The sequence below is a fragment of the Nipponia nippon genome, unplaced genomic scaffold (genome assembly GCF_047370975.1).
Source record: "Nipponia nippon isolate SJK-2023a ecotype South Korea unplaced genomic scaffold, ASM4737097v1 scaffold_1, whole genome shotgun sequence".
NCBI lineage: Eukaryota > Metazoa > Chordata > Aves > Pelecaniformes > Threskiornithidae > Nipponia > Nipponia nippon.
Window position 1 is genome coordinate 161,442,194 of NW_028262290.1, and position 70,960 is coordinate 161,513,153.

At 43.9% G+C, this 70,960-nt stretch overlaps 3 protein-coding genes across 5 annotated transcripts in view; 1 reads left to right on the forward strand and 2 right to left on the reverse strand.

Moving 5' to 3' along the window:
- Window positions 1-5,635: 5,635 nt before the first annotated feature.
- Window positions 5,636-14,139, reverse strand: GORASP1 (golgi reassembly stacking protein 1). 2 transcript variants are annotated; one of them, XM_087764169.1, is made up of 9 exons: window positions 13,979-14,139; window positions 11,468-11,548; window positions 10,214-10,417; window positions 9,456-9,542; window positions 8,965-9,095; window positions 8,306-8,447; window positions 7,532-7,676; window positions 7,023-7,181; window positions 5,636-6,311 (listed from the first exon to the last, which is right to left on the reverse strand). In XM_087764169.1, the coding sequence occupies exons 1-9, from the start codon at window positions 14,039-14,041 to the stop codon at window positions 6,028-6,030; spliced, it is 1,296 nt and encodes a 431-aa protein (XP_087620295.1). In that variant the 5' UTR covers window positions 14,042-14,139; the 3' UTR covers window positions 5,636-6,027. The 2 variants fall into 2 exon arrangements, with proteins under 2 accessions (XP_087620295.1, XP_087620382.1); XM_087764256.1 differs by lacking the exon at window positions 13,979-14,139 and having other exon boundaries at window positions 11,339-11,472.
- A 29,135-nt stretch (window positions 14,140-43,274) lies between these two features.
- LOC104021776 (chymotrypsin-like elastase family member 1) lies at window positions 43,275-48,069 on the forward strand. Its single transcript, XM_009475377.2, has 7 exons — window positions 43,275-43,382; window positions 43,530-43,639; window positions 44,418-44,549; window positions 45,226-45,362; window positions 45,509-45,654; window positions 47,122-47,271; window positions 47,992-48,069. Exons 2-7 carry the CDS (start codon window positions 43,614-43,616, stop codon window positions 48,016-48,018), a joined length of 618 nt encoding a protein of 205 aa, XP_009473652.2. The 5' UTR covers window positions 43,275-43,382; window positions 43,530-43,613; the 3' UTR covers window positions 48,019-48,069.
- Window positions 48,070-59,447: 11,378 nt separating this feature from the next.
- Window positions 59,448-70,960, reverse strand: part of CSRNP1 (cysteine and serine rich nuclear protein 1) — a 12,776-nt gene continuing 1,263 nt past the window's right edge. Inside the window, exons 1-5 of one of the 2 annotated variants that reach the window (XM_087730923.1) lie at window positions 70,812-70,935; window positions 65,037-65,232; window positions 62,454-62,713; window positions 61,796-62,092; window positions 59,448-60,656 (exon numbers count right to left, since the gene is read on the reverse strand). In XM_087730923.1, coding sequence (XP_087587049.1) covers window positions 59,673-60,656; window positions 61,796-62,092; window positions 62,454-62,713; window positions 65,037-65,208 — 1,713 coding nt within the window. In that variant the 5' untranslated portion in view covers window positions 65,209-65,232; window positions 70,812-70,935 and the 3' untranslated portion in view covers window positions 59,448-59,672. Of the gene's footprint in view, window positions 60,657-61,795; window positions 62,093-62,453; window positions 62,714-65,036; window positions 65,233-70,811; window positions 70,936-70,960 lie in introns of those variants that run through there. The other variant, XM_087730914.1, reaches the window with a different exon arrangement.

The window sequence follows — 70,960 nt, forward strand, 5'->3', positions numbered from 1 at the left end:
TCCTCTCCAGGCTGAACACCCCCAGCTCTCTCAGCCTTTCCTCACAGCAGAGGTGCTCCATCCCTCGGATCATTTCTGTGGCCTCCCCTGGCCCCGCTCCAACAGCTCCATGTCCTTCCCGTGCTGAGGACCCCTGAGCTGGTCGCAGGGCTCCAGGGGGGTCTCCCCAGAGCGGAGCAGAGGGGCAGAATCCCCCCCCTCGCCCTGCTGCCCACGCTGCGGGGGATGCAGCCCAGGGGATGGTTGGCTTTCTGGGCTGAAATATGTCATCTTATAATATGGTTGGATAGAAGAATTTAGCAGGCATGCAAGCCTTCAAATACAAGCTCTGAGATACTGTTGAGGTGGAGAATGTGCTTGAGTAATGCCGTTCGCATGGGCAGCGCGTGCTTGTGTACGATGTTCTGTGCTAACAGCAATGTAGTCCGTCAGAAAAGACAGCCCTGCTACATGTGACCCGTGCCAGCTGACACTGAGCCTTCTGGATGTGGAAAGGTGGTAGCCCTGTAGGAGAGACGTGGGAAGCCAGGGCCGGGCTTCCTGATGCTGAAAATGCCGGTACAGGATGCTGAAAGCCTTTGCTGTGGGGGCTGTCAGCGGGGCGGCTCTCGGAGAGGGCACAGTAATTCAGTGACCGAATGTGTTCCCAGACTCCCAGCATCCATCTCGGAGGCCGTGTCAGGGGAGAGGAGGATTTTTGCTACTCCCTTTTGATTCCTGTCACCTTTTCTGGAGTTGCGCTGTCTGCAAGAGTCCTGACGGCAAGAAGAGGAGAGGCCCCTGTGCAGCATTCAGGAGTTAACGCGAGTCGCAGCTCATTGGGGCGTTATGAACAGAGGAAAGAGTCCCAGTTTCCCAGAACTGTAGGAAAGGCCACTGATTTGCAGAAGTTTCTTTAATTTCCAAGTTTGTATTGGAAAGGAGTTGTACATCTGTTATTGAGTAGGGTAACCTGTCTCCTGGAAAAACATTTAAGTTATCTATGACAAGTAATTTTTTTTTTTTTTTCTCTTCAGGTGGGGTAGTGCTGAGAACAGGAGAGCGAGGCTCAGTGGTTGCAGCTGAAGTGCAAGTGTCATTTTAGGAAGAGAAGAACTACTTGAAGGATTTAGCATAAACTTTTAGAAACACTATAAAAAAAAAAAATGCTCAAAATAAGTCCCAGGTAGAAGATAATAACGTAGTTCTACCTCATTGCCAGAAGTGGTGGGGGGAAAAAAAATGACGTGGGATCTATGAGTTCGATTGTCCGTGTGCCGTGGGAGAGGGGCGCCCAGGGGCCTGCGCGCGCTCCTCGCTCAGCCCCGAGCGGAGCGGTGCGGAGAGCAGCTGCCCGCGGCTCAGGGCACGCAGGCTGCAGCGCGGGCGCCTGTTCAGCGTGGTGATCTCGGGGGAGAGAGGGGAGCTGCAGAGGTCCGGTGGCTGAGGTGAGTTAGTGCGGAGGTGCCAGGGAAGGGGAGAGAATGCGTTTGCCAAAGATGAAGGCACAGAGTGACGGTTAATGGCACAAATCCAGTTACACCGCTCCAAATTTTGGCCAGTACATTACACCAAGGTATTACTTTTTCTTTCACAGAGGTCCCATTTGATTCAGAATTTATCCCTAGAAATTTCTTGATGTTTAGCACAAATCTTTAAACAGGTGATCTTACCCTTGCAGATGTGCTGATGGCTCCCAAATGGAGCCAGGCAGAATCACCACCCGGCTAGATAAAAACTGTTAAAAGCACGTGCACACTTGAATGTCAAGACAGTGACTGACTAAAATAGTTTCCTGTACTATGTGGTGGAGGCTTTTCCGTAAGCAGTTGAATCTTTTCAGACACGCTTTGTACAAACATCATGCAGACCAGCGCTACTGATCGGAGACCAGGCAGGGGCACGCCCCGTCTGTTTCTGAGGATACTGTGACAGCGCTCTAGCCATCTCTTCATGGGACTGTGAATGCTTAATTATTTTTTGTATCTTAGAAATGTAACTTAAACCAAACAATTGCTTTAGAATCATAGAATCGCTAAGGTTGGAAAAGACCCTTAAGATCATCGAGTCCAACCGTTAACCTGTCACTGCCAAGCCCACCACTAAACCATGTCCCTAAGCACCACGTCTGCCCGGCTTTTAAATACCTCCAGGGATGGGGACTCAACCACTGCCCTGGGCAGCCTGTGCCAGTGCCTGACTGCCCTTTCCGTGAAGGATTTTTTCCTAATTGCCGTTACAGCTGAACCAATGCAAATTCCTGTTCGCTGCCCCAGTTAGCGCTGTAATGCTCAGTGCCAGGTGAGATTCACTTCTGAACCCCCAAGCAGCTGGAAATGCGTAATTCAAGCCCACCAGTACACACGTGAGCGGTGTGATCTCTGCTCAGTGTTGCAGCCCGTCTTCCTGCAGCATTTCTCAGTTACAGCAAAGAGGGATTCGGATGAGCAGCTTCTACACGTAGTAAGTAGTACAGCAGCAGATTTGTGCAGACTCAGCACATCGGCAAGCCTGCTGTGAAAGTTCAAGAAGGAAAACAAAATCATGTCTGCCTGAATTTGGTATTTCAACAGTTCTTGCCAGTAGTTGTTCACCTGGAAGACACTAAATACATTCATTCACAAATTCAAGTTCAGCTGCCATTAGTTTAGCATCCATATTGTTGTTAACAATGAGATTTGCACGTTTATCTCTAGGATGGTTATTTCCTTGTGAGTTCTGGGGGTTAGGATCGTTCCTAGTACAGGGTTGTGCTGTCTGACGTTCCCCTGAATCAAGTCATTTACTTCAGAAGGGAGGGCTTGGTCCAACCTGCGGAAGTTGGCCTTGCTCGGGGCAAGGCTTGCACAAGTCGCCCCGGCCTTTGCTGAGCGGAGTCGCGAGTACCTGGGCGGGCGGAGGTCCCACAGCCTCTCCGAGCGCCCACCCTGCTTCAACCTCTGCCTCCTGAGGCTTGGCAGAGGCATGGCTCCGTGGAGGTGAGCTTTGCCTAATCCTTGCTGTAATACTTGAGCTCCTGGTAGCCTCTTTGGATTTAATGTCTGCCAGACTCACGTCCTCAGGCTTGACGATTAAATATTGGAGAGCATCTTGGGTCTGGAAGCTTGTCCTGCTGTGTCTGGCCCTACCCGACCACTGTGCTGTGCCAAGCCACACATCCACTGCATCCAGGCTCCAAAATTAGCACAAAGCACTCTTAAGGCGAGGTCCTCCTCCTTTTGCTTTGCCCTCCTTGTGATACTGCCGAGATAATCCCTCCTCTGTCTGCAAAAGAAATACCACTGTCGCGTTTATGGACGCCCTCAAAGTTTACAGAAGTAAAGAAGGTAAATACACAGCTCTCCTGGGAAACAGCAGCTGTTTGGGACAGCACCTGACTGATTGTTGGGGGTTTTCTTAAACCGCTGTTTCAAATCCCAAATACAAAGAGTGATTGAAGCCATTTCACTCAGAGAGCTCCATCTTCCACAGGTTTCAGACCAACAGAAAATATTACTTTTTTTTTTTTTTTTATTTCAGAACTGGCCTATCCTCGCAGGCCCTGAGGTACGTTTCTTTCAGCAGTAGTACCTGGTCATTCCCTTCCGGAATTTTCCTGAAATTCAGGTGGCAGCAGCAGTCAGTAACTGCAAATGCTCCAGCTCGGTCTACAGCACAGTCTGTATCGGAGGGGATGACTCTCCCGCTGTCTACGCTTGCAGCAAAAGCAGGAAGGCAAGGCAGGAGGCCTGTGTCTCCTGACCTGGATCCAGCCACTCTCGGGAGCTTCGACCACTTTTTAGGTTTTGTTTTAAAACTAAGAAATTCTAATCGGTTTTCTCACTTCTGCACCCACAAGTAAAAGAGTACTTTCTACTTCTCTTTATTTCAGCAGGGAGGTAGCTTCAGGCATCTCAAAAGGTAGTCTCCAAAATGTCAAGAGAAAAGGAATTTGATGAGGAGGTTAAACTCTTCACCTCATTTAGCATTTAAATGATAAAGTTATAGATTAGGAGAATATAACCTGCTACTGCTGGAGGTTTAACTCTCTGTTTGGTTTTCTAAACAGATATGTTAGACCATTGTTCATTTGGATGTTACGGAAAAAGAATCAAGTCTTCACAAATATAAAGCAACTCCCCACCTCCAAGAGCCAATTAAAGTGGGCTGGACACAGACTGCCCTAAGTGCTAAGCCATTTATTACGGTGACATTTGAAATTTAGTAGGAGTTTCGACATTCCCTGCTCTTTAAATTTCTGAAGGGCACTTATGGTACAGCATCACTTAAATGAGCTACTACCAGCTTAAAAAGTTTTGACAATGGTGTAAGACTAGAAGCAACTAAGTAAACAACAATCACCTTCTCCTCAGGCTCTGACACCAAACAAACTTACCATTAGCTTAAATTATCTTTATTTTTAGTGTTTGGCTGTTCACCTTGTAGCATTTGGGGGAAGAAGAGAGGAAACTTACTTATTTTAGCAATATAGGAAAAAACTCTGTTCACTATTAACCATTTAGCAGACTGGATTTCCAATCTCTTAATTCTACTACCGGTAATTAGGGCTTAATACATTCTTCTTTAAAGCAGAAGGTATTTTGACCATCCTGTTCAGAGCTACTGTATTTTATGTGAAAACAGTATTTTAGAATAACAGAGATGAAGGACTATAAAGGACAGATTTTATTAAGGGTATACTCATCTGAAGACCTCTCTTGTGTTGCAACTTCGCCTGCGCCCTTTTGCTAAAGCTGAGCTGTCACGGGCAAATCGGTGTGGCCGCGACTCCCCGTCCTGCATCGTTACTCGATTTCAGCCCAGTCAGCCATTTCGCTGACTGACCTCCACAGGGCACCATGTAGAAACAGATCAGGAAACAGGGCAGAGAAAAGGACATTAGACAATACCGTGCTAAATAAGTACACTCTAGTTTATAGCTTAAACACGCACCTAACCTTGTACCCATCCTCTTAATGTATGAAGGATTTTCACCACACTAACTGTACCAGCTATAGTGAAGGTATTCCCCATCAGCAGCTTTAAAATTCCTTGATAAATTGCTGCCCTGAGGGGTATAAACACACCCACATTTCTTTGTGATTACTATTACATTCAGAAGCTATTTGAAGGCAAGTGCAAACAAAACAAAAAAGCTACAAAAAGCAATAGATGTTGCTGCACTAACTAATGTCTTAAACTTAATGATTTGTATAAAAATAGAAATGGGTAAATAGAAAAGCACAACTAAAGAAAAGCTATTTCTCTGTCGCTACAGAAACCAAGACATATTCGACTCCACTGAAAAGGTTAAGCACCCGGAGAACACATGGGCCTGACTTAAAATCATATTTGACTTCAGTTTGTTTCAAATAACCATCATCATGTCTTCCCCCTCCCCCCTTTTTTTTTTTAAACTGAGAGACAACCACATGATCCATTGAAGAGCTAAAGTGAATGACAGGACCCACCCATACGATTTTGTCCTATCTATATGCTGCAACTTCAAAGCGCACGGTACTTCCTTTCCTGCAAAAGCAGCTGTAGAGAAGGTACGTGAATAGCTGTTACAGAGAAGGGAAACTCTAAGACAAGTAGGAAATGCCTTGAAAGTGACAAGAACTGTCAAATTGAGGTGTACGGTTAGAAAAGCTTTCTAGCAAGTCAAAACCATAAATAGCTTTTTTTTTTTTTTAATGCCATCAATCATACTGAGAAAATCATCATCAAGTGTCACTGTTCAGGCAGAGTGCCTTCATAAATACATTCAGGAGCATTTGTAGGCAAATGTGAATTCAGGAACTTGACGTTTTGCCAGTCTCCAACTTGTTTCTGCATTAATCTCTCCATTAATTTCGTGATTTTGGACAGCATTCAAAGTTTGAACACAGATCAATCCATTAAACAATGACCGGAAAAGACAATAGGCTATGTACTTCATATGATTTCTTTTATAATATTGCCTACACTAACAAAATAGAGTAACTTCAATTCTTTCAAGATCAGAAAAATATTCCAGGCTGTAGTATTACAGCATATGGCAGTCTGTAAACAAAAGCAGCATCCATTTCACTCATGGTCTTCTGCAGCTGCTGCTTCTTTCTGTTCACATGCTGCTTCATCATCTGGTTTCACCGGAGTAGTGGTTAACGAGCTCTCGATACTGTTGAAGAGCAGCTTTGTTTCTTGGCTGTCGGGATCAGTTCCTAGTGTTGTTTTTGAAGAAAATTCATTGGGAAGAGCAAAAGAAGGTAAAGATGGAACTGAAGGCGGTAGGTTGTCCAACTCAGGCTGCTTGACTGAGCCTTCAGAATACATGGTTGCATCTTCAGGGTCCAAAGCTGTGGCATTTTCTAGGAAATGGAAATAGTTTGTAAAAAAACAAACGCTGTCAGGCTAACGGCCAGTGCCTCTGGTTACCATACATCTAGAAAAACAGCTCGAAGGAGATACCTCGTACAGGCACATAACCAGATTCACAACCGGCAAATACATGGGCTGCATTTACTCAGTTCTCCCCAAATCCAGAAAATCTGATGGTGCAAGGAGGCTTTTAAGAGACCACGAACCATTTGGGCTGCTGTATTCTTATACTAGAGATGTTTTATTTTGTGTTACAACTCTCAATCACCCCACCGCTTAAAAGGGAAAGGCATCCATAATGTGAAGATATATTTTTTTTTTAAATAGGAAAGTCACTATTAAAATTACTGCAATTTTGTTTTCACTTTACAACTGTGAAGAGAAGCCTGTGGTACAAAAACTCATTTATGCTGATTTTAGAAATACCTACTTTTAAGGTCAGTTTAATTTGGATCATCAACATCTTCATTTAAAGAAAAAGACACCCATTCTATAATCTTATAAAAAAGCCTATTAGTTTTTGTCCATTTCTACACCTGATTTCTGCTACTTTTTCCACCCTATTTTAGCCAATCCCCTTTCTGATTTTTTTTTTAAAAATTGGCTTATTTCCAAAAAGCATGATACCGTTGAAAAGGCATGAGTTGGTGCCATTCCAGAAATTAGGTCAGAGGCCTAAAGGAAATCTCGAATACACTTACCAAAATAAGCAGAAGCGTCATTGTTGGACATCATTAACTTTTCAGTGCCTACGAAAGCATCTGCTGCTGGCGTGTTGAAGGAGGCCGATGAAGACATGCTGGACGCTTTTGTTAAGTCAGCGAGTTCAGGAAATGAAATACCAGACATATCTAGAAATCCTGAAAGCAAATATTACAGTACTGTTTTAGATGTAACACAAAATTCTAGATTCAAAAAGACATGTTATATCCAGACTGGTCAGTGAAGTCCCCTCCCTGCTAAATGCAAATGTATTTAACCTAAAAGTTAGCTGACATCAGCGGAAAGAATTCTGCAAAATGTTAACCTCAGTCAGGTTCACAGTACCCAAACTCCACCATTCTGAAATTCAGTGAAGTCAAAAACTTTAAGGAAAATAACCACCGATGCTCATAGTTCTGTATTTAAGTCTCAAACTTGTTTAAGAACTTATTAGTTTACCCAGATGTCCTCTACAGAATTGCTGAAAAAAGCACCCAAGAAAATATACCTGGATCCATAACTCTCTGGAGAGGGGGAGGAGGAGAAAGTGAGCTTTCTGGTGAATAACCACTCATTTCTTGATCTGTGGAATGATCCAAGTTCATAACTATGTCAGAGTTGTCACTCTGAGAAGCAGGTGCCAATAATGGAGTCTGGAATGACACAGTAAGAAGGAAAAGCATCTTTTTATATTGAAAGCTTCACCTGAAGATGACCTTCCTATGAAAGCATTCTGCCTCGGTCTCCAAGTACACCAATTCAGACAGAACCTATGATGCCAAAACTGACAGTCGAGCCACCGATCTGGACATGTTCCAATGTAGCCTTTTAAAGCCAGTGCGTTCTTAGAAGAACAGTCCGTACTTAATTCTTGTAGGTGTATTTTATTTCCTAATGAGAATGGTATTCTTCTCATGTGGTTCTCATTGTCTGATACAAGGCTTCAAAACAGAAAGAAAATCTCTGGCAAAAATTTCTATCAGGCCACACTGGTGAAAGAGTAATTGTAATATATGTAATTGCACCCAAATACAATGAGGAATATGGAAGAATACCTGCTGAAAGCTTGAGAAAATAGAGGGTACAGCTCAGCAAACAGAGTTTCTCGCCCATGTTACCCTTCCTGTCATCTGTTCAGCATCATCAGCTCTCACTTTCCCTTCACCTAACTCCATTTTGTTCAAGCAAAATTGTATGCTGTACTCAAATAAACTCTATTACGAACATTCCCACAAGTAGAAAATGTTGAAACTCCAGAGAACATAACTGATTTCTTACATACCTCTGTGTAACCATTAGTAGATGGTAGAGGCGTTCCAGCTTCTGGTAAGGGTGAAGGTGGTTTGCTTTCTGGCTTTTTCTTTGATACTATAGACTGTGTTGGAATTCTGTGCAAATAGCCATATCCAATACCACATCCTAAACTGTACAAGAAAAGTAAAATAAGACTTGAAAAAAAGGTGTTCTTAACAAAGCTAATAAGTGTTTTAAATTTTGACTCTCTAAAACAAAAAGAGTTTGAGTCTTTAATCTATAGCAAGAAACACCTACCTGTGAGAATCATTTCACTTACTTATAATACTCAAGGAGCACTCTGCTACTGACATTTAGACATACACAGCTTAGCTTTCAGTTGATTATTTTTATGTCTTTACAAAACATATAATCTGACCTGATTTGGATTTTGTTCTGTTTGTTTTTGTTTGGTTTTGCCATTGGTTTCAACTCAAACAGGATTAGATCCAGAACATGCCTAATTCGTAGTTCTAAGCTTTTTTTTTATGGAAAGATGAACAGTTTTGTGTGACAAGTGTAAGAAAACAAGGCTTAACTTGAAAACAGCAAGCTGTAATCAATAATAATTACAATACTCTTAACAGGAGCTCATTTACAGTGAGTATATAACCTGTCATCAGCCAGTGACTGTCCGGAGATCAGTACCTTCCTTCTCCACCCCAGGCTCCATTGGGAGTCACAACTACCTCTCGAATGGAATCTGCTTCAGTGTTATAAACCATCAGCTTCAGCGGCTTCCCCTCATGGGATTCAATCAGTGAAAAGAAATCCTCTGACTAAGAAAAAAAAAAATGTAGTAGTTATTAAACTCAAATGTGTAAGACAAGGAGCTGGAAGCAAGTTAGCGTTTTACGCAGTTACTTGCTTCAATATGAGATATTAAAAACCCAAAGACAGGCTAAAACTCACAAGTGTAGTTTGATCTTTAGGGGCAACTTTTTTATTGTCAGATTAAAAAAGATAATGTTTACCTCAACTATAAAGCATCTGTCATAAACATCAACCTCCTGAAATGCCAAAAAACTATCCCCATACATTTGATGTACACGCAATTATATTTATAAAAAAACCAAAGCCTACAACATACATTTGGCGGGCATGAAGACAATCACTACTTGAAGGAACATGCGCCCTACCTCCTGAAGAATCTGATCAGATCCAACAATGTAGTCGGTGTATGGCTGGAGACCAGCTAGTGCTGCAGGAGACGCAGGTTCAACATCCTGTGAAAGAATGACATGTGTCATCTGCACTCCAGCAGGATAAACTACCCCGAGATCAAAAAGGAAATCTAACTCCAAAAACAACAGAAGGAAAGAATATTTTGTTTATGGGACAAAATAGAAGTCCTTGAACAGTCTACACCTAGGTGTGACATCTTGTAAAACATGCTGAATAAGAAAGACCAGGATACTACCAATTCAAAATGAGATACTCTGAAGATGTTGAAAAGTTGCATTTATTTAAACAACCAGACACATAACATAGTCTTTCCTATTCTGTTCTACTCTTTCAGCTCTCCCTCTTAATTTTAAAATAATTTTTTGGTGCTTTTTGTTAACATTAATATTACTTCGATGAAGTTCAGCCAACACACAGACCTATCGAGCCAGAATCTTTTCTGCTTTTGCCATTGACATAAGACAAAAAAACCTTCCCTCCATCACAAACTACTTGGTCTGGTTGGGATGGAGTTACTTTTCCTCCCAGTAACAGGCAACACTAAGTTACCCACTACTTGTCCATATTCAAATACCTCAGACAAACTCTCAAGACTGCGTTCCCTTCTTCTGTGTGATTTCAGCATTGTACTTCTACATACAAGTTGCTTCTAAACATTGCACTTAAAAACAAGGCTGTATGAACACTAAGCCACGAAAGAATTCTGTCTCACCAAGACGTGCCACACGTGTTCATTGGCTCCCTGGAAACTGCAGAACCTCACGCTGGCTCCAAGAAGACCTTGTCCTCCCCACATGTTACTGGGGATCACCTCCACCTCTCTTATTTTCATTGTTTTGATATTATACACCTCCAGCTTCACTGCTTTTTCAGCATTTGCCTTCAGCAGATCTTTCAACATATTGTTTTCTTTATTCTGTAGAGCACAGAAAGCGATATATGATTAACATTAGTTCTAGTTGCACCTGTAAAATAGATGTCACACCTGTAGCAGAATTTGAATAGAAAGAACCAAAACTGTCAAAGTTTAGGCTCTGTGTCTCACAATCAGTCCCAGCAGTTCAATTTTCTTTTATTAGAAAGAAGTCAGTACTGCCAGCTCGTGTCCCTTTATATAAGCAAGTACTGTTATTCAGTTTCATCGCTTGCTTTCCTGTTGTTCATAACTGCTATTAAATAACAGCAGCAATATTAGATCTCAACTACGTGGTCATAACAATAAGCAGGAACATTTTACTTCATGCCTCTGATCCCAGTCCTCACTCAACAGCCCTTCAGAGTCATTGCAAACTGACTGTGAAAGGACAGACTATTTGGGAGCAGCGTAGAGAACTATCATCATTTCTGTCACGTTAAAAGATTGATCTTTTAACCAAAATCTACCATTATAACAATCATTTCCAGAAAGACACCTCCACTAACAAAAGCAAGACAAACTTAATGAATACACCTTGTATGTAGCTAGGATGAAGCATACAGCCAAAGCTGTGAGCCTTTTAAACTAAAAAAACACCCGACCGAAACTCAACTCCTCTTTCTTAACTCACCATACAGGAACTGTGTTGCCAGTCTTAAGTATAAGCAGACAGGCCATGATTCTTTTTCATATTTTATCAAATGTTGAAACAAGTTTGTTTAAACAAATGTTGAGCTCTTACCATTGACTCACCAGTTCAATATTCACCTTGTGGCAGAAAATATGCATGAACGAGTAATATAATAAACATTGTGTTAATCTGTTAAGAAGTTAAGGCTACTAAAGGCATAAATAACGACTTTCCTCAGATTTGGATCCAGCCAGAGAGGAGACTTTGAACACCACCAAGTTTTACTTTACCTTGTTAATGCCATATATAACATCCAATATGAAACGTTTTCTTTACCATGACAGCTTTGGCTTCTACCTTTCATCATTACAATACCCATATTTCATGCAGGGGAAAAAATAAAATCATTTGAGGCTTACAAGCCTAGTGTGTCCTATCGCAAGGATGAAATCAAAGAAAGGTTCCAGTCCTCCTTGTTGAGCTGGGGAGTTTTCTTGAACCTGCAAAACATACATTTTACTTTTATTACGCATTGATCTCTAGTTACACTAAGGGACAGTGTTAATCTTTACACTTGATTCAATATTTACTTTTGAGTTGAACCATAGATGAGATACCAAATGACAGACCTCAGGAAGCAGTCCACAATTGTGAACTTATTTTTATAGAACGACAAGCAACTGTTTAGAGCTTAATTATTAAGCTGTAAAAAAACAGATTTTGAACCCCATACAACACACAAATATCGTGATGCAAAGTGCACAGCATGGCATTATTAAATATTGAGGACTTCGAAGAAGGGCTTAGTTTTCAAAGTGCTGCTTCAGGATTTTCTTCCATGCTACTAACAGCCTGAGCACATTGAGAGTCCCCAGTTACATCACATCTATTTTTTACATAAACACAGTTTATAGTTAGGTTCCCACAATTAACAGCACATTAGAATAAGAACACTTAAGGGAGTATGCTACAAATTCATGGCTAACCACAAGTAGTGGTCAAGAAGATTGCCATCACTTAGAAAAGATATGTAAGGGTTACAACATCTCAATTTCATTATAACCAAGTTATCATAAAACAGATGTAATAAAGAAATATAGAGAATACCTATTAAAATGCATTCACACCAGGATGAAACCCACAAAAAATTACACAGAACTTGATAAATGCAGAGCATATGAGAGTACACCCATTTCAAAGTATACTAACAAAGCAACATGATACTAAGGGAACCATGGCAAACATGCTAACAGTTCATGCTGCTTGTAACTTTACTTTTTGTGAACTCAGCAGTACAGCCCTTAACCTGCAATATATTTGACTCCTGAAAGCCACCCCACAATTTAAGTGCTGTTACAACCCACGCGCCATCTAACCTAAGAAGTTCATTGCTAGCAACGTTAAAACTGCTACATCTTACATTTGGTCTTGTGTTACCAAACTGCTATATTTTTAAGTAAAGTTGGATCAGTATCGGGGCTTTTGCTGGCAAGTTATTTTTGCTGTCTACGCAAGTTGTAAAATACACGTAAGTTACTTCAGCAAAAGCTTTTAAAGCAAAAAAAAAAAAATCATGCTTTATTATTAAACAGTCAAGACTGACCACTGTAACCACAATTGGAGTAGGAAGTACTAACTTTCATCACAACCATAAATTGCATCAAAAGCAAACAGCCAGCTTCTACTGAACCAAGCTGAAGGTTAAAGAGTTTACCCTACATCCCAATTCTAAATAACGTGCAAGAAGCCTTACAATGAAACTATCACATAACACAATGTCCAGGATGAAAATGTACACAAAAAGAAGTACATGGAAGTTATTACAGAGCTCATGACATCATTGTTCAGATGTCTAAAAGCCATACAGATTCCCACACGAAGCTGTAAGTTGCAAAACAATCCTGCAGTATTTTGTTTTCAAAATGACACCACATCAAAAGTTGTGAGTTCCCTGGAGAAAAAAAAAAAATGACTTTGTCTCCTGCATGCTTTAGGTCACCAAAATCATCCTCCAGTACAGAAAACTGAGCAGTATCCTGCTCATAAAAGGAGGAGGCATTTCGTGACCAACAGTCATTTCTGATGGAGTTAACTCGGTTAAGGAGACTGACAAAAGCAGATTTCATAACAACACTGGTACCCTAAACACATCTTCTGATATTGAGAAACACTAACTGCTGGGGAAGTGGAAAGCAGCATAGGGCAACAACGTTTCCACTCTTATTTCAGGGAGGAAGACCACGAACTAAATGAAATGGTAACTTAGGCAACAACTGTTATCAGCAATACCTCTGCCTATCTTTAAGCTCCAAGATATGCATTTAAACCAATGTGCTTACAGTCAATTTGCCAGACAGAGAAGTTACAACAAATTTGCATCTAGATACAGCACTGTGAAACGCAGCCCCTCGGGAAAACGCTGGCTGGAGCGGTAATTAACCCCCAGCCAAGACGCTGTCCAGGTCCGCACAGAAATTGGTCAAATCTTCAAGTCAAGGGAACGGGGAGGGGAGCGCGGAGGGAGGGCTATGCTACTCTTAAAATATTTCAGATTCCTCGAAAACAGCACAAAAGGCTCCCCTGGGCTGTCCAGCAGCCAAGACCTCGCAGGTCGAGGCTCCGAGCCCGGTGAAGCCGCCGGGGTGGGCACCCACCGCCTACCGGGAGCGGGGCGGCCGCTCCTCCCCTGCCGTCGTGGCAGTTCCCTGGAAGGAGCCACCAGGTAGGGACCAGGGATCCCGCGGCCGCCAGGCCCGCCGTCCCGAGCCCAGCGCCCTCTCCCGTGCCGGGCTCGGCCTGCCTCAGCGGGGGGAAGCGGGACGCCGCGCCCCGCCAGACCCCACACGCACCTCAGCGCCCGCCGCCCCTCGGGGCCCTCCCGCCCTCTCCTCCCTCCTCTCCCACCGCCCTCCCGGCGGCGGCCGCCTCACCCCGTGTACGTGGAAGCCCTCGGCGCCGCCATCGGGGACCTCGGAGCTCGAACCCAGCCCCATGCCCACCGACGGGACGGGACGGGACCCTCAGGCGGCGGCGGCAGCAACGAGCATCGCCCTCCCGCCGCTCCCTCTGCTGAGGGCGTCGCAGGCCTAAGCAAGCGAGCGCCGAGCGCAGCGCCCGCGCACAACGGAGGGGAACTGGAGTTCGGCTCGACTCCGCTCCCTGCCGGCCAGGCGCGGCGCGTGACGGGGGGGCGATCCCGAGGGCGGGAAAGGGGCGAGCGGCGGCCGGGGGCAGCGCTGAGGAGGAGCGGCGGGGTGCGGGGGTCGCTGAGCCCTGTCAGGGCTCGGCTGGCCCGCAGAGGGTCTGTCACAGCCCCGAGCCGGGCTGCGGCTCCCCCCCCCCCGCTCCTCGGAGGGAGGCAGAGACCCAGGCGCCGCGCCCGGGGAGGGGAAGGCAGGCGGTGGGGTGGGCCCTCGCTCTCCCCTCGGCCTGCCCCGGCGCTCGAAGCGCCCTGAACTGCTGCCGCTTGAAACGCGGATCGGGGTGCTCCCTGCCGAGCCCGGGCAGCCCCTCCAGCAGCCGGCGGGCGGCTGAATGGCTGTTTGGGTCTCGGGACCTTTTTTTCTGGCAGAAACAGACTCACTTATAATTTTTTTTTTTTCACGTGTATTCCTACAAATCACTGTAAAAAACAGTTGACTACTGTTCTCATTCTAACAGCCTTTAAAAGTTATACTCCTGTTAGTATAATCCAGAAAGAGATTATAATTTTTTACCAATACCTAATTTGCACATTTCAAAAGAGCAAGTGTTTCTGTTCCGCACCTCTCTGTAGGCATATAATATGTATTGCGCTCAAGAAAAGTATTTCCACCAGCTGAGACGATTGGCAGACTTTGAAGAAGCAAGTCAATGGCCCACTGTGGCTGTTTTTCAAGGCACAGAGGGCCTTGTGTTTAGGTAATTATTAAGAAGTGGTGATATTTATATTCCCCTGAAATTTCATATCTGTTCCACTCTGTTTTACTTAGGATGAATTCTTCTGATTCTGCCTTTAACCCATTAATGGAAAAGTTGTGGAAGTTTTCAAAGTAAGAGTAATAGTAATAAGTTGAAGCATTATTATATTAATATATTTCCTGCATGAGTACTTTCATTCCAATAAAAAAGCATCCATTTTAGTAAAACTCCTTCGTAGTTACTGCTCTCACCTCCGAGATGTCATTTTCCCAAAGGACGCATCCACATAATTTCTGTGGTTGAAGTGCGAGGCATAAAGACAGAAGAGAAAAAGAGCTGCTTTCTCCATCCTCTGCCTTTGCTTCCAAGTGAAACTCTTAAATTCCCTGTCAGTTCAATAGCTATTTATGCTTGAAAGCCATACATACTGGCTCATTTTTTCTCCAAAGAAAGGCCAGGATATTCTCAGGAGCCTTTTTAAGTAACTTTTTTCTGGTGTTATCTCTAAGCTGTGACTGCAGATCTGTGCATTGCATTCATTAGGCATAGAGTAGAAGTGCATGTAAGTATTAAAAAAAAAAATTGTGTCAAACATTCTTCTGTGTTTTCTGCTACATATTTGGGAACCTTATCACATAATTATATTTTTTGTTAAATTCCTTTTCTTCAGAACATCTTTTATAACAGGTGTGCCAATGAAGAACTGCAGTGTTGGCCATGTAATTGTGTTTCTATAAATAATAGAAATAAGAAATCTTTCTTCAGACATACCAAAAATAGATGCCAGAGAAGCGTCTGATCCCAGTATAAAATGAGTGCTTAGGAAACATAAGACCATAGCAAAATAAGTCTACAGGAATTATTTGCATTCATGTTTACCATGGAAGACAGTGAGGTGGTTCCCATCCCCAAACCTTTCTTTGTAGGGAACTCATCCGAGCATCTGTCTTATATTAAGGTGAAGGTCAAAAAGATCATGGAACAGACAAAATGATCAGTAACAGTTTGCAGGAATAGGTGGTACTTACCCAGTCTCTTCAAAGGGACTTGGGAATGAGCTAGCACACCTACAAAACAGTTATATTCAACTTCTTGCTTAAAAGGACATTGGCTGCAGGGGACTAGAAAGTAGCAAATACCCTATTTTTTAAAAAAGGACTCTAGTAGAGATCTGAAGGGGAGGTCTGTCAGCCTCTGTCAACGAAGTAATAGAAACTATAATAAATGACAGTTTTAGTGGGTACCTAAGTATTGTATTCTTGGGAAGAGTCGACATGGCTCTGATAAAGGGATGTCCTGTCTCACACATCTGTTGGAATTCCTAAAGGTGTTAACAAACATACAGAAAGGAGCGATCTCGTTGGTTAGATTTCAAAAAGTCCCTTATCAAAGCTTTATCAAGGGCTTATCAAGGGAACTAAGCAGCAATACCGTAAGATAGCTTTATTTAGATATCTTTATTTAGAATGGTTAAAAGATAAGAAGTAGATGGTAGGAGTGAATGATCGCTGCTTGGAAAGATCATCCACAGAGTTAGCCAAAAAAACGGTTAAACCCTGCTTCATATTGTAAAAGTCCTGGAAAAAGAGATAAGCAGTGAGATGAAAAAATGTACTGCTGCCATGGAATTATTCAGAATAGCAAAGCTAAAGAGCAATTGCAGAAATGCAGAAGGATCTTAGAAGATCAGGTGGGCAATAAAACCACAGGTATAATTAAGTGCAGATAAACATAAAATGATACACGTGGGGAAAAATCCTGACTAATTCCACTCGTGAGAAGGTGGGCTTTGAGCTGTTCAGCAACAGTCTGAAGTGAGATCTAGAGTTTACAAAATGTCATTTCAGAAATCGGAAGTAGCCAAAAAACAAATCCATTATTAAGAACTATCAGGAAAACAACGGAGACTAAGAAAGAGGACATTGTCGATTTACTGTATAAACTCATAGTTTTCCCAGATCTCCTTCCATTAAAAAAAAAAAAAGTAGCCGAAATGGGGAAGCTTGAAAAAGAGCAGCAGCAATGATTAAAGGTATCACTAGTTACCACACAGGGAATGATAAGTAAACCAGGGCTTTTTCATTTGGAAGAGGGAGAGCTGAAGAGAGAACGTGCTATAAAATCATTTGTGGTACGGAGAGAGTAGTCAGGAATTGAGTGTTTGCTCTCTTTCAATTTAATAGCAAGGGAACTGTTGAAACTATGAGGGCACACATTCAAAGTAAGCAAAAGGAGGTGATTTTTCATGTAACAGTTAATTGAGTTCTGCAACTCTCCTCCACAGGAGATTGTGATGCCAAGAATTTATCTGGACCCAAGGAGGCAGTGGGCAAGTTCACTGCAGAAGAATCCGGGGAGGACAAATAAGTTCACAGAAACCAGTACAATGAAAGATATTTTCTGAGTTGAAGCCATCTGAAGGCTGGGAGACTGTCCGAAGGAGGTATCGTTTACTTCTGTCCCAGTCTTAGTCTTTGGTAGGTGCTGTTGCAGGTAGAGGGTGGGCTAGATGTAGCTTTGGTTTGACCCAACACAGTTCTTAATGCTCATAGCTCATTACTCCTTGCTATTCCACATAGTTCACAAAGCTATCGTAGAAACATGCATGCACTGAGAATAGCCTATTGTGATAGAGCATGCAAATGGAACAAACTACATAGTTAGACTGTGGCTCGGAGTTCATTTATACAAATAACTTTTTAAGTGATTGCTAATAACGCCTGAATCAACCATCCATCTGCAACGTGTCTGCTGGACAAATGCAAGGTGCTATCTTACAGTTAGGAAAAGCCAGAAGGAACCATTCTGGTGTGCCATTGTGTTGTCTTTTGGAACTCATTTATGCAGAGAAAGGTGTAAAAATATAGGTAAGGGTTTTGTTTTTTTCCCCTGTGCTTTTACATATTACTTGCCACGGGTTTCAACAGTCAGAAACCTGGCAATACGTTAGTTCAGTGTTTCATCCACTTATCCAGGTTGTAGAATGTTGTAGAATGAAAGAAATCTAGGATAAATGCAGGTATGTTTTATGCAATTTTTTGTCTAATTTGCTAAATAAAATAGTACCAAAAATAGTGCTGCTGTCACTAGAATTACTGAAAAAAATCTAACCCGCCCTGGACCACTCTTTTGCAACACATTTTTTTTTATTTAGAAAAATAATTTAGCTCATGTTTATTCAACACTTAAGCAGCGCTTGCATATTCTATCTGTCAACTTATACAAAGCTCAGAGACTTCAATAAATCATTAAGCAACAGCATCACATAGGAGAATTCATAGTCATCACATTATGGTATTGTCATGAAGAGAAATCAAGTTTTATTTTCATGTAGCTGCCTTGAAGATGATTCTGCGCTACACTAAAGATTTATTTTGAATAGTTGCATGGGTGTTTCTAGAACATAAGCACAAGAGTATTTCAAGCACTAGAGGAGAATGCGAACTAGTAGCTATTTCTTCTATTAGAAGTAATAAATTTTAGGAATATAAAGATCCTGAAAGACACAAAACACTTGCAGCTCACATGGGATTGACCTCAGGTTCCACAGCAGTTGGGACTGAGCTGAAGTCCCGTACAAGGCAATGGGAGATTTACATCCTATATCAGTGGAGAACTGTATATTATTTTTCAGTGTGCCTTTGTGCAAAAATAAATCATTTTTTAAAGGTATAATTTCTAAAGGAGAAAAGCTTACTAATTTACTTTCCAATCTGGCAAATGCTGAACAATTTCGATTTCAATAACACAATCTGAGAAGCTACCTACATGTGTGTTTCAAGGATTAGGCGGCTTGTTTGATTTGACTGCTTTTGTCATTACATGACTTTTCAAAATTTAACACATTTAGCACATTTTTGTTTGAATTTTTGTTTTTTAGATTGTGAAGCTGGTTTAGAGCTGGAAAACAAAAGAAACAGGAAAAATGCAGGGACTAATGAATTATATTATGCAGGAATGGTTTTATGGCTAATGGACAAAAATGATGAAGGACCTGACACAATGCTGAAAATGTCTCCTGGATCTAGAGAGGTTGTGTATAAATGGTATTTCATCCATAACAAGACAGAAGTTCTCACTATTTAAAAAGTAAAATGAGATCATCAGACTTTTAGCCAAATATAAGAAAATATAAATATTCAAAACCTAATGGATACTGTGCTTAAGATTATAATTATCTAATTACATTTCTTGTTTACTATAAAATCTGGGGAAATTGATTGATTTTTTTTTTTTTTTAGTGGATATTTCTACATTCATCCAAAATTCTTTTTCTGATGAGGAAGAATGTTTATTCTTTTTTTCTACAGTGGAACAATAAAATAATGGTTGGGGGTAAAACTGTTTCATCAGGTCTACTTACATTTGCTTGTAACTTCAGAATTACTTTGATGTAATTATATGCCAGAGGCAAGGAGTCTGGAATTAAAAGGCTTTCTGAGCAGGTCTTACAGACCACTCCACTAAGAGGCAAATCCTGACCTACTGAAAAAAAGGTACAAGGAGTTTAAGATTAATTTCAAGCCTCTTCTTCCTGTGTTTCTTTCCGTGATTCTTCTTTCCTCATGAATTGTGTTATACAGGGAACAGTCTGCATTTAAGAGAGTTTCTGAAAATATATGAAGAGGACTGTCCTGTCACATCTGTGACACTTCACAAAGGTTACCTACTTGCATGTTGATGTCATCAAAACTGGCTGCTCCGTAACTGGTGGATGAAAATTGTTGTCAAGTTTCTTAGTAAATACTTTTTGAAACCTTACTTTTTCAATTTTATTCTGTTACTTGTGTATTAGACAGTGAAAATAGGATTGTATTATTGTTAGTAAATGGCTAAGAGTGATATTTTAAGCATTCTCCAAAATACTTAGTCAACAGAGGATTTTCCTTTTATAATAAAGTCAGTACGTGATAAAAACCAGCTAGTTGGTAAAGCAAGGTTAAAAACAGAACAACTGGCAGGTCGTTAGGAATATATTCTCATTGTTATAGGGCTTTAGGCCACTAGAAATAATGCAGTGTTGTGGCATTTTCACACAATGATATCTATATGAGGTCTTTGCTTTTGCAGATACTGAATTTTGAAAGAAATGTCATTTATCATTCATGGTAATGAAACTAAAACAATGTAATACAGAACTGACAGATTCTGCAGAGTACTGTAAACTTTTAAATGCTTATTTTTCAAAGCTCTTTGTATGCTTAGCAATTACAGCTTGCTTGCAATATCAGTCTTTTCTAAAGCTTCCTATGTAAATGAAAGTTGATACGTGAAATGTGTGCTGACCATTCTAAAATACGTTTAGATACGTAGATGTAGTAGACAAAGCTGCATCTGAGTTAGTCGTAAGTTCCTTTTTTCAATCAGTGGAGAAAAACAGGCGCTTCTTGGCTGTAACTCTTATAATTAAGGATTTCTCATCCCCATTGTACAAGTAATTGTTCAATATGGCAGAAGAATTATGTAGTGTGAGTAAAGATCTTTGGCCTCTTTCAGAAGTGTTTTCTGTAGAACTCATCAGAAATTATGAAGGAGTAAACGTTCAAATTCAAAATTTCAAAGGAGTAAAGATTTTCAAATGTTATACCATCTGAACTCATAAGCTTCAGAAGCAAGCTTGCAATTCAGAGGAAATTCTGTGAATGAGTTTAATTAGTTAGAAAAATCAAGAAGGATGAAAAATGTTAATGGAAGATTAATTCTTTGGTCATTATGAATACAAAATATTTGTATAATAATACTCCTGTAGTAATTTTTAGGATGATCAAAGAAGTAGACCCTAAACACGCAGTAACGTTTTGGTCAAAATGATTGGGAATAGAAACTAAGCATTACAGAAATTCATTATGCGAAAATAAGAAGAAGAGCATCTAGTAGATCAAATCTGTTGAAGCTGCGTTTTCTTAAGGAGATTAATTTCCTCTCAAATTTGTGCAGCTGATTTACAGAACCTTTATTGTCCTGAAAAAGTGGTTTTGTCTATCTCTTAAATATGCTAAACTTACTTCAAAAGATACATTTTATTGCTTGGTCTGTTTGGGGAAAAAAAAAAAAAAGTGGACTTGACATTGAGCTGGAAACTACTTGATGGCAGTATTATTGTCCTTGGTGGAATAGTGCTTAGTAGGGCAGTGTTCAGTTCAACATTAAGGTGCCTATATAGTGCCTACGGTCCTAATTAATGTGCCTAAACACGGGGTTTCAGTGCCAGCTAAGATGCTTTAGGGTGCTTGAGAAATCTGAACAAGACTGTTAGTCGTTACAGACGAATGACAGGGTGCTGGCGCCTTTCTGGCACAGTGTCTGAAGGCAAGGTGAGATACTGTATGGCATCTCAGGTGGTACAGGACAGCTACGGGCAGGTAAACGACTCGAGCCATAGGTGTCAAAGCTCCCATTATACCCAATGGAGGTGGAGAAAGTGGAGAATTGTTCAGCTCACCTCAAGTGCTTTCCTCTTCTAGCTGGCAGAGCCAACGCATCCATGCCAGGGCCACAATCCGAGACTGGGCACAGATAGAACTGCTACGCTGCTGCGGCGTAGCACAGGCTGGGGCTGGTGGTAAAGCCTCAGCTTAAAAGCAGCTCCCAAGGGAAGGAGGAGGTAAGCCCTCACTTCAAATACTTTGGGGGATCTCCAGGGATGCTGGATGCCAACGTGTGAGCAATTGAATTTAGTCCTGAGTGATTAAGTATCCGACAAGATTATCCATTTCAATAGCAAATATTAATAAATCTGTCAAGATCTTCAGTCATATTTGTTTATACCTCCTTGAAGACGTGCACAGGATCCTCACAAACAGGAATTCTGAAAGCAGTTGTCTCCATAGCAATGATAAGACAGCATATGCACATCATACATTAAAATTTTAAATGATCATCACCTTGTTAACAGTATCACCTCTACAGATCTTGTAAAGAATTGAATCTTGCAACCCTGGAGAAGCATAAATAAAGATATTTCTGCACGTAAAAGTTGCCAGGCAAAGGCAAGGGTTCAGTTGTATCCAGTTTTGTTAATTTTGGTGAACTGCTGTAGTGTGTTTCAAGCCCCTTCTTGTATTCACAAGAGAGAATTCCCATTTATTGTAAATAACATACTGATGTTCACTGGTAAAGAAAGTTGTGGTGTTTTCAAAGCTCTAGGATGCAGCCGAATTTAGTATAGCAGTACAGCATAACATGTCTTTAATAGTCTTATTTTTCTGATTACTGAGACTTGCAGAAACTAAGCAATTTATTGTCTCCATTACTGTACCAGTGTGCCAGTGCTATCACAGTCACCCAGGTTGGTAGGCAAAGTTATTTTCTGTACCAACAGAGCTCTTGGAAATGTTGCAGCATTTAAGCGGCACTGCTTGATGAAGGAGCAGGCTAACTGCGTTGATAGCAGTCAAGCAGTAATGCAGTCATCAGCAGATTGAAATAACTTGAATAGCATTTGGATTAAGTTGCCTCAAAGCCTCAGAAGTGAATGAGTCCCCCATGGAATCACAGAGCGGTTGAGGTTGGCAGGGACCTCTGGAGGTCATCTTGTCCAACCCCAGTGCTCAGGCAGGGCTGCCTAGAGCCAGCTGCCCAGGACCACGTCTAGACATCGGTCCTATGTCAGACTGCCAGCCCAGTGAGGATGTGTCAGATACTCTGGGGCACTTAAAATGGCTGTTTAAGCCTATGTTTAAGTGACTGAATCACTCCCAAGGGAGTCTAAAGACATATGCTGCTGATAAAGTATAGGTTTATACTATAGGGCAAGCTGATTAACGATCTGGATGATGGGATTGAGTGCTCTCCCACTAATTGTTAATAAAGATATTGAACAGTATTGACCTGAGGCATGCCACTAGTAATTGGCCACAGTTGACCTGACAATCCACCCATCCACCTTATTATTTAGTCTTCCAGTCCATACGTCACCAATTTGGCTGTAAGGATTCTGTGGGACACTGTCTTAAAGTCAAGATACACAACTTCCACTGCTGTCCTCCTATCCACACACAGTCATCTCATTGTGGAAGGCAGCTAGGTTGGTCAGGTGCAATTTTCCCTTGGTAAATCCATACTGGCTGATCTCAGTCACCTTCTTCTCCTTCAGGTGACTGGAAATGACTTCAAGGGGTATTTGTGCCATAACCTTCCCAACAACTGAGGTTAGTCTGACCAGCCTGTGCTTCCTTTGACCTTCAGTGTTGAAGATGATTGTGATATTGTGCCTTTTTATCGCTCCTGGTTGTTGTGACCTCTCAAAGATAGCAGAGTGTATTATGAGGTAGTGTTTAGCTGCTGGTGGAGTCAGGCCCAGAACACATGATACCAGGATGCTCAGTCCATCTCTCCAGGCGTTCTCCAGCCAGCCACCACACTCTGCCTCTACCCTGCTCCTCCCGGCAGTGGAAGCAGGTTTGACTATTACAGTATGGTCACAACAAACGGGTTTGGTTTACTGTCCTGCTCCACCTACGATGAACAAGCCCAGGGCTGCTCAACAGATGTGTCCAAACAGCACTGATGACATGATTTCCATATGTTGTTATCCTTTCTCCTGTTTCTTGACCCTACTTTTTGCCGTCTTTTTACCTCCCTTTCTTTAACCCAGTCTTGTTCCCTCATTACTTTTTCCCCATTGGTCCCAGTTTTGCTATATCCATAACCTAATTTGGTATTTCTGATGCCATTACCTAGGCCTTACGTGGAATCGCTGATACACTTAACTCGATGTTGGCCTTGCAAGATTCTGCTCCACAAAAAGATCCCCAGTGCTCCCCTCCAGTTATCTGTGAGGGTCACCCATTTCTCAAGTAACTCCCTGTGAACCCCCTGCAAAATCCAGCCATTCCTCATGGTATTATCTGTAACTTTTGTCAGCTTCTCACACTTATCATGCCTGACAGTTTTTGATGTCACGTCCAGTCCGTGTCCAGATGCTTTCCATGCGCTGTTCAGTTAGCTTTGTTAGGTTATGTGATATGGCAGGGGAATTCCAATAACGCAGTCTCAGATACAGACACCCTGCCCTGGCTCCTCCCAGGGCTGTCACAGGTGAGCCATCAGTCCCCTCGGCTGGGGATGAAGCCTGTCATCGTGAGTCAACAGGGAAGGTTCTCCAGAGCATCTTTGGCTTAAGGGGGACTATTGCCTGGGCACACAGGACACATAATGGCATGCAGGGGAAGAGCATTTGGGGATTTTGCAAGACTTATCATGAGATGTTTAGCAGAGGAACCAAAACTGGGGAAAGGGAGGGATTAAGGTGGTTTGGAGAGGAACAAGCATGGGAAAATAGAGGTATAAGGAGATAAAAGGGGTTGGTCATCTGTAAACAGGCTGCTGCTGATCAGTGCGCTTGTCTAGCCATGCCCTGTGTCTGATCAGCACAGCCTCGTTAACCTCAGTTTTTAACGATTCTCCTGGATGAGGGGCTCTCTGCGATGTCTATAGGGAGGTCTAAGTGCCAGCAGCTCGGGTCGGGACCATGGGTCATAGGGGCTTGTGTGTCTGTAGTTCCAGCAGCTGGAGCGAGTGAGGGTACGTGTGTCGGTGTGTGGCAGATATTAAGCCAGACTAGTCAGTGAGTAGGATAAGTGGTGTGGGAGCCAGGTGTATGTGTGTGTTTCTGTGAGTGAGAAACTGATTTCATATTAGAAATACATTTGTGAATCCATCAGAGACAGAGCAGGAATTTTAATGTAAACATAGTTCTTTTAACACCGTTTACCTACCTGCAGAGACAGCACCATCCCAGACACCGTTTAAAGTCCATAATCCCTGGGGTGACATACTGAAAAAGGGTAAATTTTATATATTGAGAATTATCCATTGATAAAAAGCAGTGCTAAAATCGGGATGTAGTCACTGCAGTGGTGGAATTCATAGGAATTCATAGGACCCCATCAGTCTCCCCATATACTGCATTGGAGAAGTGAAGCATTTTAAGAAAGGATTTCATTGAAGTGAAGTTAAGAGAGGCAAGGGTCAAGCCAGGAGATGGGGAGAACCATCTGTCCACTAGGAAGAGGCACGATATTTCAATGGATGGTTAGTTATTTAACTGTATGCTCAGTCATCCACACTTATGTATGGAACACGCTTGGAAGAAAAAAATATTGACATTATAGTCCAATGGCCATGCCCTCCCCACAGGCACAGGTCAGGTTGCACAAGTCTCGTTAATTCGTTATTTATAAAAAATGAAAGAGCTTCAGTGGGCAGTGACTGAAAGAAATTTCTCTTTTAATACCAGTCTGGCTTTTAGGACACAAATCTGGTGGTAGGAGAGTTGAATTTTGAGTTCTCTGTTTCAGATGAAGAAAAGGCAATTTAAAGGCAGATGTCTGCTCCTCAGGTGGATGCCCAAACAACACACAGACATGAAAGAAACTGCTCTGAAAAACTGTCAGAAATTGTTGCAATTGTTATTTCGTTTTCATGAATCTCTCTTACACTGTTCATCATTGCTACAGGCTTTTGAAATGCAAGAGAGAACACTGAAACATGTCCCTTTGGAGCAGCCAGGATCAATTTCTTCTCAGAAGAAGCTGGCAGCACTGATTAATGTCCAGCACTATCTGAGTCAGAAGGACTACATACAACCTACTGAAAGCTATAAAACTGCATTAACATACACTCCAACAGACAGTAAAGAAAGTATTTTTTAAAATTTCAACCAACATCTCGTTCATAGTATCTATATACAAGGTAAGTGAGAGAAACTGTTCTGTTAGTGTTATGTCCTCAAAAATATAGAAAAGGAAATATTTAGTGATTTTTCAAAACCATAGAATTACTGTGGGTGAATTCTTAAATCGTATTTCTGACATTTGAATGGTATAAGAGCCAAAAAAGAACACGAACACAAAAAGGAAACACAGCCATGTTAGTTGGTTTTGTACTTATTTATCCATTCAATAAAATGTATCAAATTGAAAAATATTTTAAAATTCATGTGTAATATAATAAATTCTCAGAAGAGAGTATCATATTACAAATGTAAAATCAGGTCACACTTATAACAAAGAAAATTGCTCAGGTACGGTTTTCTACTCGCAGTAAAAGCTAGTTCTTAAAGCCCATAAAGTATTGGTTTGGAAAAACTCCCATTTACATTTGTGAATGTTTGATTCTCAGGGCCATTAACTGGCAGAAAATAGCATTGAGTTAGATAGATAGGAATTCCATCTACGCTTTTACTGACAGCTAACGATACGCAGCATATTACAAGCTTTAATGTCTAGCAAGCACATGCAATTTCATTTAAATAGAAGTGCTATTAGCATTTTCCAGGATTACACTGATTTTCAAAAGTGGCCATCTTATTATTATTTGTATTTGGCTTCCTCCGTGTTTCCTCCATTTGTTTATTCATAATAGAAATGATGTTAGCCCTGTCACTTCACATAATTAATGATGCACAAGAAAAATCAGTAAAGAATATCCTTTGCTGATTATTCATAATTACTTGGATACTGCAATAGTTGTGCTAATGGGGAAATCTGTCTTCGGTTTAATTATAAAAGTCGATGGAAATTGCATTGGAAAAAATTGATCTACTCTGTTTCTGTCTTCTGTGATAGAACTCAGTAGAGAGAAAATAAGAGGCTCTTGCCACTTATTTAAAATTGTTATCTAAATACTTCGTTTTTAATTACTTCTTATTTTCTCAGATAATACTGAAGTTGGCTTATTTTGATTTGGATGATTGATTGTCAAGATCCAATAACTGTTTTCCCAGTCTACACTCCAGCACGCTATTTTTACAGGAAAGTACTAGTAACAAAATTGCTGGCATGATAGGTTGGCGTCACAATTTTTTTTCCAGAAAAAGTCCTAGAAAAGGAGTAAAGTAATGGAATGATGAAAATCAGAGATCTGTAGCCCCCAAATATAGCCTTTGTAGGACAGGAGAAAAATTCACTCTATACACACGTATGAAAATAGCAGAAATGTTTGCTTTTTGTGGGCAATTGTATGCCAAAGTGGTGACATTGCTCCATCCATTACAGTGTGACACCTAATGATGGGTTTGGACCTCTCTCTTCCTAGAAAATGTGAATGTCACACATGCTTTTTGGTATGGTAATTGTTAGTTCTTTTATTATGTATTCTGATAATATTTAAAATAACTAAACTTGGAATATTGTTTAATGCCAGTTCATATGTAGGGCTTTTTATTTGTGCATCTTCTTTTATTTTTACAAGTTTTTATCTTCTAGATGATGGCAGATCATGAGTTCAGGAAACAGAAGTATGAACAAACAATAAACCTTTACCAGAATGTTGTGGAAAAATCACCAGGTATATAACATTAAATAAGCTTGAAGATTGTGTGTTTCTTCAGATTTCCACTTTAAGTTTTAAAAAACTAACTTATGAAAATGTGAAAACTCTGTTTTCTTAATTTCACCTACAAAATTTTCCCCTTCTGCATAAAATCCAGGATTTCTCAGGACTTTCTGTAGTGTCACATATAGAATATTAACAGATCTGAAGTTTTCTGGAAGAGCTTTCTACTTCAAGAAGCTGGAAATGTTAGCAGCATTTGAATTCTTTTCGGCTCTGTGGCTCTGCCATTTTTTCTTTTAAAAACGTTACCCTCTTCCCAAGAGATAAGCAGTATTCCTGTATCTTATTAATTACAGGCCCCAAAACAAAACAAAAAACCTCTGCATGATTTAAGTCAATATTTAAATTTTGCCAGTTTTGAAAGCATCTGAGTTATTGTAAGGTAGGGATAAAATGTACTTTATTGCTTTATAATTTTTAGGTAACTTTTCAGCCCTGGAAAGATGAGTTGATTTGCTGAGAAGAAGTGGTAACCTTGATAAAACTGCATTTTTCTTTGAAATGGTGAAGAAACATGATTATTTTTGGAACCTGGATATAACTACTGCAAAGGACTCTACTGCTGGTAAGCCATGCAAAGGAATATTTGTGGATTTTGGATTTTCAGAGCAGAGCTGCAGAACCTCCATGCAGTTTATGTGACTGCTTTAAGGCTCAGTTTGTTAAATTTTATTTCTTCATGTGCACAGAAATGAAACTACTGTTTTCAGATTTGCCTGTAAGTTAGAGCTGGTAAAAATACAAACTTCTTAATAGGTCAAGACTTCTTTTGGAAAGTACTGGAGCATGAAGATGGGGAAAGCTATATATATAGTGAAACAGAGTACTCCAAATAGAAGTATGTTGATTTGAATATATCCACTGCAGATACTTCACACAAGAGCCTTGATTGTACATAGTCCTCCATCTGCAAACATTAGGAGACAAATCCTGGCTTAAGTTATTTCAGTGAGCCAGGATTCTGCCCAAGATGTTTTTCTATAATGTAGTCAGTAAGAGAATTCAAATATGTCCTGTAACATACCATAAAAGGCACCTATTTGTTTTGGGGATCTCAAAACATTTTCTACACATTTATGTTATACACATGACCTCTATCTTCTACAAATTTGGGGTTTTACCCATTTTCCAGTTGTATATATAAGTCCAGGTAGTTCTTAGTCTACTTTTTGGCTTCAGACCTTTTTGGCATTTGGCTTTAAAATGAGAGATTACATCTGATATGTGTCTGTAAATGATACATCAAAATACAATTAAACAAAACTAAAATACAATTAAACAAAACTAATTTGGACTATATAATCTACCTGATAGCAAGAAGGTGGTTTTTTTTTTTTCCTTTTACTGCATAATGTCGAATACACAAACCCAAATTGTTTGTAACTAGAATCTCTTTAACTTAAGTATTTAGTGATTTCTTTACGACTTGATTGCTCAGAGTAGGTCTCTGCAGGCATAAGCAACTGGAATGTATTAAATATGTGAAGGCACAATAGAGAGTAGATGGCACAGAGCTTTCAGCATGCGCTGGACTGTCTTTGCAGCACTGAATGAAAAACTTAATAAAATGTTCATTATGTAGATGTGCAATTTTTTTTACTTCTGAACATTGACATCTAACTTTATGATACAGATTTGGGCACTTGCTGTGCTGAAATGGGAAGGTCCGGCTCTTCCTCCTGCCTTGCTTCTTGCCACATGGTCTCACCTGCTTCTTTGCACAGGTTCTGAAAATCATCCAATTCTATACCTGCCTGATTCAGCTTTCTAAAATGACAAAGAAATAACCAGCAAAAATATGAATATATTTTCCCGGAGTTAGAGAATCAAATCATTTTACCATGTGAGAGGAAAAGTTCCAAAGCTTAAGGCAAGTGAGGACCTTGTTGCCAGGAACAGAGCGATAACAAGTCACTTTTTTTTGTAGCAACAAGCTGTTAGAGCAGCTCAATCATATACGTAACCTTGGCCTTGGCACAGCTGATGGAGCTTGCCCGATCATCAGTTTTGAGCGACGTAAGTACCCGTAACTGGAGAGCACATGAGCCAATACCCTAATGCTGGATGCTATTCTAATTATAAATTATCCTTGCCAGTTGCTCAAAGGGGTTCTTTCAAGACCTCAGTTGTTAAATGAAATGCTGTTCTTTATCAGTATTGCTCTTCACTATTTTATTTGTCACCATCACCATAGTACAGGTGTAGCTTTGTGAATTGTGTTAACCAACATAGTTAACATCTGACACAACCCATCTATTCTCTTACTCTTTCATAAAGGGAACATTGTGCATTTAGTAGAGCTCGTGGTTTTGCTAGGATTTCAGGGTGGGAGTGAGAGCATCAACTTTGACATTAAGGTAGAAGTTTGGAGAAATGTAAGCAGCTGTGTCCCAGAGAGAGACTTGAATTGGCAGGTTTCCAGCAGCGCATACTATTGACAGAGTTTAAATTCATTCAGCACCTAAACAAAAGTACTTCATTAATTGCAGAAGCACTCTTCGTCTAAGCATATAAGCAGAAGTGAGGTACTTAAACAGTCATGATTCAATGCAATAGTTGTGGTACTTGGGGAAAAGTAAAGAAACTCATTGTCTTCCAGGACTAACTTCCTCCTTCAGGAGCAGAGTTTACATGGTTGGCACCTGGTTTGTCTCTTTTTTTAAATGGTTGATTTTGCATTAATCTGTGCATCAGAACTGGCAAGCACATGATCTGTAAAACTGTAAGAACTGTGAAGCTGTAAATTAAAGGATGGCATATGTATGAGAAAACCTATACATCCACCAATATATTATAAAATAAATTCAACATCTATCTGAAGAAATTCATACACTTGTTTATAGGTTTGTATACAGAGGTATGCTTACTGCAAATATTTCAAAATTCCCTTTTTCTAAAAATACTTTTCTTTTTTGTGGTGTTTTATATAGGTAAATATAGAAACTTCCAGTTGAGAAGATTGATTGCCTTCTATTCTTTTCAGGTAGGTGTGTGGGACAATCTAATCAAGCTCTGAGATACTTTAACAAAGCTAGAAAGAGCAGTGACTGAGGCCAGAGAGCTATCAACAATATGATTCAGATTTGTCTAAATCCTCTTGGACTTTGGCTCTTCGTGTGCCTCATGACCACAACTTTTCTGACAGACTTTTTATAACTTATGGAACTGATTTTTCTGCTCTGGTGAACTTAGCCATTCCTTCCATTGTTTGGGTTAAGACTACATTCCTGAGCAATGCTTTGTCTCTGTCAAAGACTTCTACCTGTAGGGATGTCTGTAAGGTAGGTTGGCTCCTCTCTTGAGGTTTTCCTGTGCATTTTCATTTAATTGTCAAGTACAGCACCTTTTGTAGAGTCCTTTTGAATGCCTAAACCAAGTTCTTACGCTCTGCAAAAGACTAATTTGATTCAGCGCTTTCAGTGAGTCATCCCGTTATTCTCCAGGGGGACAACAATGTACCACTGCTGCCTCAGCATCCAGACTTTTCAAAAAGGTAATACTGTTTGTCAGAAACTTTAGGGTGAAAACAGTAACTGCTTCACTTTGCATCAGCAGCAGGCTTAAAAATGAGGCATCTGGACAGAGTTGCTGATGACAAATAAATTCATTCTGAGTCTATTAGTAAATCAAATGAGTGGTACCTGTTCTTTGTTCCCGAGTCCAACTGGCAAGACATGGCTCATGTCCGTGTGATTAAAATCTTTCACCTCTAAACCAGAGTGCGTGCATTCCAGTTGCCTATTGGAACCGTTCCTGGCCTGTATTATGCACTAAAATGTGACCAGGAATTGTCTGAGACTGTGGTGGCTGACATGGGGCAAAACCACACCAGGAACGGTGCAGTTTCACAATACAGACAACAGAAGGAAATGCCAAGCCCTTTGCTCGGGTGCTGTTTAGTTCTTGGCGTAGAAGGAGCTCTGGGCCTCAAGATAAATGTAGAAAAGTTCCCTTTGAGCCAACTAAACCTCTGGAGTTCTGGCTTTGACTTGGACTGTGCGATATCAAAGATGCAGAACATGAAGCTGGTCAGTGTACCAACTCTCCTGATCACTTTATCACTTGATCAGCACGAATATGTCGCTTCTGCAGAAAGTCTGGGATTTTCTTTATCAACGGCAAACACAGAGAAAGGATATAGCAGAATGCCTTTCGAATTATCTTTGCTACTCTAGTTAATAGTTATGGTTGCCTCCTTGCTTGGTTGGAAGGTTCATCCCAGTGATCTGAAAACTCTAAGTTTGTCATGCTTGGGAATATCCTGAAGCCCTATATGAAGAAGATCCATCAACCACACATCGTAACAGGTAATATCAGTGCTATAATATCAATAAATAAGGTACTGCAAGGTTCCCATCTTCTTTACCAGCCAGCAGCATTTAGCATCAAGTTTATCAGTGAGTGACTTGCCAAGAGCTTCAAACACGCTAGTGAAAGTACTGATCTGTTTAAAGCTGATGACCATGAAATGGGGAGTGGGGGAAGAAGGGATGGGGAATTGTGTCCTAAGCAGTGTAGCTCAAGCAAGGACCACGAGCAAGGACTTGAGCAGCAGGCCCAATGGGTATGGACCCAGATGAGGCTTCTCATTTTTTTTTTCCTCACTCAGCATTTTCTCACAACGTAGCAGTTTCCATGAAAGTCTGATCCAAGGCTACAGCTCCACTATATCAGAGCTGACCCTGAACACAGGCAGCTGAACACCCAGGGAGGGTGAGGATGGGGTTGCAGCACCCACTGGTGCACTCAGGACCCTTGCCAAGTGGGCTTTGCCAGTAGAGTTTCAGCTGATCCTACTCTTGGCCAAGGACCTTCTTCTGTTTTCAGGGTATCCAGTGAGTCCAAGATCCCTGCCCTTCCTTCCACATCTTCTTGTAGTTGTTTCAGGCCAGAATCACCATCCCAGGCTCTGCTGTCCCTTTTCAACGGTGCTGGTGCTTGTGTTGGTTGTCCTTCTGGATGAGAGCATACCTGCAACTTCTCAGCAACAGAAATTCTGATCCTCAGTCAAAAGTCACTCTGCTGTGCATCCAAGTACACAACGTTTGTCAACTGCTATCGTCTGAGATGCTTTTCTTGGTTTGGCTGAAATGCTAGGCACTGCGAACACAGTTAATTGAAACTAAACTAGATGGGCATCTCCAAGTTATGAATACTCAGCCACCATCTCAGCATCCACAAGTGGGGGAACTCTGCTTTTTTCTGCTCTTTATGTTGAGTTTCCTGAAATTGGCTGAAATCCCATTATTTAAGATATGTTTTTGTATGTATATTCCTACATCTCTTGCTTTGAAGCCATAAGTATTTTTCCAGAAGTTCTGATATTGAGAGAAACAGATATTGTAGGGTGTGTGCCTTCTTATTACACCAGTGTGAATGACATGAGAAAGAAGAAATGAGGGAAAACAGAGAAGAGTAACTTATATGTATCCCCTGTGCATACTACTGAGATAAAAGTTTGTCAGTTTTGAGTGTGTGAATTTATGTACAGCAAAAGCACAAATGTACATCTTGACAGCACATCTAGAAACAGAATATTGATATCTAACCATTCTTTTAAAACGTATTTTCATTTTAAAACTAAAGGAAAATGTAGCACTTCTGAAAACTGCCATGCTTGTGAGACCTGGAGTAGGATGAGATTAGCTATCGAACAGATATGCAAATAGTAGCAGTTTAAGGGGATTCATTTCTGGTCTGGGAAACAGTGTGATTTATGAGATACTTAGAAAAACAAATGCATAACCACTGTGTTTACATATGGGGTAGTCAGAATTTATAGACAAAGCTGCATATTGCTTTATATTAGTCGCTATTTGATAAACTAGGAAATGCCATATGGAATTTAATGTTACAGTAATCCAGATGAGAAGAAGGAAGCTGTGCAACAGGGTGTAAGAACAGCAGAAAAATTATTAAAGGAGTTTTGTCCTTGTTTTCAAGAGGGCCAAAATGAGCTAAAGACATTACAGAACTACTGTTTAATGGCTACTACAGGCATACACAGTGTAGAAAATGCTCTCAGTGTATTTGTAGAAATGGCAAAAAATGAGGTCAGAATTCATTAAGATCTTTTCATACACATTCCTTCCTGCTATAAATTGCTAATAGACTCCTGCTTTGGGTTTTTACCTGTTTTTTTCTCCCCAATGAATAGCATTTTCTTCTTAACTTTAAACTAAAAGCTTTGAAAGTAAATTAATAAGCTTATTAAAATACTTATATAGGAATGTGTTTACTACTTTTTTCCATGTTGAGTAAGGACTGAAAAAGACAGAATGTGGGCTACTTATTTTGTACTTTTTCCTCTTTACTTAAGGTCAAAGTGGACTTTTCCAGTAAACACACTGGGTGAGAGTCTGAGGTCATTAATACTAAACTTTTCAATTGATTTCAGTGGAGTTAGGAATACCGGTATTTATAAGGCTTCATAAACTAATTTTTCTAAAGTATACAGTTTATTTGCATGTAGAAAATCACACCCGTAACTCTTAAGAGTTATGAAAACTGTGAATTTCAGTAAACTGCTTACTAGCATGACAGTTACTTAAAAAACTGAAAGAAGAGGTTGAATTATGTACTGAATGTTCTGCAGAATCTGGAGGCAAGATCAAGCTACTCTGCTGTTAAAAGTAGATAAAAAGGACATTATGTCTCAAGACTTGCTCTTCGAATTCTGTGACGTGCATAAGCAATATGAATTGTTGACATTTTTCTCCTTTCCCAAGATTTTCACTATAGTCAAATCAATATTGGGAAATAGCAGTGTGAAATTACAACTAGCTGAACACTCTGGTCCTGATCCAGCAAAATATTTAATTACATGCTTCCCCTGCATGGATATGTGTACTTAATGATTTTAATAGAGCTATATGAATGCTCAAAATCAATCATCAATTATTTAACATATTAAAATGGGTAACATGTTTTGCTACTTAAAGGAGCCCTTTGACCTTGATTTGCTTAGCAGTGTTTTGAATAATTAAAAGGTGAATCATCCAAATTCTTCATACTGCACTGAGGAAACATGTTGTCACATTGACAGCACCCAGTTGTAAAACGTTATTCCTGGAAATTTTATCTTTGCCTGTAACATGGGCGATGGTTTCCCTTTCGGATCTTCTGTGCTCAATGTTCAGACAAGCTGAAAAGCTTTTACAGGTGTTTTAATTATAAGAACTTTTGATCCATATATTCCATCTAGTTTGTCACTAATATGTTGTTCTAATATAAAGATTTCACATATAAATTCCTCTGTATTATGAGATCCTAAAAACCTGCCTGTAGGAATTCAGCTGGAAAAAAAAAATGCAGCTATATGTTCAGTGGGTTTTTTATGCTATATTGGGTGTGTGCTATAAATGGAAGTACTGAGGTTTATTTCACAATCTGTTAACAATCTGGTTTTGCATTAGCCTTTTGTAATACGACAGTGCAAGATATGATATGATCACTAGCATATGAAGGGAGATTGCTGTAATTCGTGTGATTTATATTTTCTTAGCAGGAAAGCATTGAAAGTATTTTGGCAACGGCCGAACACCATGTGATACTTAAAACAGACCACCAAGGCCAGAATTCAACTAAAACAATTAGCAAAAGTAAACTGGATGTTGTCAGATGCTGAAGAGTTAGAAAAAAGTAGGGCGTTAGCTGTTGTTGCTCATCTGCTCCTGTACTCGGCCCTGGTGAGGCGGCACCTCGAGTGCTGTGTTCAGTGTTGGGCCCCTCACTACAAGAAGGACATCGAGGTGCTGGAGCGTGGCCAGAGAAGGGCAACGAAGCTGGTGAAGGGTCTGGAGCACAAGGCTTATGAGGAGCGGCTGAGGGAGCTGGGGTTGTTCAGCCTGGAGAAGAGGAGGCTGAGGGGAGACCTCATTGCTCTCTACAACTGCCTGAAAGGAGGCTGTAGCGAGGTGGGGGTCGGTCTCTTCTCCCAAGTAACAAGCGATAGGACAAGAAGAAACAGCCTCAAGTTGTGCCAGGGGAGGTTTAGGTTGGATATTAGGAAAAACTTCTTCATGGAAAGAGTACTTGGGCACTGGCATAGGCTGCCCAGGGCAGTGGTTGAGTCCCCATCCCTGGAGGTATTTAAAAGCCGGGTAGACGTGGTGCTTAGGGCCATGGTTTAGTGGTGGGCTTGGCAGTGCTGGGTTAATGGTTGGACTTGATGATCTCAAGGGTCTTTTCCAACCTAAACGATTCTATGATTCTATCTCCCAGTTCATTGGTCCTTATGTACCGGTTTACTCTCCAAATAAAATGTGTACTGAGGCAGTACCCTGCAGTCCCCAGGAGCTGTGTCAGGGCTCTGAAAAGCACAGCGACATGACAGGCTCCTTTCCCAGGACCACAGGGGCTGCGAGCGTGTTAGCCCTCGTTTCCCAGCCCTGGGCAGTGTGAGCCCACCAAGTGTTTGGCACCTTACTTGCAAACTGGACCAGGATCCAAAGTGCATAGGGCCTTATTACCCAGCAAAAATTTTTCCTTGAAGCCCTCTTTTTTGGGGGTTTCCTAACACAACGTGCACATTAATTGTCTAGATGGAAACAAATTGTACCATGGGTCACACATGTTCATTATCTTAATGTTTTCTGGGATATCCTATTTTCACTCTAAATCTGTTGTGATATCAGATATCTGTTGTGCTGTTTGAATCTCAGATTGACCTCAAGAAGCTATACAGGTGGTAAACCACTATTTTTTCTGTATCTCTTGAAGGTTTCAAACTTGCTTTCAGTGACTTAAAGGATAAGAGATATGTGGAGGTGACAGAAGTTTGTCATGATGTAACTCATTCACAAAACTTTGAATTGCGTCATGAGAAAAACAGCTTTTAATTTATTATTAACTGTTTTTTTTTTTAACTAGGTTTTGACGGTCTCTCCAAGTTATCCAAAGATTCATGAAGATTTTAGAAAAGGCATAAGCAGCAATTAAAACCTAAAAATAAGATCTTAATACAAAATGTTTAGCTATTAGAGATGTCAGTAAACACTAGAAATAAAAAATGTTGACTAAATATGTATTTTAGACTTACTAATTAACATAAAATCAAAGTTTTCATTTTTAGAAGAATCACATGAAAAGACAACTGTTTAAGAAAAGAATAAGATGACTCAAACATGAACGATAAAGTCTGTGTGTGTTCAGCAAGGGAGAACTTTAGGTTCACCAACAGGGGACATTGCATTTATCATAGCTGTATTATAAAGAAGGTTCAATTTAAAAGACAGTGAATATCAGACTCTCTCTCTTGCAGCCAATTATGTTATTTGCTCAGACTGAAAGAACCCTAAAGTGGCAGTAAATTGGATTTATCAATTTTAAACATCCTTTACCTGCCTGGATGGTGTAGAAGGGTTTTAAATAAAACCAGTAAGACCATCACATGCAGTAGTCCGTGTTAAGGACATTGTAAGACCTGCCATCTCCAGCAGCCTCCAGCACCTGAGATTTCTCCTGCCCAGCTGCTGGAGCCCAGTCTGCTGCACCCTTAGTGGGAACACTGGGCCCTCATACCTGCTATATGATCTCCTACTTGCCAGCTAGTCCAGCTTGCTTGTCCTGCACAGCCCCCTTGAATACCCCAAATCCTCAAGTTCATCTTCTTTTTCCCTTCTTATCAGTTGCACCACCCAGGTTAGCTCTCTCCACAGCCCTGCCCGTAGTTCCTTCATGGCCCATCAGTTATGGTCTGGAGACTTTTGGTCTTCGTCATCAGCTTAGTTATCCCTTGTCTACCAGGTTTGTGTCTCTGTGTTTTGTTTATCCCTTTCCCTTTTACTTGTTATCCCCTCTGAACTAAAAAGGTTCTTGATCTTACAACGTTTATGAAGCAGACGCTCTCACATTCCACGTACCCTCAACAGTCTGTATATCAAACTTCTTTAAAAACCACTTGCAGAGTAGAGTTTTGTGCATTATAACTTACCTGCACCTCAGATGCCTAATAAATTTATCAGTTAGCATTTTTCATGCATGTGTATACTAACTCTTGATACAAAAATTCACGGATGCTTCTTTTCACAGTCCGAATCTCCCCAAGGGAGAAACGGAATATTCGGAGAGTCCCTGAAATGAAACTCAATAGCAACGAAAATACTATTAAGCAGGTATCCTTTATTGCAGCACTGGGCAGCACTGGGGATTTTCCACCCTAAGTGCTCCACCGATTTGGTAGACTTTCAGAGATTATCTACTATAAAGTCATACATATTCACAGGATTTCTGAGAATTCATTTACATAAACATGAGACCACCTGGAATTTATTAACATATGCAAATGTACGATCTGCATGCGCAGTCATCTCCCGTGGTGGTCTTCAAGTGGTCTTTGGGGGTCTTCAGATGAAGGCTCGTAGTCTTCTTCACTGTGTTCGCTGATTGACCTTTGCTTCTGCACAAACTCAGTGCTAGGATCACATAAACGGTGTCCTTCAAGGCTGCTGTTGTCATTCTTTTATGCATTTGTTCTCCCAAGGACAACTCCCTCAGAGTTGTCTGAGATGGGATTATCCCTTATGTTACAACCATTCTAACTACTCTCTAAATCACAAAGGCCTTTCTTTTGTTTAGTTAAGTGACTAAGATATTTACAATATCCTCCTTGCCCCTAGGCTTTAATTCTTTCAGGAGGCATTTTGAGGCAGTGGCTTTGTCTATCTTGGCTTTAACCCTTTCACTCTAGTGTTACTCAGTCACTTGCCTTTCCATCAAACATCAGTGAATATGCATTAAGTGCATGTATTTCGTGAGACTGACCTTAATTTAATAAACACTTTTATCATTAAAGTGAATATGCAGGCATTACCTCATGTCATTTTATGATTTCCAGTGTTGAAATGTAAAGGTTTCTCATTTACTGATTTTATGTTTCCTTCTTGCTAAGAATTTCTTTTGAGTCGGATATATTTTAGATGAACCTTCAAAGATATGCTTCCAGATACAGAGATTAACAGTGTGGTCTGACAAATTAGCCACTTCATGTCATGCATCCCTTTCTAAAGCTCAAGAGTACTCATACTGAAATAAAGGCTTCATCCTGTAGCAATAGAAAAAGGAGGAAAAAGTGAAGTAATTTGTTCCTTTATCCTCATTTATTGATGATTAAGGCCACTGTAGTATATTTATTAAGAACTGTACATTAGATCAAGGTTTTGTCAGTCTTCAGGGTAGTGTATCCTTAGACTTTTTTACTTAAGTAAAAAAGGTCATGTTGTCCTAACCTGTTGCCAAATGGCGATAAGCTAGGAATATTCATGGGTCTACTAGTGTGTCGATCAACTCAAACTCAGCTATGGAAGAGAAGGAATATTCATAAAAAAATAATGAAAAATTAAATACTCTGTGTGCATGGGAAGGAGTCTTCTCTAGTCCTGCTTAATACATTTAAAACCATCTCTGTTGAGGAGCATGTGCTTTACATTAGCACATATTTAAGTTAACAATGTGCTTAATACTATCCTGAATAGAGATGTTATGTTGAATTGCTGCTATAAAGAAGAAACCTTGCCATTTGCACTGCAAAAATAAATCTCAGGCTTTTGTTTCTAGAAACATAGTCAATAAATAAAGATATATGTAGGGCTGAACTGTGTCATGCGAAAGATCCATCTAGCCAGTATCCTAGTGACTATGGGTGATAGCAGATGCTTAGGAAAAGCCTGCAAGAGCAGAGCAAACAAAGCTGCACAATAAACATGCACAGTAAACCCTCCCAATGTCTGGAAGTCAGTTTGTGCTTTAGGACCTCCCTGAAAGATGACTATGTCCTCAATTTTGTGCTCAGTAGCTCCTAACAGATCTCATCAAGTCCACCCAAATCTCCTTATTTGCTTGTACGACTAGTCCTGGAATCTTTCCCCACCACCCATCCTACCCCTCACAACCTCCCTTTATCTTTCCCATCACTCCTAAAATAATCTACTCACCCAGAAAATGCTGCTGTCATCAAAATATTTAATTCTGATGCTCTGAGAAGGACAAAAAGGCTATATACTAATTAACTAAACAGTGCTAGATCACTAATTAACTAAACAACACTAGAACATCAATTAACTAAACAGTGCTGGAGCACCAACCCAGATGTTGTCCTGTTTTTTTCTGTACAGTTAAATGTTAGCACAGTCTAGCATAACACTGGTTTGCGCCAGACCGTGCTCCCCATAGCAACTCTTGCGCATGGTTTGGAAAGTTAGTATGAATGAGAGACCATGCTCCATAGGCAGCATGGACAAGACCTCTCTGTTTTAGACTCTTAAAGAGTTTTGCCGTATGGACACAAACAGGGCCACTTGAGTTGGCTTTGTGATGTGAAAGATATCCCATTTTGTTTACTGGTAAAGACTTGGAGCACAGAAATTCATTTTTGCCTATATTTGTGAGAAACCCTGAGATGGCTCTGGCTTGAGATGGTCCTGGCTTGAGATGGTCCTTCAGAGAGGAAGAGTCCTGGACTCCGATTCCTGGACTGTGCATGTTTTGAAACAGATTTCATAGCCCCTGGAGGGTTATGAGCCTCTGAAATTTAGCAGTAGGTGAGGTGTTGTGTTTTGGATGGCAGCTCTAGACTTCAGCACCTCAAGCCAAGCTTCGCAATTGGAGCTCCATGGTAATGCTGTGATACCAAAAACTAATCAGCCTTCTTATTGCCATTAATGCCAGTCTCCATGTTTTTTCATTTTCTTCCCTTACAGTCAAAGTCCTAACTCCTAAATTCAAGTTTTTTCACCCTGGCAAGGGCTTGTACATGGAACAGCTTCCCAGTCCCAATGCTCAAACTCCCCTCTCTCCATTCACATATGTCCTGTAGGTTCACCTCTTCCACAAACCATGTGTGTAGAGCCCAGAGCAAAACACAGACAGTCCCTCAAGAGCTCTACACTAAGACAATGTCTGAAGCAGAGGAATTCTGAAAACAGCTGTAATTCATGAGCCTCGGTGTAATTTATTTCTCCTTTGGGCATTACAACACATCTCAACATCAAAGCCACTCAGCTGCAAAATGAGTATGATACCATGTGCATTTCTGTAGAGTACAGATTATGGACAAACAATTACTCAAGCTAAATGGCATGATGTCCAAAAGGAGAATAAACAGATAACAATGTTCTTCAACAAAATTGTATGTAGGGAACACATAATGTCTTTGGAAAAATAAATTAGCAATAGAAAATAAGTGAGTTTGCCAGGTCTAACAGGGATGACGAATGTAGTGAAAGTGAGTAAAGAGACCGTTTGGCTAGGAGGCCACTTTCTGACCTCCTAGCCAAAACTAACTGGAAGCTAAAAATGATCTATGATGTAAGGGGGAAAAAGTGTTCAATGACTTAAAGACAGTCTCCATGCTGAAATATCACACTGAACTTTTTATAGCTTCCAATAAAATGGAAAGAATTTGTTAAAGAGGACTGTTGGGATGATATGGAAAAGGTCCTAGTCCTACCGTATCCATTCCATGGATAGTGGATCCCATTAGCATACCTGGGAGGATGAGCCTTGCTATCTTCTCCAGTTCATTTCCTTAACTCTTCCTTTTTTACTTGACAACTGCTCTCTGGCTTCAGTTAAAGTTCAAGGTGAGCTTTACTGCCCACCCGTTGATGGTCTGTGTGTCCCAAGGGGATTTCCTCTGATCATGGAAACAAGTCTCTGGGTTTCCACCAGCTACAGGCACTTCTTGTTTTCTTCCTCACTAGATATGTAAAGCAGGGCTGTATTTTACATTTAACTGAAGAACCTGTGCATCTCCTATGCTCCTAGATAGATGCCTTAAACCACTAAAGGGATATAAATCATCACGCTCCACAAGTATAAAATGGTTAGGGGACTGCAGTTAATGGGGATATAAAAAAACCAAAACATACTTCCTCCTAGAACAAGGTTATCCATTACAAAGGCTTCTACATTTTCTTCTAAAGTGCTACATGAAGGCCACTGTCAAAGATGGGATGCAGGTCTTGGCAATATTGCCTGGTGCCTCCCCTACCTACTGCCGGTCCCAAGCTGCTGGAAAGCAGTGTGGCAGAAGAGGACCTGGGGGTCCTGGTAGACACCAAGTTGAACATGAGCCAGCAGTCTGCCCTTGTGGCAAAGAAGGCAAATGGTATCCTGGGCTGCATTAGGCAAAGCATGGCCACCAGGTCGAGGGACGTGATCATACCCCTCTACTCAGCACTGGTGGGGCCACATCTGGAGTACTGGGTCCAGTTCTGGGCTCCCCAGTACAAGAGAGACATGGACATACTGGAGAGAGTCCAGAAAAGGGCCACAAAGATGATGAAGGGGCTGGAGCACCTTTCCCATCAGGAAAGGCTGAGAGAGCCAGGACTGTTCAGCCTGGAGGAGAGAAGGCTCAGGGGGATCTCGTCAATGTATATAAATACCTGAAGGGAGGGTGTGAAAGAGAGTCAGGCTCTTACCAGTGGTGCCCAGTGACAGGACCAGAGGCCATGGGAACAAATTGAAACACAGGAGGTTCCCTCTGAACAGCAGGGAACACTTTTCTACTGTGAGGGTGCTTGAGCACTGGCACAGGCTGCCCAGGGAGGTTGTGGAATCTCAGTCCTTGGAGATACTCAAAAGCTGCCTGGACATGGTCCTGGGCAACCAGCTCTAGGTAGCCCTGCTTGAGGAGGGGCGTTAGACGAGATGATCTCTAGAGGTCCCTTCCAACCTCAGCTATTCTGTGATTCTGGGACCTTTTCCATTCCTCAGACATAGCACGTGTCTTTGCCAGCTGCACCATTCCCTTTTTTCCCCACTGGCCATAGCCCAGCTCCCTACCTCCCCTCCTGCCACTGAGAGCCAGCATTTTGGCACAGGCAGAGGAAAACTCATTCAGCAGGGAAGAGGGAACAGAAAAGGATCCTAAAAAAAGATCAGCATGTCCAGCCAAGGTTGATTTAACGTGTTCAGCCAAGGTTGAACCACCCTCAGTGCTTCTCCCTGTTTGCTATTGCTCTTTTTATCAGTTTTTTATCAGACAAAGATCAGTTCATGTTACATGGAGTAGCAGACAGCTGGACTGACAGATAAATTTCTAACAAGGGAATACAACATGTGCATCAACAATTACTGGTCTGAAGTGTTGGCTTGTTGAGCTTGGGTTTGCATTGTTTTGTTTTCGACTTGATCTGAGCGCTCTCCAAATTTATCAGTTTTTTTCTGTTTCATGGCCCTGTGGGAGCTATGCAGTGTGGAGGTGTTTGTGTAACCTTGGGCTCTACCTTGAGCAAGTAGCTGCTCCCCCTTTTTTTCTACATGGAGAACATTTTTGATCGGTTAAATGAGTTATGTATATAGATAAATTGTATTAATCACAAACTTAGATACAGCTTCTTATCAGATATTTCAGTATAAAAAGAAATTCTCTTGGAAAAATGCTACCAGCTCATTAAAGATGCTTCAGTATCTGGTTCTTCTCAGCTGCCTGGGTAAGTTGCAATTGAAATGTTTGAGCTGGGGAAGGCTGAGCCTCTCAAACTCTGACTAAGTGGTGCAGATTAGAGCATAACAATTTTTTTCTCTGCAGTTACTGCACTAGGGCAAAACCTTATGTGGACACAATTATTCTGTCTGGAAGGGTTTTTCTCTATTGCGGTAACAAGATCTCCATGAAAAAGATCTGGTGGAGCTCTGAGGGAGGGGAGAGGAAACCTGCACCCTGAAATAAAGGGGGTTTAGGTTGGTGCACAACTGCCTGGCAGTTATGGGGCTGCACAGACCGCAGGAACAGAAGTCAATTTATATGAGCTTTGCCCCTTGAAGCCTGTTTATGCTATTTTTCAACCACGGAGGCTTTAAAGACAGCCTCCAGGATGGAGAGCGATCACAGTGTCACCATGTGCAAGTCTCAGTCACTTGATTTCAGACTCGCTTGGCTGGCTGCCCTGCGCAGCACAGGTTTGTCACTGGCAGTAACCCGCGATGGCTGGCGCTCTTTAGGAATCCGCATGACAAACTGCACTCCGTTTTTTTGTGTGGTTAGGGGCAATCTCTGGAAGTCCCCTCAGGGATGCTTTTCAGAAGGATGGGCTGACAGGCCGAGTAATTGGAGGCCACGAGGCTCAACAAAACAGCTGGAAGTGGCAGGTAATGCTGGTGTCTTATACTTGAAAAAAGCCTTATACTTAAAAAAACAGTGGGAAAATGACAGCTTCCACTGTCCGAAGCCACACATGCTGTTTCTGCAGAGGCACGGCATAGCTTGGGTGCAAAATATGTTGTCGTTTGATCCAGGTATCACTTCAAATTGCCTATGCTGACTCCCCGACTTTCTACTCTCACATCTGCGGTGGAACCCTTATCGGCAGCAAATGGGTCATGACCGCAGCCCATTGCCTCAGCATGTAAGTAGGATAAAAAGCATTAAAACTCCTGTTCTGCTCCTCATTCTTGCTGCAGGCAGGAGCCAGACCCTTCTCACCCTCTGAGCGCCCCACTGGTGCCGTTCCTTGCACAGCTGGACATCCCTCTGCGCACTTAATCAAGGGAACTGGAAAACTCTGTTTGCTTTAGCCTTGATTTTACACAGTAATTGCTGACTTCCTGGGAGTGGAAATCAAGCTGATTTCTGATTTGCATAAGAGGAGGTGCATTTGCATGAATGTGAGCATTTTGAATGGGTTTCCATCTTGAGAAACCTGCACAGAGATGGAAAGATTGGGTGAAAGGCATGTTTTGTAGCTCACGGGCCATGTTGTACAATTTGCTCGGCAGCATGTCTAACATGCACCGCCTAAACGATACAGCGTGACACCAATAAGCGAACACGCCTCTTTAATTACTCATGCCTTTAGTGAATGTACTTACAATAAAGTGCAACAAGCTGATCCTTCACGCTCTGTTTCAGATAGATGCAGAGATGCAAAATGAACGTTCTCGTTCAAGACCAAGGTCAGCACTGTGTTAGCTGATGCTGCACCTTCACTCGCTTCGCCAGCAAACTGCAGGCAGCATTTGCCTAATTCATAAGACCATTTAGCTACCGTCCATTGAAAATCCTCCGGTGGAAGGTGCTTTAGAAATTGTTACATTGGTGGAAGGTCTCAGTGGTGCAGGAATTACACTGCAAAGCTAGTGGTGGGGAGTAGTTTTTACATTAATTACCCTGTGATTCATTTTCAGGCCACCAGGAGCAACCTACCGAGTGGCTCTGGGTGAGCACAGTCTCTTGAACGTGGATGGCACCGAGTACTATATTGGTGTGGACAGAGTCTTCATTCACGATGGCTGGAATCCCTATGACATTGCCAATGGGTAATTATTTTGAATGTCATCAGATGGTTGAATGGTACTTAGCACCCTGTCCCGCATGTGTTTATGTGTATATTGAGTCCGGTTCCCAGTGGGGTTGGATTTGTGGGAAGCACTGGAAGATGACGCGATGGAGATTTCCCAAATGACCTCCTCTCTTGGACGTGTTACACGGTGTCTATGTGGATGACCTCAATCCTGGTTTGCCCAAGACGGGGGAAAGATGGGCCTCACAGACAGATCCAGGATGTACAGCAGATTCAGGGGCTTGCCCGCAGTCACACCACTGTTTGCATCGGATGAAGGGAAGCCAACAAGGAAATGCTGAGGGACTGTCTTAAATCCCCCCTCGGAGGCATGCCTGTCCACCCAGGGTCCACTGAAATTCACTCTGAGGTTGGGTGCCTCCGAAGGAGTAGGAGATTTTTGGGATTTTTGTAGGAGATTTTTGGGAGCCTTTTATCAGTCTGTACCATGGCCTCTTCTCTCTTAATTCCTCATCTTTTCCTGTCGCCTGTGATAGCTATAAGGATTAATTCATTATGTTTGCAAGGTGCTTGTCTATCATCATGCCACAGGCTATAGACCTGTATAAGTGACGAAATGTGAGTGCGGACATCTGGTTTATGAGTAATCCAGGATTTTCAGTAAAGGGTCTTTTATCTGTTTCCCATTTCAGCTATGACATTGCCCTGCTGCTCCTCAGTTCTCCTGCCTATGACAATGGGTTTGTTGAGCTGGGAATGCTTCCACCTGAAGGAGTAATTTTGCCCAATAACTATCCCTGCTATATTACCGGATGGGGATTGGTTAGTGGTAAGTAAGGGGGGAGGAGGAGTGTTGAGGGTCCCTCCTGGTTTCAGAGGGACCACCGTGCAGTTAAGGCTGCCCGAGGCAGGGTGCGGGCTTCCTTCCTCAACCACTGGAGCTCCTGGACCAAAATCTCACCCTTTCTCTGCTAGCGGGTGGCAGCAGCGCGGACAGACTGCAGGAGGTGATGCTGCCGGTGGTCGACCATGAGATCTGCTCCCAGAGTAACTGGTGGGGATCTCAAGCAAAAGTCACTATGATCTGTGCAGGTGGAGACGGCGTGAGGTCTGGATGCAGTGTAAGATCTGTTATTATCAGAGGATTTTCAAGCTCCCCTCTTTCTCTTTCCTTCCTATCTGACCTTGCTGTTCTTTCAGTGAGTAACCATTGCTGCTCCTTCAGCTGGGACCCGGTTTTGCTATTTCTCCACCTGCAGTAGCTCTCCTATAAATTCTGGCCCCTTCACTGTTTTTCTTCTGAGTATCTTCTAAAGCAGATTCCTCAATTTCCCAAAGAGCACCCAGCAGAGAGGGAACCTCCAAATCCTCAGAGTGCATCTCTCCCCTCTCATTTTGGAGGGGAGATTTGCCCTTCCTTCCAGCAGCATGTCCCATTGACCAGATCCTGGGGAAGGGGTTAGGACTTTGGCAGTCCCCTCTGCCCTCATCCAAAGGATGAAGCTTCAGGGAAGTCCTACCACTCCTCCCATGTTGCTGTCATGTTGCACCCTGGACCAGGCAGTGCTCCCCCACGCTTTTGCCCTGCTTGTCACCCTTCTCCTCCCCAGCCGCTCTGCTTACATGGACAGCAGAGGTTGCTTCAAGCTTTGGTTACATCCAAGTTTCACCATCTGGCCGAGGTTAGGTGGAAAAGGAAGATGCTGTGAGGTCCCCTTCATCCCAGGAGCTCCAGGTGGCCCCTGAGTCAAGGCAAGGAGGTTTGGTGTGTGAAGACAGGGGATACACATTACCTCTGCCTGTATTCCCTTCACTACAGAGGTGGCTTCTGGCAAAAGCAACCATGCAGAGCCTTTGAAAAAAATGAACAAACACGTAGGATATTTGATTATGTAAATATATAAATATAATATAGAACCATATAGAAAAAAACAGGTTATACAATTATACACAGTACAATTACAGGTATAGTATAATTACAGGTCTACATATATTTAGTGTATTTTTTGGTGTGGTTTAATTATGGTAGAACCTTGTTACAAATTGGGATCTGAGCCAAGCAAAAGCTGTTATCTTCTCATATCTTTTAACTCAAGTTGCTTTCTTTTTTACCTTAACTTCCCGGGACCCTTTGAATATACTTGTTTGCAAAGAACAAGGGGAGCAGCGTTTCCCTTCTACCTGGTTCCTTGTAGCTGATTTTTTAAGAGATGCTGTGCAGGTGGACCTTGCTGGGAAGGACTGCATGTCGTGCAGTGTGCACTGGACTAGTTGCAATGGTGGTGGGAAATGAGGGTTTCAGCCCTTGCTGGGGTGGGTATGTGTATATGTGTATATGTGTGTATATGCGTGTAGACTGAGGTAATAAATTGTGGGTCTGATCTTTGCAACATCTTGGGAGGTGCTGGTCGGTCTCTGCTGCCATGCGGCTGGGCAGCGGTCAGCCCTTTGCAAAGAAAGCAGCACAAACATTTATTTTCATGTTCAGGACAGTGGTTAACTAACTGGTGCTCCTTAATCCTATCCAGTCATTCCTAAATTGCTCAGATAATTGGGCTTAATATGTTCCTCTCCTTCCTCTGATCCAGGGGGACTCTGGGGGCCCTCTCAGCTGCTACAGAGACAATCACTGGGAAGTCCATGGCATTGTCAGTTTTGGGCTAGTTCCTTACTGTAACACCTACCAGAAGCCAACAGTTTTCACACGTGTGTCAGCCTACGTGGACTGGATCTACAGTGTAAGTTGCTTAGTGCCTGCGAGGGAACCTGATGTATCTCCCATGAAGGCAAGGGAGTGCCAGAGGAATTGGAGCCTTTCATTTATTAAACCATTAGGAGTTGAACTGGGAGAGCTGGGGAGGTCTAAAATCAGGATATTTGGTGCTACTTTTGGTGTAGTCAAACAATTGTAAGGAAGGAGCTGCTGCCTTGGAGCTGAAATGCTCTGCTGAGGACCACGGACAAAATTCAAGCCAGGCAGGAGCTGGGCTCTGTGTCCAAAAAATGATCATTGCCATTCACCCAGACAAAACCTTACTGCAGGAAACCACTGAAGAAATTATGCAGCAAACGTAAAGCATCTCTACAAGTTCAAGTCCTGCGGTGCCACACTATGCACTCTCAGCTTTACATTTGGGAGCGAGCAATGAGCTCTTTGCTCCCAGAAATAATGTCTGGCACAAGAAGCAGCCGTTTCCCAGGCACAAGGGATGGTTTTGTGGAAATGCCGCTGTAAACCGTGGGGCCTGCTGGAAAGAAAGATGGGGAGAGGTATTTTTAAATCACTGCAAGGAAGAGGGAGGCTACTGCAGGCCATAAACCTTTCTGGGTGAGAACAGGTTGTTAGAGCAGTCCCCTGGCCCAGCTGGGAACAAGCCCTTCTTCAGAGGACTTACATGGGATGGAGACGTGCGTTATTCTGGCCCTTTGCTGAATTCACCTCTTTTTTTGTTTTCCAGACTACAACGAATAACGGGGGTTTGTAGAGAAGGATCGGCTGGTGCATGAGTATGAGAAGAGCTACAACGAAGTATCTCTGCTCATTAACCCTCCTCTCATCCCTTCTACACCTCTTTGGGCTATTAATAGTAAGGTTTAGCTAAGAATATAATAAAGCATCAGAGATTTCAACCAGTGACCTGTTGCTGTGTCTGCCTGGCCTTAGGCACCGGCTCAGACCGCTCAGCAGGGAAGGAGGCTCCAGCAAATGCCACAGCCTGTAATGAAAATATAAGCCTTAACTTGGGGCTGGGCTGTGGGCAGTGAGCATGGCTCTTCAGGGCTGTCACTTTGGCACCAAACCCAAACTATGATGCGTTTTTCTTTCTGAGGGATTCCTTAGGAATAACCCCACCAGAGGCAAAGGTGGTCAGCTCGGTGCTTGCAGGTCAGTGGGAGCAGAGCAATGGTGTGACACTGCGGGGCATAAGTATAAACTGGGAGAGGAGTGGCTGGAGAGCAGCCCTGCAGAAGGGGATCTGGGGGTCCTGGTCGGCAGCAGGCTCGATGGGAGCCAGCAGTGTGCCTTGGCAGCCAAGGGGGCAAAGCCCATCCCGGGGTGCACCAAACACAGCATAGCCAGCCGTCAAAAGAGGGGATTATCCTGCTGTACTCAGCGCTGGTGCGGCCTCACCTGGCGTGCTGGGTGCAGTTCTGGGCCCCACCGCTTAAGGATGTGAAGGTCCTTGAATGCCTCCAGAGGAGGGCAACAAAGCTGGTGAAAGGGCTGGAAGGAATGTCCCGTGAGGAGCGCCTGAGGGCTGTGGGCTTGTCTGGTTTGGAGAAAAGGAGGCTGAGGGGCGGCCTCATCGCTCCCTGCAGCTTCCTGAGGAGGGGACGTGGAGAGGGAGGTGCTGAGCTCTTCTCCCTGGGATCCAGAGATAGGATGCATGGGAATGGTTCAAAGCTGTGCCGGGGGAGGTTCAGCCTGGACATTAGGAGGCCTTTTTTTACCGAGAGGGTGGTCAAACACTGGAACAGGCTTCCTAGAGAGGTGGTCGATGCCCCAAGCCTGTCAGTGTTTAAGAGGCATTTGGACAGTGCCCTTAACAACGTGCTTTAACTTGGCCAGCCCTGCATTGGTCAGGCAGTGGGACTAGATGATCATTGTAGGTCCCTTCCAACTGAAATATCCTATCCTATCCTATCCTATCCTATCCTATCCTATCCTATCCTATCCTATCCTATCCTATCCTATCCTATCCTATCCTATCCTACTCTACTCTACTCTACTCTACTCTACTCTACTCTACTCTACTCTATTCTATTCCATTCCATTCTATTCAACTGCAGCCAGCAGAGGTTTTGCTTGTAGAACTGGGTTCTCTTTGTATTCCTAAACAAACAGCTTCAATACAGTGCTACTCATACAGAGGGCATCTGCCTCAAGTGTATTGGCAAACTCAACCCATAGAAAGCACGATCCATCTAACATTCTTAAATTCACACTGTGCAGGATGATTATTTTCTTAATTCATTTTCTAAGACTAAGTACATAGAAAAGGGCATTTCTGGAGGGTGCTTTTCTAGTAAGGAAGCAATAAATTCAGTGTAAAACAATCCCCTGCGCTGTTAGGCATGCAGGGGCCTGGACTCCAGCCAGCTGGGCAAGCCTGTCTGCAGTGTATAACATTGCCAAATAAAAGCCGTGTTCCTATTAGACACACAGCAGGGTCAGTAAAGGGAGGGAAGGGGGAAGAGAGGGAGACGTACGTGCACACTGAAGCAAGATTTGTCTTTTGAGGAACTACAAAGCCATCTTCTAGGAATACACGGGGAATCCCACAGCCTTCCCTCTCCCCCTTTTTCTCTGTAGAGGATGAGCATTTATGAATGAAGGATTTTGATTTAGCTCTTTTTCCATTTTAAACTATCTATGCCTCATCTCTCCTAAAGCCTGCACACACCTAGGGCATAACACTATTTTTGCGAAAGCCTCTCTTTTTTGGGAATGCACATTTCTTTTCTCCAAAAGCCACTAGAGGGCATTGGCAAACTGAAGGAGTATCCCATACCGTTATCGCCGACTGCTAAAGAAGTTTTGTGGGCCAAGAACGATAAAATGGCATGTACACAGCCTTGCACTCTGTCCTTCGTGTTTGTTTGCAGACACAAAGATAAAAAATGACACACAGGAGCTGCTTTTCGCTGCCCTTATCCTGAGGTCCAATTTGCAAACAGATAAATCTTCCTTATTACGGCAAGCGCAAACGAAAATGAAAGCAGCAGCGCTTTCTTTAAGGCTCGTAAAAGGAGTGGAGTTCCAGCTGTATTTTTAGCTCTCTGCTTTATTGGACTGCACTTGGCAGTGTCTCCTGGGTGCTCAGTAGTTTGGCAATTTTCCTCTTCTGACAAGTTAAAAAAAACCCAGATCTCAGCTTTCCTGCCCTTTAATATTACTGAATGGTTCTTGCTCCTTTTAAGACAGCATGTGTGATTTCTGCTGCAATATCAAGTTCAAATATTTAACTTCTCCTGAAGGATTCTAGATCTGTTCGGCTCAGTGGTGGAGTAATGTTCCTTAAAAGTTCACTTAGGAGCCAAGTGACAGGAGCACGCTGGCGTCTGAGATCTTGGCCTGACTATGCTCAAACATTTCCCTTTGTGTTTCAGAAGGAATTAAAAAGACACAGATCAAAGGCTTTGGGAGATTAGATTTTTAAAGAGAGCCTTCAAACCACTTCCAAAAATTACTCAGATGCTGAGAAGTGAAGTATCACAGTGCCTGGTGGTTTGGCAGTGCCTGATGCCTGGGCTGGGGGTCTGACTCTGTGTGCTCGGTGCATGGGCCATGGGGTGATTTGGGGGTGTCACACGGGGTCCCAAATTCTCATCAGCCTCCATCCCTGGCCTGGGCTGAGCAGAGCTGGGAACCATTGGGGACGTTGCTGCTCCCTGGGCCAAAAGCACTCCCAGGGCTGCATTAGCAATTTAATGAGTATGCGTGTGCCTTGGCGCAACCCAAAATGCCATGGTCATTCCCGATTCATCCCCTGACATGACGGTGGTGACGAACTCTCCCTGCTTCTGCCCGCAGCCGTGCAACTGCCCCTGATGTCCATGCAGCAGCCGTGGCCATCGGGTGCTTGAAACCTCTTGTCACAAGCTGCTCCAAAAGCCAGGCTGGACATCGCTCCTTTAAATCCTTCCTCTGCATCAGCAAGACCTGGACTCGTTCCTGCAACAGCCAGGAGAAGAAACATCAGGCTGCACCCGCAGGAGCAGGAGAATCAGGTGCTGGAGACGTACAACTCTAATTCAGGGTCATTATCACCTCCTTGGTGCCAAGAGGAGCGTTTCTTTCTGCGTTTCGATGACAGGAACAGCTTGCGCTGCTCAGCTGTGATTTATTGCGTAGGATAAGAGGCAGGCGATAGCCTGGCAGCACACGAACAGGGTGCATGTGCTTCTCCTGTGCCTCATTTACCTCTCACTATCCAAGAGCTTTGCTAGAGCTACTTGTTCCCCAGAGCTGCCAGGCAAAGCTGTGATCCCAGGAGCACACCTTGGGAAGCCTATGGAAAATGCTGTGCTTCATGCAGGTTTTACTGCGTGAAGATACTAGGTGTCACAGCGCTGTAATATCCAATGGTATTGGGAAAACACGGCTGGGCACAGCACTATAATGCTCATATACAATGTTCCCATCAGCTGGGTGGTGAGGATGCAGCTAAACCAGGGAATGAATTGGATTTTGGAAAACTGGTGCTCCCCACCTCTTTGTGGGGAGCAGAAAAAAGAGACAACCGTAGCAACAGGAGACTTATCTCCTGCGGCTGGTCCCACCAGGTGTAGGGTGCTCCGGTGAGGTGTAGGACTGACTACAACACCTTGAGCTATTTGAGGGAGGTAAGGCTGTAGATGCTGTGAAACACAGCTTGGGGGTACAGGGACCAAATACAGTGGTCGGTGCCATTTGGAATGTCTGAGGACCTGCACAGCTCTCCTGAGGTCCCTTGTCACCTCCACCAGCCACATGGGGATGTCTTCATACCCTTGAGCATCTCAACTGGCCCAAAACACAACAGAGCTGGGGAGCCTTAAAGTCACACAGAGATAAGTTCAGCAACGGGGCCCTGAATCGTCACACCCGAATAGAGATGTTCTGGTTATGGACATCTCCTCATCCAAATCCTACCCTGGGGCTGCTACCCTTTATCAGCTTAACCCCAAAAATCTCCAGTCAAATTTGTATCACTCCTTCACCCAACCATTCCCTTGCTCACTCACTTGCAGGCAAAAATGATGGGTATTTGGGAGTGTGACTATAGTGGGATCCCTTGTCTCCTGACAGATATTCAGCCCTATTTACCAGAAAGCACTTTGGGATGCTTTGAATATGAAAAGCACTTAAGGACCATTAAGTTCTCATCTCTATTATTTACTCCAAAGTAGTATCCAAGTATTTATTTCCAGGGAAGCATAATAGATAATAGTTTCCTATGCAGGGTATCTCAGTGGAGCAGGTTGATGTTGGAGGGAGATCTTTTTATGTTGTTCATAGGGGTTGCAGGATTCACCTATAATGTTTTACCCTGGTGTGTGGCTCATGCGGTCCCTGGGGAATTGGATCCCTAAACCATCTCGAGCCTTTCAGCCCCCTTGGCTGGACTGACCTGAAAGTCTTCATAGGTTCCACATTCGTGCCAAAATATTTCAGCTCTGCTGGTTGCAGATATTCCCCCTTTGGTGGGTTTAATGGACCTACTAATGCGATGGAGCCAAGGCACGTCCAGCCACAGGCGTTTTGGTCCCTTGGCCAGCTTCCCTGGCCAAAATGGGTGTGCCACCATGGGGTTTTTTTGAGCATTTACCTTCTGGAGATGGTTTCCTCCAGCTGTGAATGTGTGTGCCAGGCCAGGCATGGGAGTGTAGACAAGCCCTGGGTCATCCCCACCCTTCCTCCAGACATGAGTGGGCCATTTAAGCCTTATTTTAGGTTTTTTTAATATATCTCAGTGAGATACACACTGTCTCTGGTCCCACGAAGGAGTGCAAGCATTGCCCAAGAGCAATTTGGCCAGCTGAGAGGCTGGGAGAAGGAGGCAGCTGCCCAGCAGATGGCAATACTGCCATTCACTCAGCAGCAGGCTTGGAGGTATAAAAGAAGCTGATGGAAATGTGTCAATTAAGCAGCATAGAAAACTCCTAATGGTCATAGCTGTGAAGGAGAAAATTTAGTTCTCTCTATTAACTGCTTATCTGAAGTCTCACTTTAGCCAGAGCTCTGGCAAAACAGGAATTTTTACTGGTTTATGCAGGGAAAACACTGAAGCTAGACTACTTATATTTATTCACCACATTTAGCACCACCCGCTTCCCCAGATGCTGAGGACTCAGAGCTCCTCCAGAGGTGATGACCACAGAAGGGCCCTTACATGATGCAGAAATCAAACTGCTTTTATCTTGGTGTGCAATGTGAGTTGCTTTGGTGGAGAGAACACTTCTTTACAGCGTGATGATTTCTGTGATGTTGACCATCATTACCCCAAAGAATAAGGGTTAACAGCTGAACTTTTGTTTTCTGCATCCCATAGCATTGACAGATTAAAACTCAAACGGGCTACAGAAACATGTCAATGATTGCCAATTCTGCAGTGCCTTTTTATAGGAAAGCCAAGTCGTTCAACAGGTCTGAGATAAAACCTTAGCACCTGCAAACTTCTGCTCGTTTCCATGGAAAATGCACGTGCAGGGGCGGAGAAGGTGCCTGTTACATTGACAGATGTCTTGAAGCCAACGGGAATGCAGAAGCACCACCGAGGATGCTTTTCATTGCCTTTGCAGAAAGCGTGGGGCAACCTTATCCTCTGCAGTGTCACGCTGCTGGGCCATGTGGTACAAACCTGCTTTTTTCGTCTACTAGCCAGACAAGCAATGAGAAAAGGTATTTTTTTCCCAATGCTCCTGCCTCCTAAGTGGACGCAAGTCCTTTGCGTGCAGGATCTGGCCCTAGAGAAATCCCTCCAGTGCTGCAGAGCCAACACCCCTGCGCTCGCCTTGCCGTGGAGCTCTTGGGTTGTTTTATTTCCCTGCCGGAGATAAAGTCCTTCCTACCCGTCATTTTATAGCTGTTCTTGCCGAGAAAAGTCCTCAGGTGTCTCATTCCCACACGGCGCCAGGTCTGGAGGAGCCTCGCCTCGCGTCACAGCCTGTCGCCAGCCGTCGGTCGTCAAATGACTCATCCGTTTTCCGGAGGCTGCTCCACCACCTGGGGAGAAATGCTTCCTAGTCTGGTGGCTACACGCAAGGCTCAACACTTGTAGGCACCTAAAAATGAAACGAAAGCGGGCAATGAGTAATTCTGTGCCTCTGGGTGTTACAAGCAAAGAGTACAGGGTGGCTGTATGGAGGAAAAAAAGAAAATAAGTGAAAATAAAGAGGGCAGTGAAGACCTAAGCAAGGTGGGGAGCGCACAGATGGGTTTAATTGGGGTCAATGAATCACCAGTTCCCAGGGATGGGAAGGAGCACCACTGCCTGCTGTCAAATGGGGCACGAGTCCCAGCTCTGTGTCATCGGGTTGAGGGACATCCAACCCGGTGCATTCAGAAAGTCAGCCGGCCTCAACCCCTCCATGGCCAGGGAGCAAATCGAGGGTTGCAGCTGGCTGCACCCCTTTGAAGATGCAGTCCTATAAAAGCAGAGCGGCCATGGTTTTAACATCAACACCTTGCAGAGGGACCATCCCCAACCAGCCAGGAAAGCTCCTCCAGGGCTTCTCCGGCCTCGCTCTTCAAAGGAAACATGAACTCCTCTTGGAACAAAGAGGCTGTTACAAACTCTGCTGCTTCCCCATGGACATGCTGGGATGGCGGATGCCCACGCCAGAGGCTGGTTGAGGGGGTGGAGCACCTTGGGGCTGTTTTGACACCATTCCTTGGGGGGGTGATGGGTCCCCCGGCTGTGATGCCCTTTGCCAGAACACGGTGCAAAGTCATCACTGTGAGCTGAAAACCCACTGGTGTTGCAGCTGGAGCTGTACACCGGGGGATCTGCTCCTCTCAATCAGAGAATAATTAACATAAGAGGGAATTATAGGCATAAATCCCATAAAAGAAAAGAAAATAAAATTTAAAAAATGGGCCTCTTTTCAGTATTGCTGCTTTTATGGCCCAGCAAATAATTGTAACAAATAGCTTATTCAATTAATTGAGCTTCTCAGCTCTGGGGGCAGATGGCAACCTTCAGAAATGGATTCCCAGTGGAAAACTAGACAATGGCATTCTTGGGCCAATTTGCCTTGCTTTCAGGTCAATGCCAGTGGTTATGATTTATGCCCATACTGTCGGGTGCAAGTCCTTGGGATAGGTGTCCATTTCCCCATCCAGGTTTCTGGGATTTATTCTGCTTTTCCTTTGCACCATGGGCTGGCTCACGTCCTCACCCTCTTCTTATTTCCCTGCTGTTGCCAGGACCAAGTGCATTTTCTCTGCTTTTCCCCTGGGTCGCAGGGTCGAGGTGATGCTTCTTTTGGCTGCATCCTTCCAGGTCCCGGGGGTGCCATGGGGTGATGAGAAACGTGGCCTGCAAGGGAAAGGAATTTCTAGGGTTTTCCAAGGGTTTCCCAAGATTTCTCCTATGTGTTCCTTGGTGATGGGGATACTGCTACCACTGCTGTCTTTTCTATCATCCCGTGGAGAGGTGCAGCTACCATCCACAAGCCAAGCAAGCTTGCGAAACAATGCAGCTGGACCCCCATGCACTGAATTTTACCTTTTTTAGGGAAAAAAAAAAAGGCACTTTGTCACACAGAGTGACACAGGTGGAGCAGGGAGCAACCTGAACAGGACAATTGTCACGTGCCACCACAAGATGATGCGCTGGGGACATTGCAACAGCATGGCTGAGCAGCTGGAGACACCTTGGGAGCCTCAGGAGATGCTTTTCAGGACACGGGTCTTGCTCTGCCAAGCAAGAGGTTGCATCACATTTTTACCCTCAAATAAATGAAGTAAATTGCCAAAACGGTCCCTTCTTGTCCCGGCCCTGGGAGAAACCGCTCTTGCCAGCCCAGACTCCCCTGGCCAAAACATGCTATTTTAGGTCAAAATCTGAAAGCAGGGGCTGGCACTGGGTGCCCCTCTGTGAGGAGACCTGTCCCTGGATGAAGCCAGAGGGACTTTGGGGCACCCCTTGTGCATCTCCGGCTGCCCCAAGAGCTTCTACTGAATGGCCTCCCAGGGCTTTGGTAGTGTTTCCCACTACGTTTCCGTGTTGAGGTGACATTGAGGCTGTGATGGACCTGGGGACACCTAGGAGGCCACCTGGGAAGTCCCCCGCTTTGTGTACCCAGCTGCCACACGTGGAGGAGGGCTCCACACGGATGGATGAGCTGCCTCAATTCCATGCCTCCTCCAGGCAAGATGTCCCCTTCGCTCCGGGGAATGACCCTTCGGCCGGTTTCCCACCATGCCCATGCCTGGCTCCCCCTGTGCCTTTCCCCCACGTGAGGGCACGGCGATGGGGGGAAAAGCAACGGGGGTCCCCAAGCTCAGGAGAAGCCTCTTGGAGGAACCAGGCTGGGACAAGGGCTGCTCCTGCCCTGGTAGGATGCTCCCATCTTGACATTTGGGGTGGGAACTCCAGGGCACCCATTAGCATCAAAAAGGGGCCAAAAAAGCCAAAAAAAACCAAAAAAGGGACAACTAGGACATACAATGCAGTGTACACACCCATCATCGAAATTTCTGAGCCACAGTAAAGGATAAACAGGGCGAAGACGCTGACGTAGTCAAACAAAATTATTTTATTGAAAGTGTAATGGAAATTTCTTCATATTGCTTTGATGAAATGAGAGACAGCAGCTGTAGACAAATATGCTTTTTTATAAACAAATGCAAATGGATAAGGTAAAAATAAAGCATTTTTTTAACTTGTACCTTTAAGCAACATAATCACAATATATACACAAAGAAAGCTAAAATAAAGCTATGTTGAAACCAAAGCGTTTCAATCAATACATTAGATAATTACAGATTGTGTCAATAAATACCCAGTTTTTAACTGTTTAACAGGCAACTTTTTACACAGATACCGAGAAGAAAAAAAAAAATTATATATTTACAATTCAGTGCCCTGGGGAAAAAAAAAAAAAAAAAAGAGAAAAAATCTTTTTTTTTTTTTTTTTGGCACCATCACAAATAAAAAGAATAAATTATAGAAAAAAATCCACAAAGGCAGGAGTCTATCCCCGTCATTCATTAAAAAAAAGTGTGTGTATATATATATAAAATATATGTATATATTTTATATATATAAATATATATATATGCAGAGAAACCTAGGAATGTTATAAAATATATTAGTGCCAATAAATACAGATCGGTACCAGACTTTCAACTGTCAGTATTTTTGATGCAGTCTGAAGGATAGAAACTACCACCTAGGAGATAACCGAAAGGGGATTTTTCAGTCTAAAGAAACGACGACGACAACAAAAAATAATAATTTTATATATATATATATATATATATATCCAGGAAATCCTCCATCTGCCAGTAGTATGCCTACAGTCGCCCTCCTGCCCGGCGGGAAGCTCGCCGGGGGCGATGCCTCGCGGGAGGATTCGGCAGCGAGCGTGGGGCGAGCACCCGCTCACGGCCCTTGCGGGTCAGCTCCGCTTCCAAGTTGACCGGCTCAATACCAGAGGAGATGTACAATTAAATAGTAATAATAATGATTAAAAAAACCCAAACAACCCAGCCTTCGCCATATTCGTACGCCAGAAGTTTCCTAAATGTGTCGGCAGGTTTGCACGAGGTGCCTGTCAAATAGCAGGTACCCAAAAGCACCATTCCTGTCATGGGGATATACAGTTCAGCCAACGGAAAAATCCTCAAATCCATATTTTGAGTTTTTTTCCCTCCACGTGGGTGGCTCCACACCCCTCGGGAGCCCCCACCAGCACCCCACTCCCAGGGCTGTGGGGCTGGGATGCCGGAGCTGCCGCCTCCCCCCACTGCCGGCAATGCCAGGAATCACTCCCATCACCACATCTCACATTTTCCAAGGGGGCATTTAAAGCCGGTAGGTTTTAAAGCCTTTTTTTTTTTTTACACCGCTGGCATAGGCACTTAGTGTATCGCTGACGTACAGATTGTATGTCCAGTTACATCTCGTGGCCAAATAGTGTCATGTTCTCAGACTGATTTAAATATCAAAAGGCAAAGAGGGCCCCCAACATCCTTCCTAAACACAATGATTTCTCTCATTTAAAAAAACAAAAGCCCTCAACGTTTTCAGGTGTTATTTTTTATTCCCTCTAAAACTGTACTCAAAGGATAAATAACCCAATAACCTTCATGTCCATCTATTTTACTTGATTTACCTGATTTACCTATCTAAAAAAAAAATAGCATAAACAGTCTGACGGACTGGATTTTGGAGCTGCGATACCCTTGGCGCTGGGGAGCCCTAAGGAGCACTTGCTGAGGAGCGTGAGCACAGTGTTGCTGCTGTTGGCTTTGCTCTCCCAAAGCCCCCCCGGGCTGCGAAGCTCATTCTCGTTACACCCCTCTCGCCGCTAACGGTTCCTCTGCATATTCAGGCACCACAATTGATCGGGACAGATCTCACGGCCAAATCCTTAGGAAGTTAAATAAATTATAAAATAATTTATGAGAAGGGTTTGTTTTGTTGTTTTGTTTTTGTTTTTGTTTAAGTAGAGCTAGTTCATGTTATTTCTTGAATAGTTGAGGGTTTTGCTTGTTTTCCTCTCCATAGCGGTATTATGGAGATCAGACACCACCATGATGTCTGCTAGAGGGCTGACAGCAACCAAAGGACGTTGCAGCAACGTTGCCTCCATCCCTCCCCTCCCACCCGCTTGCATGCAGCTCTTTTAGAAACGTGAAGTGAAGACCAAAGAGCCAACACCTTTCAAACTCAGAAAAAAAAAAACCAGGGTCGTCTTTAGGATGGGTGCTGCTGAAGACCTTATTGCCCTTCCAGGTCACTGAAAAACCACAGTGCTATTCATGTACTACAGGTAGAAAATAAATAAATACAGATATATTATGCAAAAAAATATGATTGTACACATAATACATCTGAGGTATTACCAATTTAAATAAGGTTTCATGCTAGTTCAAGCTTCGGTGGCTAGTTGAATTCTGGAATTTGCAATAAATAGACGAAGAATGATTACATATATAGTGTATGGATCTCTTCTGTAAACCTTGTCCGATTTAAACGTAAGAGCGTGTTGGGCTAACTCTTACGCAAACCACAAATTTTCACAATAAATACGCTTCAAAAAGTTGTCTTAAAAAGTTCCTGCAACACTGAAACGTTTCTAGAAGGGGCTGTGTGTACGACTGGCAACATTAGCGAGGAGTATTTCTCAACAGGTCTTTTCATACAAAACACAAGGAAATTCATACGTGAAAGTCTTTTTCCCTCCCTCCCCACCCCATCATGAAAGTTTAGAAATTTTTGCACAAACAGCGAGAGAACTGATTGTAGCTGCAGTATGTCAAAACGTCCACGTTCTATAAAGACCAAAAATAGTTTGTTTGCTTAGAAAGTCTTTTTTTCGTGTTTTTTTTCCTCCTTATTTTTGAGTAGCGCATCATCCTTTCGGTGAAAGTTTGCCCGTCTGACCGGTCTTCGGTTTTCCTTTCCCCAGCCACGTGGGCGTTTCACACTTTCACTGTCTCCATCAGCGATGACTTGATGGCATCCTCCAAAAGTTGATTGTCTGTGAAAGGGGCTGGGGTTTCGGGGACGGATTCGGACAAACCGATCAGGGACTCCAAGAAACAGGAGCCCTGATCTCCGGCTTGCGGGAAGCCGGGGAAATTAGGCAACTGAAACTGTAACGCTGAGAAGTTATCGAGGTTCTCATACTCCTTTAAGGAGTTGTAAAGGGGTCCCAAGTTATAGTCCGAGAAGGACTGGAAGAAATCCAAGGAGTCAGAGGAAAGGCTGAGGTCAGCGTAGCTCTTGGAGCAGGGCTCAGCCGGGGATGAGGCGCAGCAGGACAGCCCATCACACCGCGCATGGGCAGCATCCTCCAGCAAACCTCCGCCGTCCTGGTTGGCATTCTCATCCAGGCACTCGGAGAGGTGGGACAAGTGGCCGGGGACAGGCTTGGCCTCAATGCTGTGGTCCTCGATGAAGAAGTCGGCGGGGTGGAAGCAGCTCAGGTCATCCTGACCACGGCCACCCTCCTCCTCGGCATCCGAGTCATTGAAGTGGAGGATGCGTGCCAAACCATCGTCATCCACGTCCGACTGGGATTTGTCAGAGGGGAGGCTCTCGTAGGGCTCCTCCAGGTCCTCGCTGGGGTGGGAGGAGATGGAGGAGTCCGTCATGTCACTGCTGCAGCTGTTCTCCCCCAGGGCCTCCAGGTCAGGGCTGAACTGGAAGGCAGGTGCCAGCGGCACGGTGCGCTCCTCCAAAGAGCCCTTCCCCGCTGCACATCCCAAGGGTGGGAGCCGCTCCCGAAAAGGGGGCTCAGCCTCCACCACCTTCTCGCTGCTCTGCTGCTGCTTCTCCAGCTCCAGCTTCATGATGGTGTGGATGAAGTGGGTCTGTACGCGGGCCTGGTTGAACTCGATCCTGCCCTCGGTGTTGCCGCAGCCATCCTTGGTGCAGCCGCAGGGGAAGGAGGTGTGATCCATCTGGCACGGGGAGAAGCAGAGGTGGAGGGTTAGGACGGAACCTGGTGGCTCAAAATCGAAACCGCCCACGACTCACCAGCCCTGAGAAACCAAGTAATAGCTGAGGGGTTTAAAAGCAGACTAAAAAAAAAAAAATAATAATAAAAGACACCCTGCTCTTTTGAAGGGTTGTCATAAAAAAGTTGGATTTCAGTACAACCGAAAAAAGTTAAAAGGTTCCCAAAAAAGCAAAATATAACACTCCAAAAGGAGACATAAGGGGGCAAACATGAGTTTTTACATATTGCATCATGATATTTAATATCTGATCCGTATCATGAGCTTCTGCCCCTGGCCGAGATAAGGACAAATTGCTCAACAGGCATCTGTGGCACCTTGATGTCCCTGTTATCAGCAGGTGGCAGAGGGGGGCTGTGACCTGCACATGGAGCACCCCTCCTGCGTGCACCCACCCGCCTCTGCACACCCACCCTACACCACCCCCAGCCTGCAACCACGGCAGAGAGGGAGCGAGCGGCACCCAGAATAGGGAATATGGCTCCCCAAACACAGCTGGGCAGGCACCCATAAAAAAAAAAATTGAAAAAAATATAATAAGCTAATTGAATAGAGAGGGATTATCCCACTTTGCAGGTGGTCTGTACAGCTAGCTGTGGGCTGATGCTCAGCTGACACTCCCACGTTCGCCTAAGCGTGCTGGGAGTTGTGATATACACCAAGGGGAAAAAAAAAAAAAAAATAAAACCAGGGGGAGGAGGAGAAATCACAGCCTTGTGTCAGGAGCGAGAAGCTTTTGCTTGCCAAGACATTCCCACATGGCCCATCTCCAACAGGAGACCAAGCATGCATAGGTCTCATGGGGACGGACGCGGCGAGCGCATCCACGCTGCAGGCTCGGGCACATCCCCGTGGCTACATGTGTGATTTGGGAAGCGGACACTTTCGAGCAGCGTCTGCCTCGCAGCGCGGGGAGCATCTCCAAGAGCTTTTCTCCCCTGCTTCACTCGGAGCGCAGGTGGGAACAGATGCATTTTACAAGCTGCCCTACCTCTGTCCTGCTTGCTTAACCCCCCCTGCTTTAACGTACACACCAGCTGGAGCCACGGCTTTTCCCCCGTGCCCAGAGGCGAGGGCAGTACCTGACATTTAATGCCTGCCAAGCTGCAGCTGCAGGTCTCCGGGTCGCAGACCTCCTGGCAGTCACAGCCACAGTCCTCCCGGGACAGACGGATATTGTGCAGCTCCCGCTTTTCCTCCTTGTCGATCTTTTTCACCCCCACAGCTTTCAGCAGCGCGCGTCTCTTCTTGGCGGGGTAGGGCTGGAGGAAGAAGCCATCCTCCAGGTCCATGTTGCTGACGTCGATGTCGTCATCAGAGATGTCTTCAATGGTGAGCTGGTTGGCCTCCTCTGACTCCTTTGTGCCATTCATGGTTAGCTAAGGGCAAAAAACGGGCAAAGCATTAGGGACCTGTTGGGGACACAGAGCCATCAGCACCCCCAGGTCAGGAGAAACAAGAAAGGAAAGATCTGCTCCCCACGGTGGCCGACCCCAGGACCAAAAGCTGTGTCAGACTGCCAAAGACCTGACAGACACCTGGCATGTGGAGTTCAGTGTCTTTTCCATCATTTTTCAAAGGTGGAGAACTCAGCTGAAAATTCCACACCGGAGCCTATGTTTTCTGGAGACCCAAACAGGGTTAAGGACCAAGGTCTCAGGGAGGCTGGCACTAAAAAATGGCCATTAACTGACAACATCCACCCACTCCTCACCAACCCAGCCCCATGCTCCTACTCACTTTCCATTTCAACGCTTCCAACTTCTCCTCTTTTAATTTCTCTTCGAGTTTCTCCCGACGAACGTTTTCCTGCTCCTTTGAAAACTCTGCTAGTGTGAACTGCCGGGCAGAGCTGTGTTTGCTCACCATCCCCAGGGTACAGCCCCCGCGACTAGGCACGCTGGTGAACCCCTGGCAGCGTGGGAAGTAAAACACAGTGACCCGGTCAAACTCCACATTGTTCTTCTTTAGTCGCTTGGATTTCTTCAGGATAGACGTAGCTAAAAATGGGGGAAGAAAAAAAAGCACAAAGTCAGTACTGCCATCCTGCAGACAGGAGAGAAATATTACAAACAGGGAGGACTTGCAATTACTGTCTCAACAGGGACATGATGGGACAAGGTTACAACATCACTTGATGGTTTCTGGTGGTTTAGGATCTAACACTTCAAAGGTAGGATGAGGATGGAGAGGAAACTAAGCCAAGTCCCGATGCATTGGAGTCACCGATCAGATTCACCCTAAGAAACGGCTGCTGCTTCTCTTTCCCGCTTGACTTCCTCCAGGAAACATACATTTGCTTATTCTTTACGTGCAGTAGAGCATAACGAACAAGCAACAAACCATCCTACATGCCTGTCTTGCTCTAAACCCAAGCACCCTGCCCCACGTTCAGGAGCTTGCGCTTCGCTTAGGATGCCAGAGCACCAACGCTCCAGCGCCGCGTGGCTCCAGCTTTTGCGGCAGGGCAGAAAATAGCCGAAACGGCTGTTTTTCTGGTACTTCCTTTCACCATCCACTGGGAGGAACTATGAATCTGTAGTTTATTCTCAAGAGACTCATTTGAGAGCAGCTGCAAAGATGTTACTCTTTATGCAGGTGATCCCAGGGTAAACATGGCAATACATTACTCTGGTTTACCTTAAACTGCTGAAACATGCTACACACCATTTAAAGCGGAGCCTCTCCAGAGATACCTAGTTCTGCACATTTGCACGTGCAAACGTAGCAGATAGAGGTGGACTAATTAGCCAGGACAGTTTCAGAGTCAATGAATTTCCATGAATGTAGCTGGCCGCAGAAAGCAAAGCGAAAGTCAGTGGTACTGGGTTAGAGAGCTGCTTCTGCTGCTGCCTGAGCATGACAGTCAGCTATGCACAAATTCACTGGTGGGGTTTTTTGCTCCCATTCTCTGCTGGTGCATGGATGTCTTGGTTGCCACCATGGAGAATATGGGAAAAACCAACCCAGAAAGGATGGGTGACTCCCGCAGAGCTGGGATCCGAGCCCCCCTCTTCGGACGGCAGAGCCACAGGCAGCCCTACTGTGGGTAGCCAACTGAAAGGACTGCTGAAAACCCAAGGGGCTCGGCTGGTTTGGCTGGCCCCGAAGGCTGGGAAAGTGCAAGACCGGCCAGTTAGCTGCACCCACATTTCACAAGTTTCGCTTGCCAAAATATAGCATTTCAGTTTCATATGAAAAAAAAAAGTGTTCACCCAGCTGCGTCAGCAGCTTCTGCTAAAGAGCTGAGGGTTTCACACTGGGCTCTGCAGTCGCTTTGATGATATCTTTGCACTGCGCGTTGCATTTTCATAATAACCTTGACTCAATCTTCTAAAACATTAGCTCTTTATCAAAAGGCAAGTTAACCACTGTGATCATCTATCAGCTGAGCTGCTGCACTTTGGCATTTGCTTCTCCCTCCCCACACCCCCCTCCGAAATTGTTTTCCCATTCCTGACTCCTTTCCAATTGAGCCAGAGAATACAAAAAGTTCATTGTTTTGTCACAAAACCTGGGAAGACAAGCAAGAATGAGACTCTTTATTATTACAAGACTTCTAAAGCCTTTTCAGACCACTGCGTGTTTGTATATGTCTGCTAAGTGGACCTTAACTGCTATATACAGTGGGTGTTCAGTATAATTTACTAGGTTGGACTATTTCTCCTCTGTGAAGATGTTCCCCTATTGTATTTTTTATTTCCCTTCGCATGGCAGATAAAGGATTTTACAACCTTGTCTTCTGTGTATTTTCCTAAAAGCTCTCAAAACTGATATTACTGGGAAAACAAAATAGCATTTATCTGTACTAACAGCGGAGGCAGTGTCAAATGTGTCATGTTCTTTGGCAAAGTACCCAACTTACGTAGGAAACGAGTTCTGAAATGGTAATTACACTACTGGTTAATCATTTTTAACAAACAGTGTTATGGGCCTTTGCTGCCTATGGAATAGCTTGACAGAGGATTGTGGGATGGTGGGATGGTCCTACAGCACTGGCTTGGAGGCACCTGCATGTCTCTGCACACCCAGGTCTTTGGGTTTCTATTCCTGGAAATTTGGACTTCAGCAAGAACGCTATAAAGGAATGATAAATGCTAGGAGGAAGGGCTGAGAAAGACTACGCTGAAGATGTTGGCCGATTCTAAAAACAAGATAAATTGGTGTAATGACAGGGAGCTGGTGTTACAGCCACTTCCACCCCTGAAGGTGTGCTCCAAGGGGGTCTCTACATGGACAGAGGTGACGACCCACCACCACGCTACAAAAAACTCATGCATGGGCACATCTGATCCTGGGAAAGGGGCTGCCGAAGATACTCACGGGTGAAGCTGGGCGTTAAGGCAGAGCTGGGCTTGGGCTCTCCGCGGGAGCTCTCCTCGTCCGACTCCCAGCCCGAGGATGCCGAGGAGGAGAGGGGAGAGCAGGATGAGGAGGAGCAGTAGGTGGTGTCATCCCCCAGCTCTTCGTACTTCCTTTTCAATACCCCGCTCATGGTGACACTGTAATTTTCATATAACTGGAAAACAAAAGAGAAAAGCAAAATAAGGCGAGGGAAATACTGGCAGTTTCTGGTGACAAGCAGGATGGCTTTAACCCCCAGCAAGACTTCTCCACCAGGTCCACCTGGCCACACAGGTGTGATTCCCAAAAAGCGCTCTCCCCAAAAACCCCACACCTTACTACCCTCGCTGTGCACACCTGCTGAATTTCTCTACCATTTTACGATGCTGCAGAAAACCCGACTATTGCAGACAACAAACTGTCCGGAAACCAATTCAATCAACACAAATGTTATCAAACAATAAGTATTACATTTTGCTTACTAATTCTTTTATGTTAACTCCTTACCCAGATCGCTTTCTATGCAGTTACAGCTTTAACGTCTTGCTAATTACAGAAATAAGCCAGTTTGCAGAGAACAATCTGTTGGCATGATTTACTTGCTACAGCCCCCTGGGGAAACAGACTTATTAAATGAAGCACTGAAATACAAATATATCAACTGTGAAGAACAGCCCTTCTCCTCACGGTGCCTTTCATAGTCAGTCCCCCATTCAATAAGCTATTCTTGTTTAGGCTGGGTTATGTATCAAGCATAGTAGCAATTAAAAACAACACAGCTAATTAAAAACAAAGGAGCTCTGTATTTGGCGATTCCTAAATTTCCTGCATGCTTCTCCCCTGCTCATCTCAAGAAAAAAAAAAAAAGAAAAAACAAAAATAACTTTGTTGCATGTTTTAATCTTTGCTTTCAGAAAGTTTGTGGGGTTTGTGTCTCCTGAAATTGCACAAAAGCTACATGTTTTGCCTACAATAGGCTAATGGATATCAGAGCCCACCTAACCTGGGATCCTCTTGCATAGACGATGGACTGTTTCTCTTTTTAGACACAGGCAGCACCGCACCAGATGCCCCTGCTTCTGCAGAAGCCACTGCCAGCTTATTTTGAAGCCAGTGAGCTTTACCCAAAGCTGAGAACCAGGCTGCTGCTGGAGGAGTGACTGGCTTTGACCCCATCCCACCGGCACAACCACAGTGGGAGAGATGCAGCCCCAGCCCAGAAATTCCCTCCAGCAAGACGGGGAGAGCCCCGGCACTGAGGGACACTGCCACCCACCCCGGTGCATCAATAAAACCAGAGGTAACAGGAAAAACCTAAAGCATCCCTGGAATTCGGCTGACACTGGGATGCTTCAGATACAGCCCCAGGACGGTGACAGTGCCAATCCGGGGGTACCAGACACGTGGTCCCCATCCCCTCCCGACAGCTGAAACTCCTCCACCGGCCAAATTTGTTCTTTATAACCATAGCACTTTCTCACCCTCTTTTGCATGTCTGAAGTTAATTTAAGTCTCTGAAAAAGAAAAAAAAAAACAAACCACCAAACCCACCCTCCTGACAGCCCTGAGCAGGCAGCACAGAAACCACACCGGCTTCAAAACCTCCCAGCGATGGGATTTTCAATATCTCGACAGCGCTGCACAGTAACACGTAGCAGGATGGGAGCACATGCGGTGCCCTCAAAGCCCTGCACCGGCCCTCATTAATTATGTTTACCAACAGCTTCCCGGGAGACAACAGTCCCCTAAAAGGTCAAAAAAATCCCTGGATGAAGCAGTTCCTCGGCCTGAAGAAGTTAATCATTCACTGCAACGTGGGCCTACGGGGCTGCTGCATCCCCCACGGCCCCCCAGACCTGGGGGCTGGGGAGAGGCGATCCCCTCCATCCCTCCTCCTCCTCCTCCTCAGCAGCCCCGGAGCTGCAGGTGGTTTTGCCAAGAAGGGGTTGTTGTTTTTTTGGCCTTAATCCAAAACAGATGGGGAGAAGGTGGATTTGGCCACCCTCCAGCCCCAGCAGCACATGTCCTACCTGACACCTGGATTAACCCCTTCCCTGCCTGCGCGAGCTCGCAGGCAGCCACGACACCCAAACCAGCTACCTGGCTGCATTTACAAACCTTTTATTTTTATTAATTTTTTTTGTGCCTTCTGGTCTGTCTCACATTTGTTTTAAGAAACAACCAGGAGCAAAGAAACCCTCCAAATCCATGGCAGGGGTCTGAATCAAAGCCTGGGCTGTAGCCGGAGGTTTGCTTATACCAGCTGATCCCATCGTCCACCCAGAGCAGCCAAATACTTTGCAAAAAAAAACCCCACACGTGGCTTCAGAAAGCATCAGTTCGCACCGCAGAGTAACCACTTGCTGCTCCAAAGGACACCTCCGATGTTGCTCGTGAAGGATGCAACCGTCTAGCCAAGGGAGGGAGAAACCAGCTCCCCAAAAAGCCTGTAGGACACACGTCCAACGGCAAATGCCCTCGGAGATGCAATGTTGACCACATCCAAGCCTTGTGGGAGACACTGGAGGGTGGTGGAGCAGCCAAGGTCACACCGCTGAAATGGGGACAACTCCCAGGTTTGGACCAAAAAAAAAACCAACCAAACCAAAACCAACAAACACCCCACGCAGCATCCATTTACCCAGTCTGCAGGACTCCCAGAGAAGTGAGAAGGTGGATATCACGATGCCGCAGAGCGACGCAGCCCTGATGCTCAGGTCACCTGCAAACCCAGCAGCACCCACCACAAGCTGCACCGCCTCCCCCAAACCAGACAGCAAGAAAAAACAAAGCGTTTTCCTCAAGCGAGCTAACCGAATTAACACAAACACCAAGCCAGAGCCAAGGCAAGCTGTGTATAAGATGGTGCAATTTTTTCTTTTTCTTTTTTTTAAAATACTATCATCACTGATTAGCCACGTCTGGCAGAAGGATGAAGGGAGGTGTGTGCATCTCCCATCTATGAGAATAAGCCAAATGCATAGAAAAAACCCCACCTTTGGCATGCTGTCTTATTCAAAACACCTATTGTTTTGTTAATGTAAAGTAGGTGTCGTGCAAACATGATTCTCAATTAATGGGAAAAAGCTGGTGAACCTGTTGCCCACCAGCCAAAACACATTAATTTTCCTGTGTAACGCCTTCCCCCTCTTTGCTGATTTATGGCTGCGACGTTTTCCAGGTCAAGTTTTCAAATCCTCCTCAGGAGCTATACGCGATGTAGTGGGGCTGCACCCATCGGTGTCTACTTGTATCCACCCCCAAAAAATCCTCCAGACAGGCATTTCGCTGTCAAGGCAGAGAAGATCCTCTCCTCCCCTCCTCGCCCCAGCACTTGGGAGCAGAATTCACGCCAGCGATTTGGACGCTGCCTTGAAAGCCATGTCGCTGAAACCGCTGGCCGCTCAGCCAAAAAAACCCAGGGGCCAATTCAGACACAGCGAGGGTATTTTAATTGCAGTAATTCCGCAAGTAATCTTAAATCCACATTGATATCTTACAAAGAAGTCACAAAAATGTGCACAGCAGCATGAAAAAAAAAAAATACGTATATCTGTGCTTGCCATTGCAAATCTCTGCAGGCACCACCGAGCACAGGATTTTACCACCTTCTCCTTCTCTCTTTTTTTTTTTTTTTTTTTTTTACATAACCTGAAATAAAATAATCCTATCTTCCTTTTAGTTGCCAAAAAAGACATTCTGTTCTTGGCTAAGACTTCTTACTCATCTATTTTACTGAAAACAGCTTTTGGAACAAGTACATAATGCAATGGATCAAACCCGCAGGAATTCCTCTCTGGCACCAGAACTCCCACTATCCTGGGAATACTTTCTAACAAATATTTAGCCCAGATGTGCATTCCTTTCTTTTTCTCTCTCTCCTTTTTTTTTTTTTAAAAGCATTAAAGTTTGGGTGGGGGGGAGCGGAGGGGTGGCTGTCCAGTTGGGGGGAAGGGCATCGAATCTGCAAAGTCCCATTTCTGGCGCTCGGCAAGTCGCAGGGTAAAGCCCTAATACACTGGAATGCGAGGAATTAATGTTTTAACTATCCTCCTCTTGGACAACGTCTCAACAGTAAATATTTCGAGTAATTTAGATTTAAGAAGGTTTGGCATTTGTTTAGCCAAGCGCAGAGGAAGGCAACCAAAGCCCCTACCAGCGTCCAGTTAGCCTCTTTGTAAGAGACTGCACAAACAGGCATCATGGCTTTGTGCAGACATAGGCAGAGGTGATGTTTCGGCGTCATATTTTGGGGCCGTATACGCGCTTTGCACCGGGCAGGCGAACGCAGCAGCGCAAGCAAGGCAAAGGAAACTTCTCCCAGCAAGTCCAGCAGCTGCATGTGCTTGGGCCACAACTCCAGTAGCATTGCAGGAGAACATATATGAGCAAGGGTATTTTAAATTTGGGGGTTTCTGTCGGTGGAGCATCCTAAGAATGGAAGGATCCCAAATCTGTGCATGAGCTATTGAATGCAAACTTTCTTCTGCAAAGCAATTTGGGTAAAAACAAAAAAAAACTCAAAAAAACCCCAAACCTCAGTGCAATGCACTAAAAAGTATTTATTTTCCAGTGACTTTTTGAGCCGGTTTGCCGACTTTACAAGCACAGCCGTCTGCCTGCAGCCCGGGAAGCCAAGGTGGACTCTTCCCGGGACATGGGGCGCCGGGAGCGAGTTAACAACTCTGCTGAGCCGTGAGTCAGAGCGGCTCCCGCTCCCTCCCCCAGAGCCGCGGTGGCTGTGCAGGTCTAGCAGGAGTAAATATTAGTTTAAAAAACACCACCGCATATTTTAGCCAGGTACGGCTCCGAAGGCGACTCGCGGAGCAAACCTGGGGGAGTTTTTGGGGTCAGTGTTTATTTGCACGCCACCATTTATTGCGGGTCAGGCAACCTTGGTGCGAGTATCCCCCAAAAATGGTACAAAGCTGAGCTTCCCATGCAGCTATCCCAGATATTTGATGGCTAACAGCAGCAGTGATTCCAGTAATGCCTCTGGGTTACTTAATAATCACCGTGCTATCAACACTGATTCATTGCTTGTTCATTTAACTATTTTAATTCTTTGCATATTTACTTAAGTGGTTTCCCCAGTGCCGCTGTGACAGCCTCCACGATGACAACAGTTCCCAATTTTGGGGCTGACAGGGGCCAAGGCGAGCGGGATCATCCCATCGGGACTCTCCAGGCGGACAGTCCCGTGCGTGTTCCCAGCCACGCAAGCTGTGCTTTCCAGTCCAGACCAGATTATTTTCACCCAGCTGGGTCTAAGGTTTCATAACCTTGCTCCGGTTAAAAATAGCCTCTGCCTACTATGCAACAGCAAAACCCAAAGTACCCCGTGCCGCTGAGCAGGAGCATGAATCAGTTCGTAGCACCACGAGTTTATTCTCCTGCCAGAGACTGAACAGGCAAAACACCTTCCCCAGGAAGAGCATCAGAAGCATTTACTCCATCTACTAATTTTCGGAAGGCCACAAAGAAAAAGGCTTTTCAAGATTTTTCTATCAAGCCCTTACTTCTCGCTGACAGCTTGAAAGGTAAATAAGAAACATTAGCAAATACATTAAAGGTTATCTGACACGGCCCAAATGAAACGAGGTTCAAATGTACTCGGCGCAGATTGTGCTGTAATAAATATGAAAACAGCGAAGTGTGCTTTGTCTAGGAAAATCCTCTATTTGATTACACCTCATGAATAATTCACACCAGGTTTCCATATTTGTCCTCCTGTAGGTACACGCTGTGCATTACCTTGCCTGCTATATATACGCACGCATTTCCTGCGCTGAATTATTAAAGGCTCGCCGGGAGCTGCAGAGTCTCTCCACGCAGAGAACAAACGCGCCATCCCGAAAATAAACCCCCCAGCCTTGACGGGCCTCATCCGCAAACTGTTCAGC

Coding starts and splice junctions, on each gene's coding strand:
- GORASP1 (XM_087764169.1), bottom strand. CDS start 14,041: ATGGGGCTGGGTTCGAGCTCCGAGGTCCCCGATGGCGGCGCCGAGGGC. Junction 11,549..13,978: donor AGGGCTTCCACGTACACGGG/GTGAGGCGGCCG, acceptor TATGTTTTGCAG/GTTCAAGAAAACTCCCCAGC. Junction 9,543..10,213: donor AACACGTGTGGCACGTCTTG/GTGAGACAGAAT, acceptor ATTCTTTCACAG/GATGTTGAACCTGCGTCTCC.
- LOC104021776 (XM_009475377.2), top strand. CDS start 43,614: ATGACCGCAGCCCATTGCCTCAGCAT. Junction 43,640..44,417: donor GCAGCCCATTGCCTCAGCAT/GTAAGTAGGATA, acceptor ATTCATTTTCAG/GCCACCAGGAGCAACCTACC. Junction 45,655..47,121: donor GCGTGAGGTCTGGATGCAGT/GTAAGATCTGTT, acceptor CCTCTGATCCAG/GGGGACTCTGGGGGCCCTCT.